We start from the raw sequence: 60,948 nt of genomic DNA, 5'->3' as shown, positions 1-60,948 counted from the left end.
GGCACCAATTAAAAACAGAAATGTCTCTAAGAATTTACAGGGCCAAGAATGTTTATTTTACATGTTTGCTGCTTGATACAGAAGATCTATGTAGGTGAGTACTGTGACTTTTTCTTAGATCTACCAGTTTAATCCAGTTCTACATCAAAGGCAACCACAACCACACCCGACCTGAATCCGGTTTTAGGCTCAGAGAAGCTATTCATTATAAAGAGGTGGATCTGAGGCTCTTCTTTATATCCTGGATCATGCAAGTTAACTGGTCACCACGGTTGAGTGGATTAGCTGCCACGGTTACCTCCCACCACAGTTATCACTGAAGGGGTGAAGTAGGGAGGGTACATCAGCACCATAAGGTTGTCAGGAGGAAAAGGGTACTTTTTAAAACGGCATTATTATTTAATTATGTTATTTTAAACAAATGTTTGGCTTTAAGTAGAGATGATGAAACACTTAGGTTGAAGTTGTAAATGATGGGTAGGGCTATAGAAGACGACTATAAAAATTACAGAGGGAGAGATAATAGAGTTATAAAATAGTGCTATATAATAGAGTTTTCTGTATAAGAAGCCTTTTTTCTTTCTCAGAGCTTTAAAGCACAGATCATACCACAGTTCTATGTCGGAGGTCAGCAAACTACCAGATGATTTACTATTAAACAGACCGTAAGTTGGGTTTCATGGTGCGTGTATTTTCTAACAGCTCTTTTGTGCTGCTGTTGTACGTCAAACTTAGCCATATGCAATACGCAAATGACTGGGTATGGCTGTGTTCCAATAAAACTTACTTTTACAAATATGGGTGTCAGGCCAGATTTCAAGCACGAGCTGTCAGTTTACTAACCCCTCTTCTAAATCACCACAGATAAACAATGTGAGCCACATATGCAATCTAAAATTTTATAGCAGCTACACAAAAAAATAAGCAGGTGAAATTCATTTTCATATTTTATTTAATCCAAAATATCCCAAATATCATTTCAACAAGTAATCAATATAAAAAGCTATCAATGAGATACATTTAAAAAAATACGTCTTCAGAACTGTTGCATATTGTACACGTAGCATCCTAGTCATTACAAGTGCTCAGCAGCCACCTGTGGCTGGTGGCTACCAAACTGCACCACAATGTTCTGGATCTTCTGTGCTGGGATTTTTACAGCTATCTGGAGGCTGGCAAGAGTGTTGGGATTTGGCTCTTGAAAAGACAGGGGATATAATTATGCTGCCTCTGGGAGACAGGACAAGGGATTAAAGCTTTTGGGAAGAAATATGTGGCCTTGGACATTAGCAGTTGAGGTAGCCCGTGATTCTAGGGCAATGGAACTAGACCAATGATACAGTCAGACTCGCTTCACTTCCCAAAGCACTGAATCAATGCACATGCGAAATGCTAACTGCAGTTAGGAGAGCTAGTCTTCAGCACTTAGACTGTACCAGAATTTAAAGCATATATGGATGTGGAAGATGGCTGTGAAGCAAGGAAAAACAAACTTCAAAAATTATATTGAATTTTTAAAAAGATTAAAACAATCTAAATGCTTTTTCAATTACCTCTGTCCAACACAGTATAATGCTAGTCACCAACAGTTTAACATGTTACTAAGACACAATCATAACCCTTATTTTAAGCCTGGAGAAGTTCTTCATTATTTAAACCCAAATTTCTAAGTGGTTAAATCAACATTTCCAAATTAAGAATGGACATAACTTTTTGTTAATGAAACTTAGAGGCAAGTGTTTTTAACAAAAAATTTATTACCAAAATACAATATTAAAGTCAATACATGACAAACTCCTGTAAAGCAAAATAAATTATTCTAACATTGTACAGTATTTCCAAAGGTAGTTAAAGAAGCGCTAAGACCTTGCTTCACTGTTTATTGAACAGATAAACTGTTCTACCATGAACACAATCCTAGAGTTTTAGGCGTTAAGGCATGCAGCTTGATGTGCAGGATAATTATACAAAATGCAAATCATCCTATTTTAATAAGATACAGTGTCAGAATTAACTGTAGTCTTTACATGTCAGTGTTTCGGAAATTTTCAGACTTTGGCTATAGAAGCAATGCCGTAGTGTTACACAATACTTATTTCTTAAAAAAATACATGTATTCATGTTCATGAATATCAAACTCAAATTTCTATTAAATATATTTTATAGAATATTACTTAGAGCACCTTGCTGTACAATAAAAAAAAGATTAAATAAGTGTCTATGAAAACTAAAAATATAGTAAGTCTCAATAGAGAAGCCTGCTTGTCTCTGTCAAGCCAAGTACATTGCAGGAAGATACAATGTAAACATAGGTGCCCACCGCTTGCTTTGTGAGAAGAGACAAAAAAACAAATAGTAGCAAAGCCACTGATAGCTACCTCGAATAGACCGAAGATCTAGAATAAAGGCTTCAGTCAGTGTCACTACACTGCGCTGGTTGGACTCAGAACTGGAAGTCTACAGGTCAACTGGAATATAGGCATGGTACTGTTACAACACTGGGGATACCAACCATATTCTGGATTACTAGAGAAAGGGAAAATGATAGAGCCCTGATAAAATACTATTTATAATGATCAGAATGCATCATCTTCCCCCTCCCCACCTCTGCCTTATCCAGTAAGTTTGTTTTAAAAACTATGTTCACTATCAAATCTTAGAATTTAAGTGTTCAGCATGGAAAACAGATACTGAGTTTTCTATAATAAAAGATCGAGTACCAGTACATGTTATTCCTATATAAAGAGAATTCCTGCTGATTATTTTAATACCTATTTCTTCTAGAATTAAAATTGCATATTTAGTCTTCGTCAGTACTTTTAGAAATACTCAATTGTTCTTGGTGGAGACAGTTAACTTAAGGCTTGTCACAAAACTGTAATGGGAAAGTACAGAACATTTTTGGTCTATGGTTCCTCCTACAGGCCAGGAGAGAGCTTCTGGAGATATTTTAGGCTAGAGTCAGATGAATATTTACAGACTTTTGAACTTATGGGTTAATTTTTTTCCCATGAGCTAGGGAAAATTTAAATTTGTGATTCCAAATGGAAAATTAAATAACAACCAATGGAAGTGGTTTAAGGAAATGAAGAACGTTAATTTAAAAATTCATTGTTGAAATTTTGGGAATGTTGTTTAGTTATTAGTATTTTCCAAATGTAAAATTAAAGCCAAGGAAAATTTATGTAACAAAAAAATTCTTCTAAGGTTGTCAGTTTTCAGAATAATAGATTTTAATAAAGAAACACTGAGCCAGAGCCACCAGTAATGAAAAAACTGAGTGAAAACAATATAGTTATAATGGAACCATTTAAAATGTATCATTTGAACTTGAAATAAAATTTCAGTGTGTTTTACTCCTGAAAACAGGAGAAAATGAGAAAACCGATTGTATGGGGTCTTGGGTAATACAGTTTAGTATATATGAATTCATCTTCTCTTTTAAAAAGCAGATATCAGAAATGGATTAACTTTCACAAATAAATTAAAGCTACCTAAAATAAAGAGCTGAAAAGTTACAATCAATTCTGTTTGTTCAAATATCATCATCAAATGAGATTAAAAAAAAAAATCAGACAATATTTCAAGTGTCTGGCCTCGCTTACGTCGTTCCTAATGCTATCTGAAAAATGTTAATTCATTCGACTCATACCTGGACTTTGGGAACAGAATTCTTTCCTAAAATGTGTCTATGGAGTTTCCTATTCAAAAAAGTCTGTTTCAATGTTTTCTAAGCTTATGAGTCACAGCCTTAGCTCAAGAGGATGAAATGTCAAGGTGAGAAAGAGCACCATGAAGATGGCACACTGCATGGTGCCCCGGTCGCTTTCTGATTTGTAGGCAGAACTGACATTAACAGAACAATGCATACATAAATGAGCAGGACTACAAAAGCAAAACCAAAAACTCTGTTCTCTTTACCCTTTGAAATACGCTGTAATACAAAATGTGTAATTAACGAGAAGATTTCAACTATCTGATGGCAAGTTTTCATTGGCTTCCCATGTGTCCTATTGCACATCCAAAAAAAAAAAAAAAAAAGCAATTTCCTGGATAGGAGAAACCCAAATGGTTTTTGCTATTGGAAGTTTTAGAAACACTCTGAATTTTTACTATATTTTAGCCACATTTGGTTATACTTCGTATGCTAAGTATAACTAAATAAAAAACTAAAGGAAATAAAATCTCAATAGTAATACTCATTTGAAGGGGCTTCTGAATTTCATCCCACTTCCCCTAAATGATTTTTATTTAACAGTTTAAACTGTTTCCAAGGTCTCATGGCTAGATGCAGTTTCCTACTTTGTTGTTTTAACAGACTTTTTTAGATAACAAGCTTGGTCTAGTTTAGAAGAGCGGAGTAGAAGGCCTATATAACTGCTGAGAACACTGGGGTTTCTGTCAACACTCTGAGAAGAATCTCTGAGAAGTGCACTGTGCTCAACTAGTCACCATTTTTATGAACCTTGAGTTTTGATTTGAGGTTGGCAGGAATTCACCTTTCTCCTCTTTTGCTCACAAGACATTCGATGTAAATTTAAGACAATAATTTACTTTGTAAATGGCTACTTATAATCTAGATTTGGATTTAGAGATCTCTTTTCTTTCTAAAGAGTAAAGTATTACTAATATATCTCAGGTTGAGTGTAGATTTATTCCTATCAATCTGACGAAAGATTTGGATTGACCATCTCAAAGCCCTGTAATAATCTTTTTTTTTCTTGTTGATACCAAAAACCCTCAGACACTTGCCTCCCATTTCTCACAAGAGGCCTGTCATCCATGTCAAAATTGAGAATAAAGAAAACTAAGGTCTGCTTAAGACTGTGACACTTTAGTAACAGTACGTTTTGGAATAGTTCCTGAAAAGCCCCTTCTTAACTCTTCTGCTTGCATTTCTATACTATAATAAGCTTTTAATAATAAATACACTCAAACTAAGAGGTAACAGAAGGTTATTGTCAGGTTATATCTTTGCTGCCTCCTCAATCCATTTCCCCTCACTCAAAATGCTTAAATATTATTACCCCTTATCTATTTGGAATTTCTTTTATTACATTACAAATTTGGTTCCAAGGTACCATCTGTCATTTCCTCAAGAATCACACCTACTATTTCTTCTGTGTCTAGTAAGTTCCTGGACAGCACAAAGGGCAGACTGAAGTTTAAAGGAGTCTTCCTCGGCTGGTTTCCTCTTTGGATAACAATTCCATCTAATTTGTGTTTAGAGCTGTGTTGTGGTCCTTATTTAGGATGATGTTTACAATTTCACCCTCATGCTCTTTCATATGATCCAAGAGATTCTCTTTGCTGGTAGATTCAAAACCACATATACAACAACAGAAGAGTAAAACGCAATACTCCACGCCAGGAGGGGCCAGGCTGGAGTTTTTTTCTAAACTGCATGAGGTATTACTTGCAGGGCTTATCTTCTCATTCTCGTTGGGACCTTTGACTTCATTGGGAGCCTGGGGAATCAGCTCTGAGGATGACACCAAATTTTCTGAACTTCGAGAAGTGAGAGAATCAGCTCTTCCTTCACTGTTGTTTAATACTGTCTTTCCAGAGGACTTCCCCCGAATCCTTAAAACAAAACACATCAAATAGAGTTGGTTATAATGCAGACTAGTAGATTTAACTCTAACTTTACAGAAAAAAAAATATATGTAACAGTAATTTCTTTATATATAATAGTAAAGATCGAATACCTGCCACTTTGTGAAATTGCATCATTAATAGCCTTGTTTACTTGTTCGTAGTTGTAATTTTGGTCACTGGCATGCTTCCACATGTGAGACTTCAAAGAAGGAGGATGGCTGCACACATACCCACACAATGAGCATCTGAAAAACCAAGATGAAGGAAACCAGATGATCCCATGATTTCGTAACTGTTAAATTTGTTCTCCTGAGGACTTACTAGATATCACATTTCACTGAATCTAAGATGCCACTGATTATAAGAGACATAATGATATCAGAGGCTAAAATGTCCTAGTGCAGATCTCTCAGAATCAATGAAATAAAAGTATTTTACATTATAAAGAAATAATAAGAGTTAGGACACAAACATCCCAAATTACTTTAGCTATTACAGTATTTGGAAAGATTTCTAATATACTAACATGTGAAATCTTTGCACTAAATTATTTAACCACACACATTCACAAATAGACAAAATCAATTCTCTATAGTACTTTATTTCTTAAGAAAGCAAAAAGGAATTAAATAATTTTCAACATTAACTCTGTGCTTACTTATAAATTCACAGAAAATGTAAGTAGTAGTCCTGAAATGCTTCAACAATGTAGATTTCATAAGTAAAACAGGTACTTATCTTAAAGTTTCTAGTCCAAGTAATAATTGTTTGACATAATTGGGCACATTCAGTAAAATCTGAACTGAATAAACTACTTAAAAAAATTAACAGATTATTTTTAGAGCATGCTTATGTTTATCCTCTTTTCCTTCTGTACCCAATTCCTCCTACCATTAACATCTTGCATCAGTGTGGAATATTTGTTTCAACTGATGAACCGATATCGATACATTATTATTAACTAGTGTCTACAGTTTATATTAGGGTTCACTATGTTGTACAGTTCTATGTATTTTGATAAATGCATAATGCCATGAATCCATCATAACATCATGCTGAATACCTTCCCAACCTTAAACATCCTGGCACTCCACCTACTTATCCCTCCCACGCCCTAACCACTGGCAGTCACCAATCCTTTTATTGTCTCCATAGTTCTGCCTTTTCTAGAATGTTGCATATTTGGAATCATACTGCATACAGCCTCTTCACACTGGTTTCTCTCCCTTAGCCATTTGCATGTAAGTTCTTCCATGTTTTTTCAGAGCTTGAGAGGCCCCCCTCTCCATTGCTGAATAATATTCCACCAAGCTACCACATTTGTTACTGTTTTCTATTTGTTGTTCTTGTTCTGTTATTTTCTTCTACTCTTTTTCTGCTTTTGTGGTTTTCACTCAGCATACTGTATGATTCAATGTTTCTCCTTTTTAGCATGTCAGTTATACTTATTTACTTTATATTATTGGTTTCCCTAGTGTTTGGCAAATACATTTACAGCTAATCCAAATCCACCTTCAAGTAACACTATACTGGCTTCATAGATAGCTCGGTTACATTATGATACAATAAAGACATCTAGTTGCTCCCAAGTTTTGTCAATTATGAATAAAGCTTCTATTAAACATTCATGTGCAGGGTTTTCTGTGAATATAAGTTTTCATCATTTGTGTAAATACTTGAGAGTAGAATGTTTATCTTTTTAGGAAACTGCAAACACTTTTTAAAAGTCATTTTTATTAAATACTTAATTACCAATCTAACGAATCAGGTAACTTAACTGAACTCTTCACCACAACAAGAGAGTCAGCAGAGGGGTAAAAGAACCACTTTGAGACATGCCAGAACATTCTGTTCCTAATAAGGTCTGCTCTCAGGAGAAAGTATTTAACCAGAGCTTAACCTACTGGAGTTTTATCAGAGCATAACTGACCTGAGGGAAAGAAATACCCAACTCCAGGACACTCCAGCTATCTTGTCAACCAGGGGCTGGGGAGGGAGGGGGCTGAGAAGCACAGTTCACAGCCCAGAGGCACAGGATCACTAAAAAACTGAGACCTAGTCATGGACAACAGAGCACTTTCCCTCCCTTTACTTTTAACCATCACATTTCTAAAGTCCTACTGATAGCAGAGCCTTTTACCCAGTACATCATGCCTGATTAGCAAGAAAAAAAATTATAAGACATACTAAAAGGCAAAAACCAAAGTTGAAGAGACAGAGCAAGCACAGGAACAAGAGTCAGATACAGCAGGATGTTGGAATTATTAGACTGCTGATTTAAAACTATGATTAATAATTCTAAGAGTGCCAATGAATAAAATACATAGCATGGGAAAACAGATGAGTAACAAGGCAGAGAGATGGAAATTCCAAAAAAGAACCAAAAAAAAGAGATCAGAACCCTACAAAATGAAATTAAAAAAACAGATAACAGAAATGAGGAGTCCTATAATGGGCTTATTAGTGGACTGGATACACCTGAGGAAAGAAATCTCTGAGCCTGAGGATATCACAACAGATAGAACCCTCCAAACCAAAAAGCAAAAAAAAAAAAAAAAAAAAAGACTTGCAAAAACAGAATATACAACTACAAAAGGTGTAATCTATGTGTAATGGGAATACTAGAAGAGAGAAAGGAACAGAATAAATTTATTTTACACAATAATGACTGAGAAGTTCCCTAAATTAACATCAGATATGAAACCGTAGATACATGCCTCTCAGAGAACACCAAACAGGATAAATGGCAGAAAGATTACACGTAAGCCTATCAGTTTTGAACTACAGAAAATAAAAAGAAAAAAGGAGCCCGAGGGAAAGATAAGCAAAGAAGAATTAAATCAAACTTCTCAGAAACAATGCAAGAAAGTAGAGTGAACTATTCAAAGTGTTGAGAGAAAAATCAACCAACGTAGAGTTCTGTACCAGCAAACTTACTCTTCGAAAGTGAGCAGAAATAAAGACTTTTCCCAACAAACAAAGTTGAAGTAATCTGTTGCTGGTAAATCTGTCTTGCAAGAAAGGTTAAAGAAGTTCTTCAGAAAGAAGGAAAATGATCAAGTTCAGAAATGTGGATCTACACAAAGAAAGGGAAAACGTCAGATAAGGCATGTTGCTGCTGCTGTTTCATTGCTAAGTTGAGTCTGAATTTTTGCCACGCCTTGAACTGTAGCCCACGAGGCTCCTCTGTCCATGAAATTCCCTAGGCAAGAATACTAGAGGGGTTGCCATTGCTCCCTCCTGGGGATCTTTCTGATCCAGGGATCAAACCAGTGTTTCCTGCATAGAGAGGAGGATTCTTTACCACTGACCACCAGGGAAGTCCCAGATTAGGTGTAAGAGCGGGTAAAATAAAAGTTTTTCATTTTAATTGATCTGAGAGGTAACAGCTTATTTAAAATAATAATGGCAACAATACATTCGATTATGTATGCTTATGTATGTGTGTGCACGCGCATACACACACACACACTCTATGTATAAGTGAAATCAAAGAAGTAACGCAGATAATGGAACAGAAGAATTAGGTTATTTTATTATAATGTACTGGAGAAGGCAATGACACCCCACTCTAGTACTCTTGCCTGGAAAATCCCATGGACTGAGGAGAAGGGTAGGCTGCAGTCCATGGGGTCGCCAAGAGTCGGACACAACTGAAGCTGGGATACCCATGAGGCCAGTAATGTTACTTGAAGGTGGATTTGGATTAGCTGTAAAAGTGTATGCCAAACCCTAGGAATCCATTAATGAAAAGCAGAAAAAAATTAAGTACAACTGATATGCTAAGAAAGGAGAGAAAATGAAATCACATAACATGCTCAATGAAAACCACAAAAGGCAGAAAAAGAGTGAAAGAAAAAAAACAGAACAAGCGCAGCAAACAGAAAATGGTAACAAATATGCAACTATGAATTCAACTATTATCAATGGTCTAAATACACCAATTAAAAGACCGAGATTGGGACTTTCCTAGTGGCTCAGGGGATAAGAATCGCCTGCCAATGCAGAGGACAAGGGTTCAATCCCTGTTCTGTGAAGAGACTCCACTGCAATGAGAAGCCCACGCAACACAATGAAGAGTAGCTCCCACTCAGTGCAACTAGAGAAAGCCCGCGTGCAGTCCCAGTGCAGAGCCCAACAGAGACCCAGCACAACTAAAAATAAAGAGATTGTCAGGCTGGATCAAAAACAAGACCCAACTACATGTTGTCTATAAGAAACTCACTTTATAAAGACACATATCAAATGGATAAAGAATATCTAGAGTAACCCTAGAGGTAACATCATACTTAATAAGAAACTAAAAGCTTTCCTGATAAGTTTAAGAACAAAGCACAGATGTCTTGTCTCGCCATGCCTTTTCAACATCATAACTGAAGTCCCAGTTAATGCAATACAAATGTGTGTGTGTATACATGTGTACAGTTTGTTCATGTATCATCTGACTGTCTACACAGAAAATCTTAAAGCATATGCCAAAAAACTCCTAGAACTAATAAGTAATTATATCACGATTGGAGGACCCAAGATTAATACATAAAAAAAGTCAATTGCTTTCCTATATTCCAGCCATAAGCAGTATTTGAAATTAAGAACATTTAATCCCACTTACCTTAGCAGTACTGAAAACAAAATACTTAGGTATAAAACTAACAAAATATGTACAAGGTCTGTCTTTATGAAGAAAACCACAAAACTCTGATAAATCAAAGAGTTATAAATGTAGAGAGTGTCTATATTCATGGATAGGAAGACTCAATACTGTCAAGATGTTAGTTCTTCCCAACTGGATCTACAGATTTAATATTATTCCAATAAAAACCCCAACAAGTTATTTTGTAGATATTGACAAACTGATTCTAAAGTTTACATGGAAGGCAAAAGATCCAGAAAAGCCAACACAATATGGAAGGAGAAGGATAAAGTTGGGAGCGTGCCACCACACATCCATGGACTCAATAAAAGATGAGTAGTCACCAAGGTTTGAGTCACTGAGTGGGAATAAATACGTGGGATTCAGCTGATTTTTTTAGGGCAGGGAAACTACTTTGTATGATACTGTAATGGTAAATACATGTCATTATAAATTTGCTCAAATGCACAGAGTGTGCAGTATCAAGAGTAAACCCAAATATAAACTACAGACAGGATTACAATGATGCGTCAATATTGGCTTATCAATTCTCACAAATGTACTACTCTGGTGGGGAATGCTGATAATGGGGGAGGCTATGAATGTGTGGGGCACAGAGTATATGGGAGATCTTTGTGCTTCTGCTTGATACTGCAGTGAACCTAAACTGCCTCTAAAAATTAACCTATTAAAAATAAACTGACAGTGGGGCTTCCCTTACGGTCCAGTGGTTAAAACTGCATTTCCACTGCAGAGAGGATCAGTTTAGTTCAGTAGCTCAGTCGTGTCCGACTCTTTGCAACCCAATGAACCACAGCATGCCGGGCCTCCCTGTCCATAACCAACTTCCAGAGTCCACCCAAACCCATGTCCATTGAGTAGGTGATGCCATCCAATCATCTCATCCTCTGTTGTCCCCTTCTCCTCCTGTCCTCAATCTTCCCCAGCATCAGTCTTTTCACATGCATCAGCTCTTCACATGAGGTGGCCAAAGTATTGGAGTTTCAGCTTCAACATCAGTCCTTCCAAAGAACATCTAGGACTATCTCCTTCAGAATGGACTGGTTGGCTCTCCTTGCAGTCCAAGGGACTCTCAAGAGTCTTCTCCAACACCACAGTTCAAAAGCATCAGTTCTTCGGCGCTCAGCTTTCTTCACAGTCCAACTCTCACATCCGTACATGACCGCTGGAAAAACCATAGCCTTGACTAGATGGATGTTTGTTGACAAAGTAACGTCTCTGCTTTTCAATATGCTATCTAGGTTGGTCATAACCTTCCTTCCAAGGAGTAAGCATCTTTTGGCTGTAGTCACCATCTGCAGTGATTTTGGAGCCCAGAAAAATAAAGTCTGACACTCTTTCCCCATCTATTTCCCATGAAGTGATGGGACCAGATGCCATGATGTTTGTTTTCTGAATGTTGAGCTTTAAGACAACTTTTTCACTCTCCTCTTTCACTTTCATCAAGAGGCTCTTTAGTTCTTCTTCACTTTCTGCCATAGGGGTGGTGTCATCTGCATATCTGAGGTTATTGATATTTCTCCCGGCAATCTTGATTCCAGGTTGTGCGTCCTCCAGTCCAGTATTTCTCATGATGTACTCTGCATAGAAGTTAAATAAGCAGGGTGACAATATACAGCCTTGATGTACTCCTTTTCCTATCTGGAACCAGTCTGTTGTTCCATGTCCAGTTCTAACTGTTGCTTCCTGACCTGCATACAGGTTTTTCAAGAGGCAGGTTAGGTGGTCTGGTATTCCCATCTATTTCAGAATTTTCCATAGTTTATTGTGATCCACACAGTCAAAGGCTTTGGCACAGTCAATAAAGCAGAAATGATGAGATATTAATTTCTTTCCCTAAAGGCCTACTATTCCAGTGACTGAAGTCAACAGACTAGCCAGCTTCTTCATATTTAACTTAGCTTGTACCTTTAAAGTTTCAGAGACCTTTATATAAAAGTTCTTAAAAATATGAAAAGCTTTTATAAAAAGAATATATATATATACACACATGGCATTATTAAAACAATACTACTGTTATTCTTTTAATCTACTATAAAAGCCTGTTTTCCAGCATTTTATTCAGGATACCTGTATTGATAGTCCTAAGTGAGACTGGTATATAGTTTTCTGTTGCCCTTGCCAAATTTTAGTATCAATATTATTCTAATTTTATAAAAAGACTTTGAAAGCCTTTTTATAAAGGCTTTAAAGAAAAAAGAAAAAAACCTTTATAGAAAGGTGAAGGGCTTCCCCAGTGGTGCTAGTGGTAAGGAACCTGCCTTCCAATGCAGAAGACATACGAGACGCAGGTTCAATCCCTGGGTCGGGAAGATCCTCTGGAGGAGGGCATGGCAACCCACTCCAGCATTCTTGCCTAGAGAATCCCATGGACAGAGCAGACTGGAGGACTATAGTCCATACGGTCTCTCAAGAGTTGGACACAACTGAAGCGACTTAGCAGGCATCGCCATGTTCTTCATGGGAGGCTTATTTTAGGAACACAGAGAATTTAATAGGAAATATATTATAATAAATCATTATTTGAAAGGATTGGAAAGAGACAAGTCATTTTCACTGATGTGACTGAAGGAAAATTATTATGGACAACTGAAGCAAAAACTAAAGCAGGAAAGCATAATGAATCTCCATTTCTCAACTCCAGTAATTACTGACATTTTGCTCATCTTGTTTCATGTATTCCCTCAAATTGCCCTGATTTCTGCAGAAGTGGTTTATTTGAATGAGGATCCAAGTAGGATCTATACAGTTATCCCTGGGTATATGCAGGGAACTGGTCCTAGGACCTCCCATAGATATCAAAATCTGAGATGCTCAAATCGCTCATGTGAAATGGTATATATAGTACTATACTGCATTTGGTTGGCATCTTGAACTCTTTTAATATGTAATAATTCTTTCTTTTCCCCATCCCCCTCACGCCATTAGTATGTTGAAGACTCCAGGTCATCTGCCTCCTAGAACGTTTCACAAGCTGTACTGATTACTTTCTGTTAGTGTCACATTTCTATATTCCCCACATCTTTTTTTTTTTTTTTTTGTAAGTGGTAGTGAGAGATCTAGAAAAGTTTCTAAACCTTTGCACTTGACATTTGGGCTAGACAATTCTTTATTGTGGGGGCTGCTCTGAGCACTACACGATGGTTTCAGCAGCATCACTTTCCTCTACCCATTAGGTGCTGCTAGCATCTTCTCTTCCTCTTGTGACAACCAACAATATCTCCAGACACTGCGAAATGTCTCATCTGGGGACTACTGACGTAGAGGTTTTATCAGATTCAGGGTTAGTTTTTTCCATTTCTATTCTTTTTCAAACATAACTTCATGGGTACAGCTGTGTTCCCTACCACATTTTAGGAGGCACTTGAATCAGGCTGATAACACCTGAACCCAATTAACACTCAATAAAATTTCTCACCAAAATATGCTAGGCAAATAATGCTTCAACATGAAAAAATGTATCTACCTAAACCCCCCAACTAGCATAAAGCTCAAAGCAGAAACATCAGAAGCATTCCCATTAAGCCCAAGAACAAAGTAAGGATGGTCACTATCCCCACAGTTATTTAGAACTGGGGAGGCATTTCGTCATTGCTGTTCAGTCACTCAGTCATGTCTGACTCTTTGCGACCCCATGGACTGCAGCACACCAGGCCTCCCTGTCCATCACCATCTCCTGGAGCTTGCTCAAACTCATGTCCATTGAGTCAATGATGCCATCCAACCATCTCATCCTCTGTTGGCCCCTTCTCCTCTTGCCTTCAATCTTTCCCAGCATCAGGGTCTTTTCTCATGAATCACCTCTTTGCATCAGGTGGCCACAGTATTGGAGATTCAGCTTTATCATCAGTCTTTCTGATAGAATACTCAGGGTTGATTTTCTTTAGGATTGACTGGTTTGATCTCCTTGCTGTCCAAGGAACTCTCTAAAGACTTCTCCAGCACCACAGTTGGAAACCATCAATTGTTTGGCACTCAACCTTCTTTATAGTCCAACTCTCACATCTGTATATGACTACTGGAAAAATTATAGCTCTGCCTATACGGACTCTGGTCGGCAAAGTGACATCTCTACTTTTCAATATGTTGTTTAGGTTTGTCATAGTTTTTCTTCTAAGCAGCAAGTGTCTTTTAAAAAATTTCATGGCTGCAGTCACTGTCCGCAGTGATTCTGGAGCCCAAGAAAATAGTCTGTCACTGTTTTCATCTTTTCCCTATCTATTTGCCATGAAGTAATGGGACCAGAGGCCATGATCTTAGTTTTTTTGAAAGCTATTCTAAGCCAGTTTTTTCACTCTCCTCTTTCAACTTCATCAAGAGACTCTTCAGTTTTTGTTTTTTGCCATTAGTGTGATGCCATCTCCATAACTGAGGTTATTGATGTTTCTCCTGGCAATCTTGATTCCAGCTTGTGCTTCATCCAGCTGGGCGTTTCACATGATGTACTCTGCATATAAGTTAAACAAGCAGAGTGACAATACACAGCCTTGACATACTCCTTTCCCAATTTTGAACCAGTCTGTTGTTTCATGTCTGGTTCTGTTACTTCTTGACCTGCATACAGGTTTCTCAGGAGGGATGTAAGATGGCCTGGTATTCCCATTTCTTGAAGAATTTTCCACAGCTTGTTGTGATCCACATAGTCAATGAAGCAGTAGATATTTTTCTGGAATTCCCTTGCCTTTTCTATGATTCAACGGATGTTGGCAATTTGACCTCTGGTTCCTCTGCTTCTTCAAATCCAGGTTGTACATCTGGAAGATCTTAGCACTGACATATTGATTGCAGCACTTTAACAGCATCATCTTTTAGGATTTAATATAGCTTAGCTGGAATTCCATCACCTCCACTAGCTTTGTTGGTAGTAATGCTTCCTAAGGCACACTTGACTTCACACTCCAGGATCTCTGGCTCTAGGTGAGTGATCACACCATCATGGTTATCCGGGTCATTAAGATCTTTTTTGTACAGTTCTTCTGTGTATTCTTGCCACCTCTTCTTTATCTCTTCTGCTTCTTTAGGTTCATACCATTTCTGCTCTTTATTGTGTCCATCTTTGTAAGAAATGTCTCCTTGATATTTATAATTTTCTTGAAGAGATTTCTAGTCTTTCCCATTCTATTGTTTTCCTCTATTTCTTTGCACTGTTCACTTAAAAAGGCTTTCTTATCTCTCCTTGATATTCTTTGGAACTCTGCATACAGATGGGTTTATCTTTCCTTTATTCCTTTGCCTTTTGCTTCTCTTCTCAACTATTTGTAAGACAACCATCTTGCTTTCTTGCGTTTCTTTTCCTTGGTGATGGTTTTAGTCACCACCTCCTGTACAATGTTATAAACCTCTGTTGACAGTTCTTCAGGCACTCTATCAGATCTAATCCCTTGAATCTATTTGTCACTTCCACTGTATAATCATAAGGGATATGATTTAGGGTATACCTGAATGGTTAAGTGGTTTTCCCTACTTTAAGTCTGAATTTGGCAATAAGGAGTTTATCATCTGATCAGCTCCTGGTCTTGTTTTTGCTGGCTGTATAGAGTTTCTCCATCTTTGTCTGCAAAGAATATAACCAATCTGATTTCAGTATTGACCATCTGGTGATGTTCATGTGTAGAATTGTCTCTTGTGTTGTTGGAAGAGAGTGTTTGCTATGATTAGTGTGTTCTCTTGCCAAAACTCTGTTAGTTTTTGCCTGCTTCATTTTGTACTCCAAGACCAAACTTGCCTGTTACTCCAGGTATTTCTTGACTTCCTACATTTGCATTCCAGTCCTCTATGATGCAAAGGACATCTTTTTTTGGTGTCCTTTAGTTCTAGAAGGCCTTGTAGGTCTTTATAGGACCATTTAACTTCATCTTCTTTGGCATTAGTGGTTGGGGCATAGACTTGGATCACTGTGATACTGAATGGTCGGCCTTGGAAATGAACTAAGATCATTCTGTCGTTTTTGACATTGCACCCAAGTACTGCATTTTGGACTCTTTGGTTGACTATGAGGACTACTCCATTTCTTCCAAGGGATTCTTGCCCATAGTAAGATAAAATGGTCATCTGAATTAAATTTGTCCATTCCCATCCGATTTATTTCACTGATTCCTAAGACGATATTCACTCTTTCCCTCTCCTGTTTGACCACTTCTAATTTACCTTAATTGATGGACCTAACATTCCAGGAATATTGCAATACTGTTCTTTATAGCATCTGACTTTCCTTTCAGTTACTAGTCAGTACAATTAGATAACAGAAAGAATATGTGTAAATATCATAAAGGCATGGTTGAGAAAAGTATTTGCAGATAATACAATTATGAACCTGGCAATCCAACAGCAATTAATCACAAGTAATAAGATAATTCAATAATTATATAAAGCTAACATGCTGTATACATCAAATTTCCCCACATAACAATACTGAAAACTAGGAAATGATCCAAGTTATAAGAGCAATAGAAAAAAAAAGGAATAAGCCTAACAACAAGTGTGTGTGTGTAGGCAGTCCTTGCCCTGTAATATTTCTGACATGAATGGATTTCAGTTACTATGGCGTATAGTTAGATGAGTCTCCTAACACCACTGTTCAAATTTCAAAGTATTACTAACTGTGAGTAACTGTAGTGTACAAACTTCACTAGGAGCTCTTTGGTCCACTCTGAAAACGATAGGACAAAATATAATCAGTGACTAATTTATGTCATTTCTTTCAAAGTCTGTCAGTGATTAGTCAGTTGCTTCTATTAATTCAGTCACAGACAGCAAAGTGTATAGTTATGTTGCCTCCTTGTATCCCAGTGATAAATTCACGTAACAATTTACAAAAATGGATGATCCAAAAAGAGAACTGGCCAACAAAATGGAAGAACACACAGCAAGAAACCCGAAAGTGGTAACGGTGGAAGTGCAATTAGACACGAACGTAAATGGAGTTAGAGAACAGACAGCTGAGCAGAGGAAAGCCGATGTTGCCACTGCTGCCGCAGCTCCGGGTATGCAGCCAGCGATCGCCAGACACAAACAAGGAGAGCCGTGCCCAGGGAAAGTCAGGCCAGGGAAAATTTCATGGAACAGAAACTCCTGGAGATGTTTCATGACAGCTAAAGAGCAGAGGATAAAATGTTCGGAGTTGATCCCTACTTAGGAGTATGGCCACTGGCCAGGGCACAGGAAAACTGCTCAGCCTGTGCTATAAGGCATACAGTGAGAACACAAGCTGCTACTGCTGCTAAGTCGCTTCAGTCGGGTCTGACTCTATGCGACCCCACAGACGGCAGCCCACTAGGCTCCTCTGTCTCTGGGATTCTCCAGGCAAGAATACTGGAATGGGTTGTCATTTCCTTCTCCAATGCATGAAAGTGAAAAGCAAAAGGGAAGTCGCTCAGTCCTGCCCGACTCTTAGTGACCCCATGGACTGCAGCCTACCAGGCTCCTCCGTCTCTGGGATTTTCCAGGCAAGAGTACTGGAGTGGGGTGCCATTGCCTTCTCCGAGAACACAACCACTGTGCAAACTATTCTTGAGAAGTTTCTTGCAAAGAAATAAAACACTCATTTTCAGTGTTTCTAAGTTTTAAGCTACAGTGTACTAAGTTAATATTACTTTTAGTATTTTTCATTTCCTTATACATCCGTAACTAACAGTAAAAGAGCTTTTAATTTTTAATTAAAAAAATAATAGAACAATTGTAGCTTTCACCGTTGAGATAGCTTTACATAATTTCAGCTTGCCAATCATTTTTATGGTCCCATACTATTGGACAAACTGAGAACTATCTGTATACTTAATGCATACATGTATGTATGCATGGATATATACACATACAAAACAAGAAATGTTCACAATAATATAAATGGAGAAAACTCTGCATGCTTATGAGGGACAACTGGTGACTTGAAAAAAATGGAAGAGCCCAAACCTTATTTGTATAACGTTGTAAATTTTTTCTAAATTAATCTAGAAGCTTACCATGATCACAATACAAATAGCAACAGAATTATTTTTAAGAGGAAACTATGACAAGCTGCTTCTGAAGTTCTTCCGTGCACATATGTATTACCCAATCAAAACCTCAAACAAGAAATGGAATTATCCACAAAATCTACATACTTCACTTCCTTATCACCATTTCTCCCACAGAATTTGGAAGTTTGCATATACAATTGGAAAAATGATTTTTTTCATTTGTGAAATGAAAAAGAGTGGTATAAAGTGTCCCTGCAATTTTACAAAATGATAAACCCTGGGTTCACAATAATTGCTGAAGGAGAAGACTACCTCTATCTTAAGACCTCTTTGTGGGTTCCTCTAAGATCTCATACCTGTTCCTCCTCAAAAGAGGCATCACTTCTTTGAATTTTGTATATGATTTGTTTACTTTTCCTTAGTTTTACCTTTATGTAGACCATCCCCATCGAAAAGAAATGCAAAAAAGCAAAATGGCTGTCTGGGGAGGCCTTACAAATAGCTGTGAGAAGAAGAGAGGTGAAAAGCAAAGGAGAAAAGGAAAGATATAAGCATCTGAATGCAGAGTTCCAAAGAATAGCAAGAAGAGATAAGAAAGCCTTCTTCAGCAATCAATGCAAAGAAATAAAGGAAAAGAACAGAATGGGAAAGACTAGAGATCTCTTCAAGAAAATTAGAGACACCAAGGGAACATTTCATGCAAAGATGGGTTTGATATAGGACAGAAATGGTATGGACCTAACAGAAGCAGAAGATATCAAGAAAAGGTGGAAAGAATACACGGAAGACTACAAAAAAGATCTTCACGACCCAGATAATCACGATGATGTGATCACTAATCTAGAGCCAGACATCTTGGAATGTGAAGTCAAGTGGGCGTTAGAAAGCATCACTATGAACAAAGCTAGTGGAGGTGATGGAATTCCAGTCGAGCTGTTTCAAATCCTGAAAGATGATGCTGTGAAAGTGCTGCACTCAATATGCCAGCAAGTTTGGTAAACTCAGCAGTGGCCACAGGACTGGAAAAGGTCAGCTTTCATTCCAATCCCAAAGAAAGGCAATATGAAAGAATGCTCAAAGTACCGCAGAACTGCACTCGTCTCACATGCTAGTAAAGTAATGCTCAAAATTCTCCAAGCCAGGCTTCAGCAATACGTGAACCGTCAACTTCCAGATGTTCAAGCTGGTTTTAGAAAAGGCAGAGGAACCAGAGATCAAATTGCCAACATCCGCTGGATCATGGAAAAAGCAAGAGAGTTCCAGAAAAACATCTATTTCTGCTTTATTGACTATGCCAAAGCCTTTGACTGTGTGGATCACAAGAAACTGAGGAAAATTCTGAAAGAGATGAGAATACCAGACCACCTAACCTGCCTCTTGAGAAATCTGTATGCAGGTGAGGAAGCAATAGTTAGAACTGGACATGGAACAACAGACTGGTTCCAAATAGGAAAAGGAGTACGTCAAGGCTGTACATTGTCACCCTCCTTATTTAACTTACATGCAGAGTACATCATGAGAAATGCTGGACTGGAAGAAACACAAGCTGGAATCAAGATTGCTGGGAGAAATATCAATAACCTCAGATATGCAGATGACACCACCCCTATGGCAGAAAGTGAAGAGGAACTAAAAAGCCTCTTGATGAAAGAGGAGAGTGAAAAAGTTGTCTTAAAGCTCAACATTCAGAAAATGAAGTTCATGGCATTCGGTCCCATCACTTCATGGGAAATAGATGGGGAAACAGTGGAAACAGTGTCAGACTTTATTTTTGGGGCTCCAAAATCACTGCAGATGGTGACTGCAGCCATGAAATTAAAAGACACTTACTCCTTGGAAGAAGTTATGACCAACCTAGATAGCATATTCAAAAGCAGAGACATTACTTTGCCGACTAAGGTCCGTCTAGTCAAGGCTATGGTTTTTCCAGTAGTCATGTATGGATGTGAGAGTTGGACTGTGAAGAAGACTGAGTGCCGAAGAATTGATGCTTTTGAACTGTGGTGTTGGAGAAGACTCTTGAGAGTTCTTCGGACTGCAAGGAGATCCAACCAGTCCATTCTAAAGGAGATCAGCCCTGGGTATTCTTTGGAAGCAATGATGCTAAAGCTGAAACTCCAGTACTTTGGCCACCTCACGCGAAGAGTTGACTCATTGGAAAAGACTCTGATGCTGGGAGAGATTGGGGGCAGGAGGAGAAGGGGACGACAGAGGATGAGATGGCTGGATGGCATCACGGACTCGATGGACGTGAGTCTGAGTGAACTCCGGGAGATGGTGATGGACAGGGAGGCCTGGTGTGCTGCTATTCATGGGGTCGCAAAGAGTTGGACACGACTGAGCGACTGAACTGAACTGAACTATTAATTACAGTCTTGTTTTATTCACTTCACTGCACTTACTTTCTGAAATTCTAGTTTACTTATTTTCTGTATTCTTTCATGAAGGTGTAAATTCCATGACTATGCATTTTGCTGAGTCAGAAAAAGAACAGAACGTTAATGTATCAATAGAAATCTGTGATATCATGATTTATAACAATATATATTTGGTCTTTATCCCAGTTCTTGGCACAGAGCTCCTATAACCCTTGAATTCCCCAAGAGATAGAGAGATAAAGATCTTCTGTATGTTAATGAGGTAATTTTTTAGAAAGTTTCTAGGTCAGTGGTCCCCAGCTGTTTTGGCAGCAGGGACTGGTTTCATGAAACACAGTTATTCCATGGATAGGGGGTGAGGGAGATGGTTTCCAGATGATTCAAGTGCATTATATTCATTGTAGACTTCATTTCTATTATCATTACATCAGATCATCAGGCGTTAGATCTCAGAGGCTGGGGATCCTAGGTAACCTAAGGATGGAGGCTGATTGCCTCCAGAGGAACCAACCATGTGATTAGAGGGTTGGAACTTCCAGTCTCAGAGGACAGACTACTGAGATTCAGTTCAACCATCAATGGCCAATGATTTCATCAATCGTGCTTATGGAAGGAAGCCTCCATAAAAACTTGAAGGCTGGTTCAGAGAGTTCCCAGGTTGGTGAACACATGAAGGGCTGGGCGAGTGGCACACCCAGAGAAGGCACGGAAACTCCACCTCTCCTGGCTCGGCCCTCTGTGTCTGTTCATCTGATTGTACACCTGTATTCTTTCTAGCCAATCAATCAAGCCTGAGGAGGGAGTCACAAGAGCCTTGTTCACCTGATTCACGGCCAGCCAACAGCAGCACAGCTAACAGCCTAGACTGGTGACTGACATCTGAAGTGAGGGCAGTCTACTGGGGCTGAGCCCTTCCCTGGTGGGATCTGATGCTATCTCTGGGTAGACAATGTCAAGACTGAATTAAATTTGCAGGACACTCAGCTAATGCTGTTGAGAACTGAGTTGCTCAGTGGTATGGAAAACATTTGACATCAGAAAATCCAAGGTTTCTGAATCTGGCCAAAAATCTGAACTGAATTTTTCTACAGGCTTTCTCCCATTGCTAATAGGTCAGTTACTTTAATTCCCACAGAGCTCAGAATGTGGTTTAACTACCCTATTTCCGTGGCCTGGGGCTTTACTTGGACATTACTCCAGATCTGATTTAATTAAAACAACTGTCTTGAGGGGCTGCTGCTGCTGCTGCTAAGTCACTTTAGTTGTGTCCGACTCTGTGCGACCCCATAGACGGCAGCCCACTAGGCTCCTCTGTCCCTGGGATTCTCCAGGCAAGAATACTGGAATGGGTTGCCATTTCCTTCTCCAATGATAAAAGTGAAAGGTGAAAGTGAAGTCACTCAGTCGTGCCCGACTCTTAGCAACCCCATGGACTGCAGCCTACCAGGCTCCTCCGTCCATGGGGTTTTCCAGGCAAGAGTACTGGAGTGGGGTGCCATTACCTCCTCCGGTCTTGAGGGGCTAGGCAGAGGAAAGCAGAACCAGATGTACTGCAGTACTGGAGGTATGGCTTGAACATATGTGAAAAGACTTAAGTAGAAACCTTGCAATAGAATTTGTCTTACCACATTCAATTAGATTTCTATGCTTTTAAAGGATACATAAACTAAGGCCCAGAGAAGATTCACTTTAAATTTTGTGATAAACCTAAGAACTCTTTGTGCCACTGTAAGAAACAACGTCCATCAGTTCATTCCTTCTAAATGAAACACATTTCTTTTCCCTCCAAATTAAACCGTAAGCTAAACTGTTTTCCTTAAAACAAATTCAGGGTTTTCAAAGACTTGAGATTTTTCCCAAGCTAATGCAACTGACTAACAATTCAACATGGTTTCGGATTAAAAGAGATTTAAGAAATCTGTAGGGTGGAAGGTGGAGTTCCCAGGTGGTACCAGTGGTAAAGAACCTGCCTGCCAATGCAGGAGTCATAAGAGACGCAGGTTCGATCCCTGGGTCAGGAAGATCCCCTGGAGGAGGGCATGGCAACCTACTCCAGTATTCTTGCCTGGAGAATCCCATGGACAGAGGAGCCTGGCGGGCTACAGTCCATAGGGTCGCACAGAGCTGGACACAACTGAAGCGAGTAAGCATGCACAGGGTGGAAGGTAAGTTTAAGAGTGATGGGGCATATATTAATATATACCTATGGCTGATTCACGTTGATACATGGCAGAAGCCAACACAATATTGTAAAACAATTATCCTCCAATTAAAAATAAATAAATGAAAAAAAAAAAGAAGTCTAAGTTGGTGGAAGTGGTGACATGTGACTTCCATGGTATGTCATAAAAGGTAATACTGCTTTCATCTACTTCTTAGCTAAGCATTCACTTGTGGAACCAGCACACTTGGAAAAGTCCATGTGGAGAAATCATGTACATGTTCCAGCTGAGAGGTCCAGCGAGGCCCCAGTCGACAGTCCGACCAGTGAGGGAGCCCTCAGATGCCTGCAACCCCTGTCATCTCATTACCTCCAGACTTCAAGTCTTCCCTCTTGTCCCAGACCTCAGGAACAGCCATCCCTCTAATGCCCTTTCTGAATTCCTGAGCTACAGAATCCCCGAGTCAAATAAAAGAGCTGCTGTTTTACACCACTAAGTTGGGGGTGGTTTGGCAGCACGCCTCATGAAGAGTTCTCTCTGGCAAAGCAGATACAGGTGGAGTGGCACAGCTGACAGGAGCAAGGGTTCAAGGCCTGGCTCTGCCACTTGGGGAGATCGTGGGAGATCGTTTCATCTACCCAGCCTCCTTTCCATATTTATTAATACAACATAAATAGCAGTAACATTCCCAAGTACTGGGCTGTCATGAAGATCAAGTGAGCTGACGCAGCCTGAGTACTCAGCACATTGCCTGGCCCATGAAAAATGTTTTTACAAAAAAATGTTAGCTATTATCATTGTGTCCCTCGGTTGTGTCCGACTCTCTGTGACCCCAAGGACTGCAGCCTGTCAGGCTCCTCTGCCCGTGGAATTCTCCAGGCAAGAATACTGGAGTGGGCTGCCATTTCCCTCTGTAGCGATCATTATTACCATTTGTAATATAGCTCTATAAAGACCAGACTTTTTACAATGACTGACCACATATAGGAGGCAACTCTGTCATTCCCAATGTCATTTCGATTGCTTAAACCCTGTTTGTTTTTTTTTTTTTTGAGATTTTTCTTTTCCTTTTTGTGTCATATTATAAAACCAGGGTCATTAATGCATAAGCACACAGAATTTTTGACCTAGTTAATGTGAATCCCTGAAAAGCAGGATCATTATTTTATAAGCACACATTTTTACCTCTCCTTCCATCATCTACCTTAACTGCACGACCACTTAGAAAAATCAGCATCAGTTTCAGAGTATAAAGATACATAAGGCCTAAGCACAAAGAAAAAGATTAATATATTTGGTTACATTAAAACTAGAAATTTCTTTCTTCAAAAGATACCACTGAGAGTAGCATTAAGTATAGAAGATACGGGCAATACACATAATAGACCAAAAAACAAACAAACAAAAACCCCTTGTATTCAGAACACATAAAGAGTTGCTGCAACATCAGTCAGAAAAAAGCCGACCACCAATAAAGAAATGCCACGTGAAAAGATGCTCAACTACATAAATCATCAGGAAATGCAAATGAGAACCACCACAACATATGTACCTACCAGAAGGATCAAAACTCAAGACTGATAAAACGAAGTATTGATGAGGGTTTGAACTGGTACAACCACTGTAAATTGGTATAACCATTTTGGATAACTGTTGACAATATCCACCACACCTCAATGTAGCATGTTCTATTACCCCCATATTCCACTCCTGGGTATGTACCAATGGAAAAGAACCCATTTCATGAAAAAATATGTAAAAGAATATTGGCATTATTCATAATGGGGGAAAGTCTGGCCAATAATCCAAATATCCATCAACAGTAAATAAAAAGTAAATTGTGATATAATTTTAAAATGGAATACTACACAGTAATGAAAAGGAACACGTTAATTCTACACTGAATTACACACAATGGTGCTGAATGAAAGAAGCTAGATGTTAAAGAATACGTGCTGTATGACTTCACTCATATTAAGTTCAAAAACAGGCAAAACTAATTTGTGATGTTAGAAGTCAAGATGGTGGTTTATCTGGTGGGGGATAGGGGTAGTGAGTGGAAGGGCCAAGAAGAGGGTGCTGCTGAGAAACTGGCAATGGTTTATTTCTTGGTCTGAGGAATTACAATGATGGGTTTAATTTGTGACCATTCATCAAGCTGTATGCCTTTGATTTATGTAATTTTCAGGATATATGCTGCATTAAGTTATAAAGTCTATTTCAAAATTTTCAAAAAGAGAGAGAGACTTAAGAAACATATCAATCAAATGCAATGTTTGGACCTCCTGATATAAACAAAATACCTAATAAAAGATACTTCTGAAACATTTAAGGAAATACTGGGTATTTTTAGACTAGGCATTAAAATAGGATTGGTACTAAAAAATCAACATATAGGAATATATCTGGGCGACTCTTCTACTTAAGGAAGAATATTACCACATATTTATTTTCAAAACACAATAAATATATAGAACCAGAGCCTTTTTATAGATGAGAAAAACTAAAGTATACAGATAACTATCAGTCATTTGAGCCCAACACTGGGCTTCCCAGGTGGTGCTAATGGTAAAAAACCTACCTGCCAGTGCAGGAGACCTAAGAGATGTGGGTTCGATCCCTGAGTCAGGAAAATCCCCTGGAGGAGAGCGTGGCAACCCACTCCAGTATCCTTGCCTGGAGAATCCTATGGACAGAGGAGCCTGGAGGGCTACAGGCCATACAGCTGCAGAGTCGGACACGACTGAAGTGACTTAGCACACAAGCACATCAGTCGTTTACTGAGTATCTACTATGTGTCGGGCAGCGTGCCGAGTGCTTCAGTCCAAAGCCCATGCATGTCCCTCTCTGTCATGTCGTTCCTCCTGCCCTCCATCTCGCCATGGAGTTTTGGAACCCGAGTACTGGTATAATTATGTTTCTAAGGGAAAATGGGCTCAAAGCCACAGTCAGGAGGAACTGTGGGGACACGAGGAAAGTGTTTTGTTGTTCCATCTCTAGCTAGTCAGTCATGAAAGTGGTATTAGAGGAAGGAAACCAGCAGTAACTCTAGTACCGCAATATTAAACTAAACCAGAGACAATCTAATATCTGAAAATTTTGAATGCACCTTTTACTAATCTGGGGGTCAATGTCATAATTATCATAACTGGTATGTGGTTTACTTAGAATGTTCCTTACTAAAGCACTGAAAATAACAAAGTTTGCTACATTTGGTAGATGTGGGACAGGATGAGGCCTTTTTCATCTTCCCCTGTCCTAACATGGGAATGGAAAATAGCTCTCTTCCTTCTGCAGTGAGGACAGGGTTTCTGAGATGACCTCATGAGCCAGGCCCTTCAGTGCTCCAAGAAACATGCTATCAGAAATGTGCAGTATACACGCTCTGAGAAAGCAAGCCTCAACTCTGACTGTATGTGCTAGGCAGCAAAACTGAATGAAGCATACATGAAATAAGCCAGGAAAACTACGATAACTCAATACTAAATGAGATATCAAGAAGGCTATGCTTTCTAACAGTAAGTCCTAGAAACATACTGGAAAAGAATATGGTAACCCATAATGCTCTGTAGAGTGCACATCTCATGAAGACAAAGGAAAAGTATTTAAAGAAGATTAAAAGAAGAGTCACAGGATTTGAAAGTTGGAAAACAAGTGTTATGTGAAAGGTAATAATTACATGGAGGGCTTGGTGTGACAACATTTTTTCTAAGGTACTCAGGTCAAACCCAGTGAAAAAGTACAGTGTGAACAAATTCGGAAAATAACCTACTAAGGCTTCTCTGATGTAACAGGAAGAAGATTCTTACTGCATGTATTAATTATTTAAAACCATACATAATTATATACTCTCTAATTAAACCACACACATATATATAAAGAGAGTGAGAGAGAGTGTGCCATAGCATGGGATCAAGGAATGGCAATTTAAGGTACAGTCTGCCACGTCCTCATTTAGATATTAATAAAGTAACTTTCCCACAGTGACCTGGGTCACACCTATAAAACCTGGGAAGAGAGTTAAAACAGGAACCAAGTTTTGTCAAGGGGATAGAAAAGCTCAGGGCATTGCTGAGCACGATTGGTCACGGTGACTTGGCTTAGCTCTGCCTGGAAACTTGATGTTCCCTGATGGCTACCAGTAGAAAACACTGCTCTGTGACAGCTGGACAACCTTTGCAAAAATATCTGTATCTTTACTATACATAAACAACAGGTAGTTTATTCTCCAGAGGCAAAGTTTATTTAAGCAGTAATTATTTCTATTTATCAGCCTATCTTAATCAACTGAGAACACCTATATTTTCTGAATACATATTAGAATGAGGTTTTGTAAAAAAATCAAGTAACAAAATTAAATGATCTTACTCTATACATAGTAAGATTTATTTTCAAAAATAGAAATCTTTCACAAGGAATTTTATTGCTTTTAAGTTTTAAGAGTCTTTTGCTGGAATATTGAATACTTAACAACCAAATTATTGAAATGTACTCTAAGCAATGAAAATTGCTATGATAATTTATACCCACATGAAACTGACAGATATAGGCATCTTCTTTTATTGCTACTAGGCAAAATCTAGTCAAAAATAAGCCTATCATCCTGAGACTAAGGCTTAAAATTCAAGTTCTTTAACAAACTACACAATACTCATGAAACCAGGAAGTGAAAGTTTCTTAGTGCTTAACCTATGCTTAAACAACTGTTATGAATTTTTAATTACTTCCACTTTTTTCTTTACAGTATTGTAATACAAGTATTAAAGCTCCAGGATCATCACACTTACCTGTAAGGCTTATCAGAGTTATGGATTCGTCTGTGGTTTCTGACACCAACGTATGTTGTACTTGTATAATCGCATACATCACATCTATACTGTTTCTGGACTGAAGACTTATTCCCTGGACAAAGCATTTCAGTTTTAGTGATGTGGTTGGATTAGATTAAAACAACAATATTTACATTCCACTGTAAATGAGAAGTTATACCACACAGTATTAACATTTCAATGTGGGCTTTCTCACTGGTTAATAAAGTCAACAAGCTCAAATCTAGCTTTACTGGTTCTCCTGCATCTGCACTCTCTGTGGATATAAAGTGAGTATCATCTGATCTGTAAAAATACATTGAGTTAGCTTCTACAAAATCTTGTACAAATTCTAAACTATGATGAACCTCATGCCAGCTGCCCTAATGACTGAGTTGCAATTGATTTAACCAGAGATAAACTGTGAATCTGAAAGGTGTTGGATTCATCCACATAGGATATAGCCTTCAGGAAACACTGACTTTCCAACCAGCTGTAATTTAATACTATAATCCAGTACTATAAAGTACAGCTATAACAAACTCAATATACAAAGTCCAAAGCTTTTTCCCTCTGTAGGTTTCCTTTGTTTATAACTTACAACAGAAGGAAAAGCAAAGGCAAATTATTAAGTGCTATGTAATGCAGTATAATCACACCCCGTAAACTGACAGTTTACAAGGACTAAGGTGAACACGCAGCTCTCTGAAATCCAGGAAACACAGATCCATGGAATCAGGCCCTGTTACTAAACTTACTCTGCAACAAGGGGCAGGGTGCAGGGGGTAGGCAGGATTCAAATCAGCGTAAACAGGCAGAATGACTTGATCATAGAAAACTGTTCCTGAAGATATTCAACAATTTATTTACTCTTCTGTCAGCACAAAGTTCACAGGCCATTCATAGCCTGAAGGCTTCATATTCAGAAACAGAGCGAGCATAGAAATTGCAGAACAAGGCAGAACAGGAAGAAAGCTTAGGTGGAACACCAGCACACGCTGCAGAGAAGTAAAATTGGTGATACAGAAGAACTCCCATACGGAAATTTTAACAAAACAAAGAAAATCCTTAGGTTAAATTTAAGCTTTCTAAAATTGCAATTTTCTTTGGCTAATAACTACTTTTGCCAGGCGGAACAAAATGTCCTAATTTCCCGGTATAAATCTGTAACATTAATATACACACTAATCATAATTATAATCTAAGTACTGCTCTTAATTGGTGGGTTAAAAACTTGGACTTGATTATAAGTGGCACTACTCCAGATAAGAGTTTAAAAAAAAAAAACCCTGAAAAACAGAAGTGTGAAATATTGTATAATGCTTCTGTGTGAGAAATAGTGCAGATCAATGACAACTAATAAAAATGACAGATGGGGAAGCTTAATATAGCACAGGATGAGAGCCTGTGCTACTTCAAGCAACTGTTTCCAACGGAAAGGATACTGGATTTAAATTTCAAAACCTTGGGCTCAGTCCCTGCTCTGCCACTTAGTATGAGTGTGATCATGGGCAAATTATTTCCCCTCCTGAGGACCTGGTTTCCTCACCTACAAAATGGGAATCCTGGAACCTCCCGGCATGGTTTGTAAGCCCAGGAGCATGCTTTACTTCACAGCAGTCTGTATGTTACCTGTGGGCTGGTGTCAAGTCTGACCCGTCACTAGCTGGAGCCTCCCTGAGGGCAGGGATCTGCTTGCTCTGCTTACATAAAATCCCCAGGGCTTGGCAAATCATAGGTTTATAATAAAGAACACTTAATTAAGTTTCGATAAGAAACTCCATGTGAAAGTGCTCTGTCTACAGCTGAGAATCTGTGGTGTTTGTTAATGTACTCGTTAATACCGGTGTGTGTTCCTCACTGGGCTGGGCCCCTCGAGGGCACTGACACCTCGACTGCACTTCAAGCACTGAGCACAGAATCCAGCTCACGATGGGCACGCCATACCTTCTGGCAGAACAAATGTCTGGGCCTTTACACTCTATTACACTGGGCCTCAGTCAAAAATGAGCTACAAATTACCTGGGCTATCATCGTGACAAGAGACTCGAAGCCACAGAAATATACATCTCCCCTCTTGTTTAATAAGTTTATTAAATGGTTTAAAATGTTTGGATAAAATGTGAATCATTTTCACCTTCTTTGTGAGCTAAAAACTTGTTCTTCAGCCCAACTGCCAGATTCTGAAATATCTAATATAGAATCAATAAAGTGTGCAGATTAAGCAAGCAGAATTCTCAGTCATCTGAATTGCTTTCCTACCTGCAAATAGAGTTGAATGGCGGGGCGGGACGGGGGTGGGGGTAGGGGGGCCGGAGGCATGAAGAAGCAATTTAGAATCTATACATGGAACCCTAAGACACAAGAGTTTGAGCCACAAAGGAAAGCTGCTGCAAAATGGAATATGGTGGAGAGATGTAATGCTATGAAGCCCAAACTGGTTATTTTAATTTTGAGCTGACATTTCAATCTTTTTAATTCAAATTGTGGGTTTTAATTTGTTAACCCATTTGGACAGTTTTAAATTACTGCTTTTGGAGATGGTGCTAGAAAAGACATATTCCACCGCCGGTAGTAACCGCAGGTGGTACCAGTGAGTAGTACTTACTTTATTCCTTCATTAGGGATTTACGGTCCAAAGATATCAAATGTTTTAATGTCTCCTTTAAAGGGGATATGGAAACATAATGAATTAAAATAAAAGGAGGCAGTTAGGGCTATTTTGTACAAAGGAAACAAAACAGTTTTAGCTCAGCCATCTATTGCAGGAACAGATGCTATGTCATAAACTCCTTTTGTTTTGGATAGTTTTACAGGGATGACATCTGTTTGACAAGGGAATTTTGGTGCTACAGTGGTGTCAAAATCAGTTCTTTCAGGAACATTCTAGAATCAGTTATGCTTTCTGGGGTATAATTTAATGAAACATTATGGTAAAACATTTCACTCTGCAGTTGTTTCTAACTTTAATTCTGAGGAAATCTAAAAAGGAAAGTCACCCCAATATGTTTTATTTCCCATAAACGCTATGTACCACAATTGAGACATTTAAAGTATATCAATTTAAGTGAGCTGATGCAAGGAAGCACAGCTTATTACACTTTATCCCTAATTCTCCGGATGTGGCATCCGCCTTTTCATGGAACTCTAATTAAATCTTTTGATTCTAATATTACTATTAGCAGAAACTCGGCCGACTGGCACCTAACTGGTACATAAAAAGAGCCTGTGTTTTTTTTTTTTAAATAATGCAGATGAAATCTGGCAGTCACACTTGGATAAGAATAAGATCACAGCAGGAAGCCTCAGTTAAAGTTTGAGGTGGGGGCCTACCATCTGCAAAAGCTCCGTTCTCAGTGGGTCAACCGGTGCTGAGACAGGGAGGAGGCTTTCCTTCCACGCTGCAGCTTCCCTGGCTTGCTGGCTGTCACCTCAGGGTTTCTGCTGTACCTGGCTCTTACAGGACAGCGTGAATTTCAGAGTACATCTACCTAGACAGGTAAGCTGAGTACTTACTAACAAGATTCACTTAGTACTCAAGAGAGAAGATTCACTCACATAGTATAAAAACAGAGAAGAGACGCAGTCTTAGTCCTGAAAGTAACACACATGACAACAAAGGGCATGGTTTTCACTTCGTATGCTAGTCAACCTCATCTATATATACATTAGAAGAATGCAGATACCTTCTTGAACACATTTTCCATCAGTTTTATCACTGGAAATTCTGGACTCATTAGAAGTTGCTATTGACAAAGTATCTGGAAGACTGTGTTGCTCCCTCTCATGGTTCCTCAGTTGACTCTAAAAAATTGAGAGAAATTAATATGTAGTTTTCAATAAACACACCTGCACAGTTACTAGGAGGCTACAGAAAGGAGGGAACTGCTTTCATGGCCTAGTACCTAGAACACATGACCAGTATTTAAAAACCAAATGCGCTAAAAGATAACCTGACACATTTGACAACTTACAGGAAGAAATTCACTAGAGAAAACACAATCTTATCAAAAAGGCAAGTTAGTTCCTCTTTCCACGTTCTCTGAAAGGAAGCCACTGCTGTCTTAGGGGCGCTTGTGCAGAGTGTGTGTACGCTTCCTGAACCCCTGCTGAGCCCAGAGGAGGAACAAGCAGAGTCTTCAGAGTAACTCAATACCTTCACGAAAATCAATCCAATCAGTTAACTTCTGCACTTCTGCCTTTAAATATCAACTAAATGTGTAAAAGAGACTTAACTGAACTGTGACTCCAAGGACCTCTTCCTCCTCACCCCCACCCCCGTGAATCAAGTGTATCAGCAGAAGAAACTCCTGGAACTTGCCTCTGTGGCTCATCTGTATGGGCTGCTAGTCCAATGGCCAGAGGCCACTTCAGAATTACATGAGAGCAATCCAAGTGACAGTGACAATCTCTGACTCAGAGGCTTTTTTTAAACTCTTGATTACCTATTAATTACCAGTGGACCTGGACCCCAACACCGGCTAATCTAAGAGCAAAAATCTACATCTCAGTTACCTCCACCCCCTCAACAGTCAGCTGGCACACTGAAAAGTTCTAAACCAGTGATTCAATGAATGCAAATTTCCTTTACAAAAACAGTATTTCATACTGGTTGCTGGTTTTAGGTGGCACATAAAATGAAAACCAGCCAAGGTAATCCTGGAAAGTCCTGTAAACTTCCCATAAAACGCAACACTCGTGGCTCCGTTTCCACTGCACTGTCTTTCACTGTATCTCATACAGTCCGTTTCTCCCTGTGCAATGGTATGAATCACCCTTGGCTCGTTGTGTAGCAGCTGATGTGAGGGACTTGCATTTAGGGGCCAGGTAAGATTAAAGATAGGTGTTTTTGTGCACCGATGACGTGAGGCTAAATGTGAGTCAGGTGTGTGTACAATGTCCCTCCGCAGTACAGCCCCTTGCAATTCCCTTGCACTTTAAAATCAACACAGTTTTAAAAAGATACACACATGAAAACACTAAAGCAATAAACACAGAGTCTGTTAAAGATGGGGCATGCGGGGGAAAAAGAATCCTCTGCCAGACATCCTGACGACCCAGATTCCAGTCCCAACTTTAACACTAATTACTAGGGATCCCCTGGGCACACTACCAAACTACTGTGGGCCTCAGTTTCCCTATCTATAAAGTGAGGTGGGTGGCCTGTACCTAGAAAGCGCCCTCTTTGCTCTAAACCGCTACAGCCTTCTGAAGGACTTCATGCGCCCACGCTTACCTTATAATGGAAGGAGTCCTCACACTGCTTGCACTGGTAGATTCTTGTTTTGCAGTGGTTGATCATGTGGCTCTCCAGGTCTTTGCTGTTGTCGGCAATGTGCTCGCAGATGGGACACTGGTAGGGCTGTCTCTGCCGATGGACTCGCAGGTGCTGCTTGATGTAACCCTTGTTACCGCTGCTGTAGTGGCACAGCCGGCAGCGGTAGGGCCGCTCGGCGTTAGGGATGTACTCCACCACGCTGCTTCCCGACAAACTCGCATCGCTGTTGGGTTGGCATTGGGCGTTATCCTGCAACTCTTTCAAAATGTCATCGTCGGAAGCATTTTGGTCTGTCCTTTCCCGTAACTTTTCAATCACAGTGAGTAGGGACATGCTGATGCCTGTCTTAACCTGCCCGTCTGCCAGCTCCTGCCTACCCTCTGGGAGTGCTACTAAGGTAGAGTTGCTTTGGTTGAAACTAGCTAACCCCTCAGGAGAGTTTTTCAGTGGGGACATCATTTTAGAATATGCTGCCACTGTCCCGTCTACTGGCCTTTGTCCGGTGTCCGGATCTAAAAGGTTTATATTCCCATAGTGCCCAAGGTTGGTTCGTGTTAGTTCTGCAGCTCTTATGGGCATTGTAACCAGGGCCTCCGCAGCTAGGGAGTGTAGTCTAAGAGACTCAGAATTCGTCCTTCTTCGGCCCGGTGGGGCATTCTCATCAGTAGCCAATCCTTTGTTTATTAACTCACTGTCTTTCTTCTCTGAGTTGCCCCAGCCTATGATCAGCCCCCCGATATCGACAGTGCATTTATCAGCGTGGTAGACTTCATCTCTTCCTTCGCACCCGATCTTGGCTTCTGCCGGGCGCAGGCTCTTCCCCTCCTCTATTTCAGCGTTCATGAGGAAATGCTTCTGTGAAAGCGCTTCTTCGGCACTCGGCAGGCGCTCCACTATCACGTTGGCGTGGCCTTTTTTATGTGGGCTGCTGCTGATGATCTTCTGTGCTGACGAAAGCAGGCTGTCAGCAGCCAGGTTCTCCTCGGCATCAGAAATCACCTCAAGCATTTCTTCCTCGTTAGGGTCCAGGGTAACTGACTGACTGAGATGAACCCCACCTTCTGCACTGTGTTCTAAAGGGGAGGAAGATGACAACGCCTCTGCGCTGCAAATCTGCACCTGCACTGACGGCCCGTTGTGGATACTCAGCTCATTGTCTCCAATGGCGATGACTACTGCGTGGACACCGCTGGCTGCAGCAGCCACTGAGGAATCCAGTAGGCCTAGGGGCTCATTCTCATTTTCAAAGATTGGATAGGAGCAGTCGACCTCCCCGGCATGTTTCCAAGCATGTGTTTTCAACATTCTCTGCTGGCCACAAGTGTAACTGCAAAACAAGCATCGATACATGCCATACTGTTCATAGGCATACCATTTCCTCCTACCTATTTCCGCCATGGAAGCCGTTTGGACAGTATGAGGCTGTGGGTTGTCCACACTTGCTGGGATGTCAGGAATCATTTCATTCTTTCTTTCTGAGGTTCGGTGACATAAGGGGTTGGTGGGGCTTATGCACTGTTGGGCTTTGGACTGAGTGTGGCTGCTGGCATCATTTTCGTGGTCATTTACCACGTGAGCTTCAAGTTCCTCTTGGCTTTTTGATGTAATATGGCACTCTGCGCACATTAATATCACTTCATTCTGCTGACCATGCTGCTTGATATGATCTTTTAACACAGAAAAAGATGATGATAGAAACTTACAAAGGCTACACTGGTAAGACATAGCCTTCCCATCACTCTGGGCAGGAGAGTCAGGGGTGAAATGTATTTGAGACATCTCAGCCCTTCTAATATCAGTAGCAGGTGACGGGGTTACTTTAGCTGGAATCTCACAAGACTCTTGACTTTCAAGAAGAGAGTGTGCTGCAGCACTGGAACGTGGCCGTTTTTTGCCAATTAAAAGACATTTTTGTGACTTTTCATGTTCCACTATCTTGCTTAACTTCTGGATAACATGGATTAATGGATCTGTTTTGGCTTTTCTTTGTTCATCAATTTCCAGTGATGAACTGATGACAGTTTTGGCAGTCAGCATAGCTTCCTGTTCCCCAATATCTGACACCAACATGGCGACACTGCTGCTTTCTTCCATATCTAAAAAAACAGAATATATGACAGAAAAAAAACACCAGGTTACAAGATCATTATAGGAATATAATTCAGGTAATCTTAACTACTCTTTAAGAGTTTAAGCTGATCTAAGTATTTTCTAACCTGGGAGCTCCATATTGATATACCTGGCTATCCTCAGCAGAGACTTAAATTGCTTAGAATTTTTCTTTGGAGTGTTGTCCCCTATTGAGACTGATGATCAAGGTCTTTCAATCCTTCATTTCTTTCTTTGGAAATAAGTTAACTACATCTCCTTTTTTCTTGACTTTCTTTCCCCTAAACATCTAGCTGGACCTAATCAGTACTCCTCTTTTGTACAATGCCAGATTAAAAAGAAAGGCTGCTATTCCATTATTAAAGGGCTATAGTCACTCTCAGGGTACGTGCAACCACCTCAAGTATTATGAAACACCATTCTGTAAATTCAACACATGAATGATGCAATTCTCAGGAGACAATTTCTTGCACCAAGTATGCTGCTGCTGCTAAGTCGCTTCAGTCATGTCCAACTCTGCGCGACCCCACAGACGGCAGCCTACCAGGCTCCCCCATCCCTGGTATAATTATGATTTATTACTGTAACCATAAACTTTTTTTTCCTCCCCAGATCTTTAGAACTGTGAAAGTATGGGCATGTAACTTTATGTAAAGGGCATAGAGAATTTTGAGAAGTATTATACAAATGAAACTAAACAAAAGCAATGATCCAGTTCCTCCTTTTATTTATTTTCCTGACGATAAACCACGAACTACACTGTGGTTTTTTTAGAGGTCATATTAGTGGTCAACTATTACTCATACACACACACACTCATATACATATATATATGTTTTTTTTCTGAAAGGGAAAGGGGCAGCAGAGAAAGCAAAAATTGATATCCTAGTTGTGTTTCAGGTCTAAAAAAAGCACAGAGGCCTTAAAAGGGGTTATCTGTAGGTTCAAGTAATATGTCATGGCCAAGGAAGGCATTAAACATGAAATGCTTTATCTTTTAGCCTAAATCTTGAATATTTTCTGGCAGAACTTTCAAGCATTTCCTTTGGCTTAAAGTGAGATTAACTTGTTGACTTGGAACACATTTTTAAGTTTAGGCTTTTTTCCAGCACTAAGTTTTGTTTTTCCACATTTTAGGTGCATTCTGGAATCTTACTCACAACATTCAGTAAATGCCAGCAAAATTACTAGTAGAACTAGCTACAGGCCAAAGATCAATTCCTAAACCTCAGTACAGGCTCTGAATTCATTTCAGAAGGTGAAGCAAGGCTCCTCTTCCTGCAGGTGGCTGAATCAACTTTTAGGGGCCCATTAGCTGCTGCCAAGGTGGTACCTGGATTCCTGTAAGACCTCACCAGTCCTCTGTCAGTTTCAGGCCCTTTACTCCCCCATGAGCTGACAGCAGTTATGGCCTTCCTGCTCTTATTTTCTACTCTTTGCGGCACACTAACTTTCTATAGCCAGATCCATATCAGGCAAAAAGGCAAGCATTCTACTCTCAGTTTCTTTAGTACCACTTCTCCCCTCCGTCTGGACACTCTGCCTTGTGCGATGGGGTTTTTCTCTCTTCTACTTCTAGCTGGACTCCCAGCAGGGTATGCATTCCACAGCCATTACAGCAAAGACAGCTATGCCAGCTCCCCCAGGCTAGTGGCCCTTGGGTCACTGTCCCACTAAACAATCTGAGGGCGTTGCCTCTCAAAAGACTATCTCCCTTATATCTCTCTCAAGCAGGAAGAACAGGGGTGATTTTAAATCTCTACAGTCAATCTTAAGTCACTAAAGAAGGGACTATTGGGAGAACAATTTGTTTCTTTAGAAAAATCCTTTGTGGCTTCACAGTGAAAATGAGTGTTAGTCGCTCAGTTGTGTCCAACGTTTTTGTGACCCCCATGGACTGCAGCCCGCCAGGCTCATCTGTCCATGGGATTCTCGAGGCAAGAATACTGGAGTGGGTTGCCATGCCCTCCTCCAGGGGAATCTTCCCCACCCAGGGCTCGAACCCGAATCTCTTGTCTCCTGCATTGGCAGGTGGGTTCTTTACCACTAGCACCACCTGGGAAGCCCACACTGTCTGAGAATTCCCCATTTGTAGGCCAAGGGAAGCTTTGGCTCTTCAAGTGATTACTGATTTCCCTCTAGGGTCATTCACTTAAGGCTTTATTTCTTTCAGTTCAATTGATTAATGCAAATTTCTTAAATAATAGTTACTAGGACTCCTTGAACATTCCATTTCTTACATAAGATTTGGTGCCCTACTACAGATGGAAGGTCTCCTTCCCAAGAAATGAGACAGCTACGTAGGCTGATTGATAATCTGGAGGTTAACAAGTTAATATTTGCTCACAGACTCTGCACACCCACAGGGTTACAAAGGTGACTCATATTATCCTTCTACTATTTAATGACATAATAGGAGGGAGACAGAGCAGTACAAATTGCTCCCTGAGGATATTTCAGCATGTACCTTAAAAGAAAGTGAAATGAAGAAGAGGAGGAGCTCATCTCATTGCAAGAAAAAGACTAATACAAAGAATCTGACAAAACATTCAGATTTTAAAGCTGTGTCTGCTCAGGCATTAAGAGCTAATGGAAATTTGCAGCAGATGCTCCAATTTTCCCTGAACATTTATGCAAGTATCTCATTTTAGAGACTGCATACATTCGGAGGAAAGTACAGAAATGGCACCTATAAAACAGATATCACAACATAAAATACATCAAGAAGCACCTGAAAAACCAGTCTGGGTCCACATGGCAAAGTCAACGCACAAGCCTCATGATAACAAAAGTCTCTGTTAGAAAAGGTTAGATAAACAGCTCATAATAAAGTATGCTAAGAGAGGAAGTTAAGGTGAATACTGGCCAACTCTTAAAATTTTCACATAAAATTTCACGTAGGCCACCAATGTGCATGTGCATTTGAGATCACATGTCCTAAGGTAAAATCTGCATAATAAAGAAGATAAAAATAAGGAGTACAGATACAATCCCAGTGGCTCAAGAATGCTGACAACCTGGATTAAGATAATCTGCGTACTATCCATGGCCTCCAAGAGATCAAGGCAAATGCAACTTAAAAACAGCATCACCAAGGGTGGAGGGGTAGGGGCGTTCAGGCTGACAAACCAGGTAAGAACAGCAAATTTTCTAACTGGAATGATGAGTCCCTTGGAGTTCATTATTATTCTTTCTACTTGTGTAAACCTTAAAGAATTTTAAAACTAAAAAGCTAAAAAAGGAAAAAGTTATGCACAAGGCATCAAGCTAGGTATCAAGAAAAAAGGGAAAAAATTGTATTCACACAGTTTAAAACTGAGTTGAGTGGGAAAGACTCACATACTTAGAACTTAAAAAGAACTAACCACTTTTAAATAACCCAGCAGTACCTAAGGTGAGAAGGTCAGTTTTCATTCCAATCCCAAAGAAAGTTCAAACTACTGTACAACTGTGCTCATTTCACATGTTAGCAAAGCCATGTTAAAAATCCTTCAGGACAGGCTTCAGCAGTAGGTGTACAAGCTGGGTTGAAAAAAGGCAGAGGAACAGGAGATCAAATTGCCAATATTCCTTGAATCTGGAGAAAGCAAGAGAATTCCAGAGAAACATCTAGTCTTGCCTCACTAACTACAGTAAAGCCTTTAACTGTGTGGATCACGACAAACTGAAAAACTCTTAAGAGATGAAGTACCAGATCACCTTACCTGTCTCCTAAGAAACCTGTATGTGGGTCAATAAGCAACACTTAGAACCACACATGGAATAACTGTTCAAAATTGGGAAAGCAATACAAGACTGTAATTGTTACCCTGCTTATTTAACTTCTACTCAGAGTATATTATGTGAAATACAGGGCTGGATGAATCACAAGCTGGAATTAAGACCGCTCTAATGGCAGAAAGTAAAGAGGAATTAAAGAGCCTCCTGATGAGGGAGAAAGAAAAGACTAACAAAGCTGGCTTGAAACTTAACATTCAAAACACTAAGATCATGGTATCTAGTCCCATCACTTCATGGTAAACAGAAAGGGAAAAGTGGAAGCAGTGACTGATTTTATTTTCCTGGGCCACAAAATCACTATGGACAGTGATCACAGCCATGAAGTTAAAAGACGCTTGCTCCTTGAAAGGAAAAGCTACGACAAACCTAGACAGTGTATTAAAAAGCAGAGACATAACCTCGCTAATAAAGGTTTGTATAGTCAAAGCTATGCTTTTTCCAGTAGTCATGTACAGATGTGAGAGTTGAAGCATAAAGAAAGCTGAGTGCTGAAGAATTGATGCTGTTGAACTGTGGTGTTGGAGAAGACTCTTGAGAGTCCCTTGGACTGCAAGGAGATCTAACCAGTCCATCCTAAAGGAGATCAGTTCTGAATATTCATTAGAAAGACTGGAGCTGAAGCTGAAGCTGAAGCTCCAGTACTTTGGCCACCTGATGTGAGGAGCCGATTCATTGGAAAAGGCCCTGATGCTGGGAAAGATCGAAGGCAAAAAGAGAAGGAGGTGGCAGAGCATGAGATGGTTAGATAGCATCGCCAACTCAATGGACATGAATCTGAGCAAACTCCAGGAGACAGTGGAGGACAGAGGAGCCTGGCGTGCTGCAGTCCATGGGGTCGCAGAGTCAGACATGACTTAGTGACTGAACAACAATCACCCAAGGCGAAATAGTTAGAAGGAAACAGCCAATGACCAAATCCTAACAGACTGAACTCATTTTGGTTAGGAAGGGAAACAAAGGCTCCCTGAAGAGGTAAGATGCATACTGCATTCCGACAGAAGAGCCTTCTGGATGTCATCCATCTGCCCCTGTGGGCTCACTGACTGACTCTCCACTCTGCTCTCTATTCCAGGAGGAATTACATCATTAGGCTCCCATGCCCTCTGGCTGAGTTATGCCAACGGGGCGCTGTAACAGGAAATCAGGAGGAGGCAGCAAAGGGAGATCAGATACTCATTTTTCTGGTTCCCTCCCTCGAGGTCACCTTGAACTGGCTGTGATCCTCAACAGAAGGCCATTATCTCCAGGCAGGCTGTTCTACAGGACTCTCCTTTCTCCTGATGCTGCTAGCTCCAGATAACTGAATGATTCCTGGGGCTTGACTACATAGGTCCTACATCTTTATAAGTATCTTGTAAAATACAACCTCCCTGAATTGTCCTAATCTGAGTGTGCCTGCCATTTGCTTTCTTGGAATTTGGTGACAAGAAAGCAACCATAACATCAGTAGATTTTCAGAAGAGAATAAGCATGCTATCTAGAGATTAGAGAAAAGACCAGTATGGCTGAACAGCAAGGTTTATTAGGATGAGGAGAGATTACAGGCATCAGCAAACAGGGTGTTTCTCATTTGAAATCTTTAGACGTAACATTTGACCAAACACATCAGATTGTTATAAGTAAATAAATGTTGTGTCCCAAACCAGAAATGTTCTACAAGCTTTTCCACTTTTCTAAACAATAGACTCCCACAGGCAAAAGCTTAGAATTAATGTCTTTCCCAAGAAAAGAGCCAACTTTTATCAGCTGTCTTTATTTCCTTAAAATTTGCTATTTGGCTTATTTGTACATCTAATTAGTTCCTTTCATTTATAGCAGTATGGTTATCATAAGTAAAATCAAGTTGAACAATTCATGTGGGCCTGGGTGGGACCAGATAAAAGCTGTAATTTTCTGTAGAAGAAGACAGTTCAGTATGTTATATCAAGCATCTTTTCTTTCAGACTAAGATTGTTCTTCCAATTATTAAAAAAAATTATGTTACAGAAGTAATGGTCATTTCCTCATTCTTCCACATTATTGTAATTCTGAAAGAGAAAAATATTTATTTTGCTCTAGCCAAAAGGTGGCAGGGGGCATAGCTAATGGGTTCCTCTCCTAGAGGAACCTCAGTTGTGTGACCTTTGGCAAGTCACTGTTTCTGAGCGTTTTACATTCTGCAGCTGTAAAACTCCAGAGTTGCGCTGGACAAATTTTCATGTTTCTGGGTTATAAACTGAAAAGTTACTTTGAAAATGCTTACATGTTATTTGTAGATTTAACTTACTAATGCCTCTAACATACTTGAGTTAAAATCTCCTTAGCTTAATGTAATTAACTGCCAACCAAGAAAAGAATGAGTGTAAATATTAAAGTATGTCTAATATTCCTTAGCTGGCATCTAGCCTGACAGAATATTTGAAGTCGGCAGCTGCAATTAAGACATAAGGTGAAACTACTGTTAACCAAGATTCAGATTTAACACTCACTGAGCACCTATAAAGTGCCAAGCAATATGCTGGAGACTACCAAAGTAAGAGGGAATCTGTGCCCTTGAGGTGCTCACAGACCAGAGAATAGTGCCAGCACAGATTCTTGTATTACTAATGTACCTGGTAATACTGGCCTCTTTATTTGCAGATGAGGAAACTGAGGCTCACAGATGTAAAGTAATAGCTAGCTTAAGAATTAGAATACAGGTCTATCTTATTCTAAATTCATCGTTTCTCAGTTCAGTCGCTTAGTCGTGTCCGACTCTTTGCGACCCATGGACTGCAGCACGCCAGGCCTCTCAACACACCAATTTTCCTCTTAATTCTCAGCGTGATCAAACAATGTACAAAGTATGAATACTGAAAAGAGCAATAGCCCCTTACAGCTAGGCAGTATCAAGCATGTATGTTTGAGCTTCATTAAGTCTTTGTGACAGGTTACCTGGGTGTTACATAATTCTACAAATAAGGGAACACTCAGTGTTCTTGCCTGGAGAATCCCAGGGACAGCAGAGCCTGGTGGGCTGCCGTCTATGGGGTTGCACAGAGTCGGACACAACTGAGGCAACTTAGCAGCAGCAGCAGCAGCAGTGCAGTTTAAGTGACTTACCCAAGGTTACATGGCTGTTAAATGGCAGAGCCAGTGTCTTTCAAATCAATTCCTGAAATTAATACAGTCCCTTGGATCAATCTTCAAAATCCAGCTGTAGCCAAGAATAAAAGTATATAGTATCAAACATTTCTCTTTCTTGGTGAAACCAAGTAGTAACTTTCCGGGTAGGGGTGGGGATGACAGTGAAAAATTACCCAATATTTCATGCAAAGAAATTCAGAGGAATGTTCATTGAACCCAATTATGTGATGCAAATTTACAAAATTTACCTAATAAGCAGACTTGAGGATCTGGCACAAGTTGGAAAAAAACAGCTCTGGAAATTTCTCCAATAATCGTATATTTCATGTTTTAGCTCAAAATTTATCTAATTGACTCAAAATACTATTGGCTTTACTGATATAACTTTCTAATGAATAAAAAGCAGTAAGCCGTACACTGCCATTTTAATCTTAATCAAAAATACAGTCTAAATGGTTGATTCTGCAAATTTCCAACAGTTCTACAACTGAAAGGCAGCATGAATTGATAAGTCACAGTCGACTGACCTACCTATATCATTTAAGGCACTTTCCTGCCCCGGTCCTACATATCTTTGCTATTTCTTACACTAGCTAGAATGAATTTAAAAGATCAAAGAATAGTATTCATTTCACCTATCATGCAACTTTATCGACTATGGTTAAGTAAACAGTTCATTGCCAGGGCAGAAAGCACATATTTGGCTCTCCCCTGAAATTAATTTTAAACGAGTTAGTAGGGTGAAGGAACGCAGGACCAGACTTTCTCTTTAATCAATAATGCAACCCATACACTGAGTCACAGCAGAGAAGAAAGTACAGACTGAAAGAGGTGTTAAGTCCAGTAATTGCCGGATAAGAGAGATGCAGACCGAAAGCAAATTACAGCCCACTGCGGTAACTAAAGAGATCGCCTGCGGGTTGGGATGGTGGCCTCGGCCTAATTAATCATACAGGCCTTCCACACACAAACCGTTCACTCCGGATGCCCCCAGGTCTTAACGGTGGGGAGCTTTTCCCAGTGATTTCAGTGACTGATCAGTAGGGAGACCACTTACTTCATCGAAATGGTTCGAAATAGGTGCAGAGACCAGAACTGCTTTTCTACTAGTTTTTCCTACATCAAGCAGTGGCTGAAGGGCAGGGGCGACAGGGGTTGGGAAAAGTAATCAAGAGACGTGGGGAGGACACCGTTTTCGCTCCATCCCGTCTAGGCGAAGCGGTTTCACCTGTGCAAAGGGAAGGAAGCGACGGCCGGCGAGCCTGCCTGCGGGCCAGGCTGGTGAGAGTTAAGCCGGGAGCAGCAGGTTCCCCCCACCCGCAGCTGCAGGGCAAGCCCGGGGTCTCCACAGTCCCTGCTGTGGACGGGACAAAGGACTGAAAAGGGACACGGAACTTGGGGCATGTGGCGAGCACCGGGAAAGTGTCGACCTGCTGAGCAGGAAGCCGGCGCCGGTAGAGGCCTGAGGGGAGGACGCACATGGCCGGCGGTGGCGCTAACAGCCGGCGGAGGGACGGTCCGGGGACGCGGTACCTGCGGTCGGGCGGCGGCTGCTGCTTCCGCGAGCCTCTTTTGCCGGCCAGGAGCCGGCCGTGCCCTCGCCCTCGTCCTCGCCCACCTCTCTCACGGCTCTTTTCCCTCTTTTACCCCGCTTTCCCCATCCTCATCAGGAGCTCCAAAATGGCGGCGCGGGGGACGGATCACGTGAGCTGCGGGCAGGTCAGGTGACCCGAGTGGCGGGCGGCGGGGGCGGGGCGATGTTCAGGCCCCGCCCATGGGCATCCCGGGTCCTGGGGCTGGGCGGGCGCGAAGGCGATGCCACACCCGCTCACTGCTATCCCTGCCTTTTGGGTGGGTTTAAGGCGCGAGTTGTCGGGCTCCTAAGGTCCCATGGCGAGGCCTTGTCAGCGGTCTTTGGTTCGTGAAGTCAGTGACTCTTCTCTTTGGAGTCTCCACGTGTCGCCCAAACCCTCTGTGGGCTGTATTTATCACCCCATCCTCTCCCTCACTGGCTTCAGCAGTGGGCCTTGACATTCTTTCAGCCCCATACTTATGAGTTTGCTACTGCTTTTGGCTGGGCTATAATCTTTTGTGGTGTTCCTGGCTAAAATGTAGAGGTCATACCTAGGTTCATGGCTGGACTTGAAGTGCGCTTGGTGAGGAGTAGAGCTGGCCCTGGGAAATCTATTTGTTGGTGAGATTGAAGATTTTCAGGAAAATCCCCGGGGTTGTAGGACCAGACTTGGTAACTTGCTTGACCCAGGAGCACAACTGTAGTCCTTTGAGGGCAACATAGTGTTGGTCATTTGGATCTGTCTTATGGCATACACACCAGCTTTATAAGCAATCCTGTTTTGCCCTGGCTAACAGAATAAAATGCAGTGTGAGTGAAGCTTTCTGCCCAACTTCAGGAATGCTGTACAGGTTGAGTGTCTTAGCAACTGAACAGCAGGGTGCTTGGATTCGGGCTGAGAAGGAGGGCTGTGAATAGTAGGAAGGGAGTGAAACTGAAGATTCCACTCATAGTAATGCACTTTTTCATTGAGATACAGGTGTACCTGGAGGACAGTGTGGATTTGACCATTGCACTGAAGTGAGTCACATGAATTTGAGATGAATTGGTTTCCCAGAGGATGTAGAAGTTATATTTATACGTGACTGTGGTCTAATAAGTGTGCAATAGCATTGTACCTAAAAAGCATTATTTGTTGTGTTGTTGAGTCGCTAAGTTGTATCTGATTCTTTTGTGTCTCCCCCCTCTGCCCCCACGCAGGCTTCTCTGTCTCTTCTCTGTATTTCCTAGGCAAGAATACTGGAGTGGGTTGCTGTTTCCTTCTGGCAGGAGAGGGGGAGTCTTCCCAACCCAGGGATGGAACTCATGTCTCCTTCATTGCAGACAGAGCAAATGCTGTTGGAAAAATGGCACTGGTAGACTAAGTTGATGCAGGGTTGCCACAAACTTTCAATTAGCAAAAGACACAGTATCTGCAAAGCTCATTACAAGGAAAAGATAAATGAAGTGCAATAAAATGAGTTATGTCTGTATCTCTTGGGGATTTCCAGGTGTATACAGAGACCTTTGCAACAGGCTGGGCCCTCAATTATCAAGTGGGAGAAAGGTCCGGAAAAACCTAGTCATTGTTCAGACAGGTCAGTAATTCCTGAGATGAGGTATCTGAGGATACAAATTCACCTGAATTGGGTGGGTGGGTAGGCGGGGAGGTTGGGAAACCAGCAAAGTTAGAATTCTGCTAGTCCACAGAATTCTTTGCCAGGTGGACTAAATAGCTAAGAAGAAGGAAAGATAAAGGGGTGAGTAATTTTTTTCAATAAAAGAGATTGAACAGGAGACTAGCATGGAAGGGTGGAAGGAAAAATAATCGAAGAAAACCAGAAGGTATGAAAGGAAGAAAGTGAGGACAAACAACTAATGGGCAAATTTCTTTCTTTTTTTTTTCTTCTAGAGCTACTGACACGAACAATCCTTGTTTGTAACTATCGGAATAGAGGCTTTTCTTCAGTACTGTCTTAACTGTAATGTCCATGAATATAAAAATGGACAGAACAGAAATAACAGAGTTATTTTATCAGAGTATGAAAAAAAGGAGAGAAACTGTAAACGAGGGAAAATAGGGGAATTCTAAAACAAGTGAGAGGTTCAAGTCCCTGTGGTTGTCTTTTCTAATATTCACAGGCTATTTCCCAATGTTCCCCTTCCAACACGAAGTAAACTTCCTGGCTCAGAGGTGTGGCCTGTGACTAGTGTTGGCTAATGAATTGTGTTGCAGAAGTCAGGGCCACCTCTTCTGTCCTGGAGCACTTATTGCCAGGGCAGTTCCCTCCAGAGTGCCCTTTCCCTGCTGGCTTTATGACCAGCCAAATAATGAAATGGTTTGAAATGGTGGCCACCCCATCAGCCCACATTTTATGTTGTTTGGTCATGCCGCACAGAATGCAGGACCTTAGTTGCCTGACCAGGGGTAGAACCATTGCCCCCTGCAGTGGACATGTGGTGTCTTAGCCACTGGAGGACTGCCATTGAAGTCCCCCAGCTCACATTTTAGAGTGGTGGTGATGAGCTAAGCTTCTAGTTGACCCACAGCGTAAATGTAGAATGAGGAAGTCACTGAGGTTTTGGAGCTGTCTGTTACCACAGCACCATATGGTCACTGCTGATTGACACTCCTCTTCCCTACACTGAAGCAACTGGAAGAGACAGAATCAATAAGAAGAAACCATTACAGGCAGATAGGAATGTTAATAAAAGAATTAGGACCTTAATTCCTGAGTGCAGAGAAGGTATGGGATGCAAAGTCCCATAGAAAAACCTAGGCAACTTCAAAAACTCAGTGGAGCAAAACTCACTGTTTTGCTTTCATATCCAAAAGCTCTCCAGAAAATTGCAGTAAACATTTTTATGTCGGGGAACACAAAGACATTCAGGTGTAGTTCAACTGAACTTGTGGACATCTCACCAAAATCTCTTCTAGGCACCTTCCTCTTGCCATAGCATATCATTTGTCATGATTTAATTAACCAATCCTAGTAAGATTTAGGGTTATAGATAGGAAACTTTCTTACGCAGGTATCTAGTAGCTACTCAGTGGAATCCTATGATGTCTCCAGATGAGTGATGACCCAGATAACTGAAGCCTATCTCCACACATCTCATTATTCTACTTTGGGGTCATTAATTAGCTGACCAGCTTAAAGGTTTCACTTCTACCATCCTCACGGGTCTGTATCTTTTAAAGTGAATAGGTTGTCTGATAATACATTGTGTGTGCTTGACAACTTAAGCCAGAGCACAGTTTAAATTTGGGGAACATTCACAACAGTGCAGTGAGCAAGTTGCCAAGGTGATGACTGGTTATAAACTGAATCATATGGGGAACCAGTTGAAACTTGTGGAGAAGACCAACTTGTTTCCACCCATGATTTTCATGAAGGACACCTTGTCTTTGGTGTAATAGGATTAGGTTAGATTTCTTTTAAAGGGATGATTATATAAGTCTTTGGCACAGCACAGAGTTACAGGAGACATGTTAGCCTACATTTCTTTTAGTTGTCATTTTTATCATGGCCTTAAAAAAATATGCTTTGGATGAACTGCCTCAAAAAAGGAAAGTTTAATAGACCCACAGACATAGAAAACAAATTTATGGTTCCCAAAGGGGAAGGTGTGAAAAAGTGAAAGTGTTAAATCACTCAATTGTGTCTGACTCTCTTCGACTCCATGGTCTGTACCAGGTTCCTCTGTCCATGGAATTTTCTAGGCAAGATTACTGGCATGGGTTGCCACTCCCTTCTCTGGGGGATCTTCCTGACCCCGGAATCAAACCCAGGTGTCCTGCACTGCAGGCAGATTCTTTACCCTTGAGTCACCAGATCAGGGGTAAGTGGGGGGACTGGTAAATTAGGAGCATGGGATTAATATATACATGTTATTATATATAAAACAGGTAACCAACAAGGACCTATTGCAAAGCACAGGGAACTATACTGAATATTTTATAATAACTTATAAGGGAAATATTCTGAAAAAAGAATATACATATGCATATATAGATATAATTGAATAGCTGTGCTGTACACCTAAAACTAACATGACGCTGTAAATCAACTGTACTCCAATTAAAAAAAAGGGAAGATTGTGGAAGGGTCAGAGATGGCAGGGGACTAAATGTGAGGGGAAAAGGATGTGATGGTTTGAGTGGAGAAGGTACACACAAATTTTTTTCTTGACTTTCTATTTAGCCATTGTGGGGCTGTGAGCAGGTGGGCTGTGTCTTTCTGGTGTTTCCATCCCGTCTGTAAAAGAAGTTCAATTTATCCTCTTCTTTAGCTTCAAATGTCTGGTATATGGAAGTACAGAGTTTAATTATAGGAGTCCTTTGGGTTCAAAATGGGACTTCATCATTAAGAATAATGGCAAGGCTTGATTTTATTAATGAATGAAAAGATTGCTTGATGTAAGTCAGAAGGAATGTAAGATTAAAAGACGTGATATATTATTATATATACAGCTGTCAGTAATAAATTAACATTAGCACTAGGTTCCTTACACTTTGCATCCTGAATGTACACCTAGAAATACTTCATAATTATAGTTCAGGTCTCAAGAATCATCATAAATTATCCATCTGTCATTCATTCTCTCCTAAAAGCCACAGACCTACATCATTTCAACAGCAGACTGACATCTAAAATCTCTGGTGCTACGAGGCACACATATTAATTTATTTCTTATTTCGGACTGGATTAAACTAGAAGGATACACCACTGATAATGACCAGGAAGAACCAGAGGAGGAGCAGGGGGCATCTGTTTGTGAGAGTAGGGGGTTTGTTCCTGCTTAACTTTCAGCTCAGCAGTTTTGGGTCTGAGCTGTTAACTGGTTTAGAAGAGGCCCCCAAGGAACTCAGACCGTCACCACATCTGAAGCAGCACTGTGGTGCAAATGGTGATGGAATTCTGTATAGAGTTCCCTTAACCCTGGACTGTCTTATACCAGCACCTGTGAGTGAGGACAGGCATCAATGGTGGTGACATCTAGTGGCTTACCTGGAATGTTGCAGTCAAGCCACAGAGCCCTCCAGTGGGAAGCAGGGAGTTTGCCTTCTCCAGCTCACCCAGGTCTGACCCCTGGGGCTCTGAATCAGTCTAAGAGATTGCTTTCTGATGGAGCTGCCCTGCATTCATGTTGATTTATGGTTGGGGTCCAGGAGAGGCACTGGCAGGCTGAGAGTGGAGGTGGAGCGGGGCTATTCAGGAGGGTGTCAGGAGGCTCCCTTCAGTCTGGTCTGCGTACGCCTTGGACTGTGGGCTGGGCGGAGCTGCATGGAGGAGCAGGGAGCTGGTCTCCGCCAGACTGTCTCTCTGCTTCAATGCAGACTGGTTATTGGAGCGCTCAGGCAATTTTCAGTCGTCTTTGTCAATAAAGTCTTTTCCACCAGGGGAATGAAAATGAGATTTTGAGGCCTCTGGAGGGCTGTCTCCTCTGGGCACTTTATCTGCCCAGGAACCTCAGCTGAGTTGGGTGGCAGCTATTCACTGTGTGCACAACCCTGTTGACAGGTAATACCACCTGCTTCTGAATGAGACAGTGTGATTCTAATAGGGCACTGTTAAATTCTTCTCACAGAAGCGGTTTCCTTAACGCAGTGACCTTTATTGATGAGAAGGGTAGAGGAAGAAAATGAAAAGGAGGAGATGAAGAAGGACACTAAGAGGAAAAGTAGCTGCTAATCAAACCAAGAGGGCCTGGCTAAAGGATAATCCTATGACCTCCAGATGTGTCATTTGTTATTTTGACAGGTCCTCTCGAGGTGATAGACTGGGAGAAACCGGCAGGGAGTGCCACCTCTTGCTTCCTTAAGACATTAGTAACTGGATAACCACAGACAGTAAATAGAATACCTTCTACGGTCCTCCAGTCTGAGCTCTTCATATACTATGGGGGACCAGGCATAAGGAATGTTATTTGATCTACTGGGATGTTTCTTTCTTTGAGAAAAAGACATGAGTCAGAAAGGGAAGGGAAAATGCATATAACACTCAGAGATGTTCTACACTGTAACTGTCATGCCTTTTCTGGCAATGAGGCCAGAACTGGTCATCAATGGCTCCAGCAAGCTGTAAGTTTGGGAGGACCCACCAGAAGTCTATTGTGAGATGGGAGTGGCATATCCAGGGTCAGGCATGTGTGAGATTGCAGGGCACATGTGAGTTTCATGAGCAAATTTCCATGTCATCTTCATGCAGGGCACAGGGGAGCTTCATGAGCCAGGCTTCCATGTCATCCACCTCTCTTGCACCAACATCTCTCCCTCAGCTTACAACTCTGGGCCCCAGAGAGGGAGATCCCTGTGCCTGGATGATGGAAAGGGAGGAACTTGAGCTAAGGTCTTGGTATGTGGAAGAATATGGACAAACATGAATGGAAGTGTGAGGTGAGGGTGAGCATCAGGCATCTGTCTGGATTGTGCAGACACCTCTGCCTGACATAGAGGGATTGGAGTGGGGAGTAGGGAGATCTTTGGTCTGAAAGGCACACTGGGGTTGAGGCTGACCTAGGTAAAGACAAGCAGCGAGCATCTGTCGGGGGACCTCGTGGTGTAGGGCCCTGTGGTAGGGGCTCTGCTTGTCTTGTTTCACACGTCTTTGTGGAGTTGGCTCAGTGATCATTAATTACTTACATAATCTCTGCCTCAGCATCTGTCTACCTTGGCAGGGAATGAGTTCCAAGAGCCCAGGGAGCTTGCCAGTCTTGTGCATCAATATTCCTTGTGGCCTAGAATAAGACCCTGAATGTAGTTATACTCAGTAAACACTCGTTGATTGAATGAAAAAGTGATTTCATTCAGCAGATGTGCTCCCAGACCTGAGATTTATTTGAGGAGCTACTTGAAAGCTGTGTTTGGGGAGCTCAAGCATTCAGTTGAGAACTAGGGGCCTGGGAGGGACTGGGAGTTGGCCTCAGCGAGGTTCTGAGAATCCAGGCTGTGGACTGGGTATCATCCTGAGCTTCCAAACCTATTGGCACTCACTGGCTGTGTGATCTGGGCCAAAGAACTTAACCTCTCTGTACTTCTGCTACTTCATCTGGAAAATGAGGATAGGGACACCTATCTGGTGAAGTGGTTGAAAAATTTTAAAGGACATAATGTATAGGAACCACTGATGTGCTCGATTGATAAACAAGTATTATTATTGCAAAGGTTTAGACTAGAATAACATGAAGTGGATGGAAGAGATAGAAGTGGGACTGTGATCAGAGAGCATGTAGCGTTTGAGGTTAATTGCAACTAGGGTATGAAGTGGCGGGCAAGTGATCACCTCTGTTCTTCCAGTGTGCCCTGAGTGGGAAGGACAGACAGCTCTGGGCTCCAAGACCCATGACAGAAGCAAGCACAGAAGTCAGAGGACACGCGGAAAAGAAGAGGCCAGAATCACCCAGCTACTCTGCAATCAACTCATCAGTCGTTAGCCCTGTTTGTCATGTCACATATGACTACATGGGTTTCCAGCCTATTTTTCCTAAACGCAGATTTTATTGGCAACAGAATGTGTGCTGACACCCTAAGATTTAGTTACATTATGGTTAAGAAGTCCAGAAGACTTTGGACTTGGCTTTGAAAAATTGAAAGTGAATTGAATTTGCATTATTTAAGTGGTTTATTCAGATTAACACTGCTATCTCTTCAGATTTAAAATTTCAAAGACTCAAGATTTGATATTTCAGCAGCAACAATGACATCTAGGGGTTGGTTTGTACAGGTTTAATCTTAGATATATGTCCTCTACATTTTGAGAAAAAGGGGTGCTCACACATTGATTCCATCCAAAGTGTCTGGACTGTGTGAACTTGGTCGGTGGCCAGAGCAACACTGATGGATCAAAGTAAGCAAAGAGCCAGAAGTGGCTTCTGCTTCATCTAAGAAAACGAGTTTCCTTCTAAAACTGCAGCACCTTTCGGCTTACTGAAAGTACTCATTTCCCCCATGACCTTTTAACTAATGATATAATAGCATCCTTCTCCGTTCTCCTGCTTGAGTCTCGACTGCTCTTCCTGGGAGTGACAGAATTGCCTTTCCTGCTTGGAGAGGGGCTGGGACCACAGGTTCTAGCTCCTTCCAGTTTTTTCCATTCTTTGATTGTTCACCTCTTTCTATGCTATGATTTTATCAGATTCTTTTTTTTAATGCATCAGTCTGTTGACTTTGGGGCTTTGACTGTCAGACTCAGAGTAAGCTTTTGGTCTGTTGTCAGGGAGTCAGTCAACTGACTGTTGATTGAACACCTTCTGGGTAGTCTTATCTGTGTGCATACCTCTGTGCGTGTGTGTGTGTGTGTGTGTGTGTGTGTGTGTGTGTGTGTGTGTGTGTGTGTCCCATGGGACTGATAGGGGCCCAAAAAGCAACCCTCCTAGATTAAGTCCATGAAAAACAGTTTGTTTAGAGGACACCAAGCATACATGTTAATAGGAAATAAATTATACATGAAAACTTCTATGAACATACTAGAAAAATTCACAAACATTCAGATGATGTTTAAAGTTCCTCTCAGCTTGAAAATTCTGTGATTTTGTGCAGATTAAAATTAGTACCCTGTTACACTGATGCATAATAATGTTGGTAGCAGTGCAAGAATTATAGTGTTGCTTTTTTTTATGTTCTAGTGAAAGCAATGCAAAATTGGATCCATTTCTGTGGGTGAATATGAGCTGACCTTCATCATTATCAAGCTGTGAGGCTCACTTCTGATTTGCAGACCTGTACAGAGTGAACTGGGAGAAGGCAATGGCACCCCACTCCAGTACTTTTGCCTGAAGAATCCCATGGACGGAGGAGCCTGGTGGGCTACAGTCCATGGGGTCGCTAAGAGTCGGACACAACTGAGCGACTTCACTTTCACTTTTCACTTTCATGCTTTGGAGAAGGAAATGGCAGCCCACTCCAGTGTTCTTGCCTGGAGAATCCCAGGGACGGGGGAGCCTGGTGGGCTGTCATCTGTGGGGTTGCACAGAGTCGGACACGACTGAAGCAACTTAACAACTTAGCACAGAGTGAACTGAGGCTTCCCAGGTGACTCAGTGGTAAAGAATCTGCCTGCCAATGCAGGACATGCAGGAAATGTGGATTTAGTCCTTGGGTCAGGAAGATCTCCTGAGTAGGAAATGGCAGCGCACTCCTGCAGTATTCTTGCCTGGCATGGACGGTGGAGCCTGGCGGGCAACAGTCCATGGGGTCTCAGAGTCAGACATGACTGAGCATGCATGCAAGGACAGGGTGAGCTGAGGGTTGGGAGAGCTGGCCCAAGTGTGCCGCTCTGGAAATGCACACCCTGATTGTTTACCTTTCTGATTATCAAGATGGGCCGGGAAATCCTTTCTTATCAACCTTTGCTGTTGAACTGCTGTCTCTTTAGCTCATTGGTCCAGTTTCCTGCCGTAGCCCGCAGAATGCATAGAACTGACTGTTAGGCTATCAGTTTCACCTTCCCAAGAGTCCTCGAATAGTTCCCTTTCTGATGGTGCCTCAAAGTCTCCAGTGCCTCCTAACAGAGATCCAGACCTTTCTCCTGTCTTCGAGGTCTGGCCTGATGCCTGTGACCACTGCTCCAGCCACGGTCCCATCACACCTGCCCATCCTCAGATGTACTTTCTGGTCTCCCCGCTACACCTGGTGTCCTCCAGCCTCTTACCACTACTCTTCACATGGTTATCTCTTACTCTGCTTTAGGTCTCAGCAAACAGCCATTTTCTCAGGGAGGCCTTCCCTAACTTTCACAACCAGGTTAAATCCTTTTACCCTCTCTTAGAGCCTTGTGCCCTTCCTTTGATCACAGATCTTGGCATTGCTGTAGTTTATCTCTATGTCTATTGCCTCCATGTCCATCCCCCTTCATAAACATTGGATTCAGTGGCATCAGCCAACATGTGTTAGTGTAGTGCCTGGCACTAGTAGATGCTAGTGAAGAAATGAACAGTGAATGAATGAATGATGAATATGGTGGAGTTTGTCATAAATGACTGAGATTCTTACAGTGTTTCAGTTTCATCAATCCAATATCAAATCACTCTGATTTAGTCCATCCCAGCTGCTATCACAGAAAGCCATAGACTAGGGACTTATAAACAACAGAAATGTATTTCTCACAGTTCTGGAAGCTGGAAGGTCAAAGATCAAGGTGCCAGCAGATTTGGTGACCAGTGAGGACCCACTTCCTGATTCATAGGCAGCTGTCTTCTTGCTGCATCCTCACATGGCAGAGGGAGCAAGGAAGTGCTCTGGAATTCCTTTTATAAGGGCACTAATTCCATCCACGGGGGTCCCACCCACGTAGTCTCAGTTCCTCCCGAGAATCCCGCCTCCAAATACCATCACACTGGGGATGGCTTTCAACATGTGAATTTTGGGGGAACACAACATTCAGTCCATAGCACTCCATTTGATTGTACAAAATAGAAAACTAGACGGTAGATAATGTGGGTTGTATGTATGTGAGTTCTAAGACCCACTGGGGAAGATTTGATTTGAATGACTATTTCACCATGTCTCAGTGCTGATATAAAAAATCCCAATTACTTGAGTAATCTCATTGATCAAAGGTCCTCCTGAATATTATCAGTGAGATGCTGTAGAATAAAGAGGCACTGAGGACTTCCCTGGAGGTCCAGGGGTTAGTACTTTACCTTCCGATGTAGAGGGAGTGGGTTCAGTCCCTTGTCAGCATGCTAAGATCCCACATGCCTTGGGCCAAAAAAAATCAAAACGTAAAACAGAACCAATGTTGTAACGAATTCAATAAAGACTTTAAATATAGTCCACGTTAAAAAAAAAAAAAGATATTAAAAGGGGAGAGCCCGGGCTTCCCTGGTGGTCTAGAGGTTAAGAATCCACTTGCCAATGCAGGGGACACATGTTTGATCCCTGGTCTGGGAAGATCCCACGTGCCAAGGAGCAACTAAACCCATGCACCACAACCACTGAACCCAAATGCTGCAACTATGGAGCCTGTGCCCTAGAGCCCATGCTCTGCAACGAAAGAAGCCATCACAGTGAGACGCCTGCACGCTAGAGAGTAGCCTCGGCTCGCTACAGCTAGAGGAAACACTTGCAGCAGTGAAGACCTAGTGCAGCCATAAATAAAAAAAATCAATCTTTTTTTTAAAGAGGCACCTGGTATAACTAGTTTTGCTCTGATGAAGTTCATCGACGTTTTTTTGTTCAGTCACTAAGATGTGTTCAACTTTTTGCAACCCCTGTGGACTGCCACACACCAGGCTTCCCTGGCCTTCACTATCTCCTGGAGTTAGCTCAGATTCATGTCCGTTGAGTCAGTGATGCCATCTTTGTTATCAGGTGGCCAAAGCACTGGAGCTTCAGCTTCAGCATCAGTCTCATTGATGTGAGTTGAGAATTCTTATGATCCAAACCCAGGCGGAGTCCAAGAATGGGAGTTGTATTCTCACATCTTGAGGGAAGAACTCCTTCCACTCTCTCTTGGAAAGAATTTTCTAAAAATCTTTTGCCTCACTAACCTCGGGTTGGAATCTCACTAGCCTCAGGTTGGTATAGTCTTAATGTTTTATCTCTAAGGGAAAGATGATCAGGGGACATCTTAATTTGGAGCAGAGATTTGTCATTGGTTATCTGTTTTGGAAAAAATAAGAGTAAACTCAAGGTGACATAGTGTTAGCATTCAAAGGCTTTTCTCAGGGTATTTTCCTAATTGTTTGTGTATTTATCCTAGATTTCAAAGTCAAGAAAAATGGCACGCATAGAGTTTAAGAGCACAGAGTCTGGGCCATGCCTGGGTCTATTTCCTGGTTCCATCACTCACTAGCTCTCTAATCTTGGGCACATCACGTTGACTCATTGTGTCCTGATTCCTTGCTTTCAGCATTCAAAGAACAACATTCCAGATCTCGCAGTCATATCATGTGGGTTTTATGACTGAATACCCTGGAGAGTGCTTTAAACATGCCCCAGTAGAAAACATATTTCAGCCTTAGCTACTACTCTGTATGAGAAGTGGGAGGAGATATGCTTTTACCTATTCCAATGCGTGGGTGGAATTTGTGGTTTGCAATTTCTCACCCACTTGTTTTGTTTTAAAGCACCTAAGGTATGCGTGGTGGTGAATAAGATGCTATTTCAGGGAACTTATCACCTAATTGGAGAGAGAAGGGCCCTGTAAGCACAATTGCAGAATGTACTGAATCCATTTATTCAGTCAACAAATATTTCTTGGGACTTCCCTAGTGGTGTAGTGGTTAAGAATCTGCCTGCCAGTGCTGGGGACACAAGTTCAATCCCTGGTCAAGGAACTAAGATCCCACATGCCCTGGAGCAACTAAGCCTGCAAGCTGCAGTTACTGATCCTGCATGCTCTAGAGCCTGCATACCACAACTAGAGGAAGCCTGAGCTCCACAAGGAAAGATCCTGCAACAAAGTTCACCTGTACCTCAACTAAGATCTCGCACAGCCAATAAATAAATAAGTAAATAAAATACAAGTATTTATTGAGCATCCACTGTGTGCCAGGTGTTATTCGAGGCACAAGGGATATGGCGGTGGAAAGGACTGACCAAGTCTCTGCCTCTGTCTCCTTATAATCTAGTGTTGTTGCTCAGCCTCCAACTCGTGTTCGACTCTTCGACCCCATGGACTGCAGCACACCAGCGTCCTCTGTCCTGCACTATCTCCTGGAGTTTACTCAAATTCATGTCCTTTGAGTCAGTGATGCTATCTAACCATCTCATCCTCTGTTGCCCCCTTCTCCTCCTGCCTTAATCTTTCCCAGCATCTGGGTCTTTTCCAGTGAGTTGGCTCTTCGCATAAGGTGGCCGAAGTATTGGAGCGTCAGCTTCCACAACAGTCCTTCCAGTGAATACGCAGGTCAACAGGCAGACCAATCATAGCATGGCTGCAATCTAAGAAGAAATAAGAGCAGAATGAGAGGTTAGAAAGTACAGGGGAGGTGAGAGTCAGTCACTGTTATAGACAAATGAGGTGTCCAGAAGAGGCTGCCCAGAGGCAGACCAGAGGGATGAAATCTGGGCACTAATTGTTTCAGGCTTGGGGGACCACAAGGTGAACAGAGCCTGGACTGAGCTATGCCAAGCACAGGAAGGCCAAGAGGAGACCCAGACAATCTTGAAGAAAATGATAGGCATGGACCAGCAGAGTGAAGGAGGAAGGCATTTCTGTATTCTGTTGGTGGGACCCGGAGAAAGGGCTCCCTCAGGGCAGTGCTGATTATTCCTCCCTGACTGCTGGGAAGGACATCGTTGGGACTCTGAGGTTCCTAGAGCTCATGCCCCAGTGCCCAGCACTTGCCATTTTCTGCGGCTGGTGCCAGGTCCATCTGAACCCTTTCTCCTCTCCCTCCCAGTACTGGGAAGCTGAGGCAGGTGCAGCGACGCCAGTCGGGAGCCCAAGAGCAAATGGGATTTTAAAGTTGTTAGGGCATTTTGGCATCCAGTTCCCTGAGATGAACAAAGTGTCTTGTCTGGTAATTGCAATTAATGGCTCTGCTATTCAAGCATATCCGTCAATAAATCTCCTCTAATAACCGATTGGGCACAGTTGTTGCCATAGTTATGTCTCTAAATTGAGCCCAGGGTAGTTGGCCATGACACTGACCTTACAGGGGTCAGGTCTGCTTCCTGACTGTATGACTCCATATCCCAGGAATTAAAGTTACCCGCCGAATGATTGGCTTTGGGCCAGCTGAGAGACAAGCCCAGCCCCTTGCCTTAACTGCCTGGAGATTTCCTGTAAATCTCTTAAATGCGGAATAAAAATCTTCAAAACCCTATAATGTCAACAACTGTAGTCATTAATGCCATCTGACCCACTTTTGTACAATGCTGGGATGTAGTTAGCGAGAGACCACCCATCAGATCTGTGATCACCGGTGTTATTCATGGCAGGCCCTCACCTCAGCATCCCTGCCGTTGGGGTCAGCACCCCGCTATGGAGTCCTTGTCTTCAGGGCCTCTTGTCTAGAGAATTCCTTCCCCCAGCCTCAAGTTCTGTCTTCAGGAGCCTTCCCTTTCTCTGGGCCATTATTCTGCAGCCTCCTGGGTTGGCTTGTTCAGCTAAGGGCTTGAATTTCTGAGGCTCCTGCCATTACTTCCAGAGACCAAATCTGGTCCTTTTTCCTCTGAAAGTGCCTCCTTATGGCACTCCTTGTGTCTTCAGGAGATCTTGGATTTCTGGAGCGCCATCTCAAAACCGAATTGGGAACACCTAATGAGGTGGGGGTATTTTTAAATGTGTCTATTTATATGTTTGAGATGATTGCTGTTGATTGCACAGAAGGTGGAAGAAGGGACCTGGAGGCAAAAGTACTCAAATAGTCTCTCTTAATTTGTATCTGTGTAAAACAGTTGGTGATGGACAGGGAGGCCTGGCGTGCTGCAATTCATGGGGTCGCAAAGAGTCGGACACGACTGAGCGACTATACTGAACTGAACTGAAAACCCTGGGTGAGGGAAAGGAAAGACAAAGGAAACTTATTTTCTGACTCTGGCTGGAGTCAGATTTAAGCATGTCTTGATTTAAATGTTCAAAGCTCCATTTTCATTGTTCCTGATTTTTGCTCTCTTTCTCTTTTTTGTTTATTTATTTCTGGCTGCGCTGGGTCTTCATTGCTGGGCACAGGCTTTCTCCAGTTGCAGCAAGCGGGGGCTACTTTTTCATTGTGGTGCAGGGGCTTCTCATTGCAGTTGCTTCTCTTGTTGAGGAGCACCGGCTCTAGCGGGGTGTGGGCTTCAGGAGTTGTAACACACTGGCTTAGTTGCTCTACAGAATGTGGGCCATTCCCAGACCAGGGATCAGACCTGTGTCCTCTGCATTGGCAGATGGATTCTTAACCACTGGACCACCAGAGACGTCCCTGTTTTCTTTCTCTTCCATTGTGGTTAATTTCAGAAAGAATGGTGTAGGATTTTGGGGCTGGAAGGATCCAAGTAGTGAGGTCATGTGACCATGGGGCCCAGAGAACAGAGGCGGGGTCTCACTGGTCCTGCCGTGGGCCCAGTTTCTACACCACCCTCGTTTCTGAAGGATCCCCCTCACGTGATGAGGCAGGGTTTAGTATGGTACCTTCCCTTGGCACCTCTCTCTGAGAAAAAGGGAGAGGAATTTATCTATACCAGCAATCTACAAAGGTAGTCCCTCTAAGATAAAATAGTCCCTGTTTATTGTTTTGCCTCTAACTTTTTCAGTAACCTTCAAATATAATCAAAATAATGGTGTTTTCCAAGTGGATACATTTTGCAACATTTCATGGGTCAGTGCAGGGACGTTCCTAATCTTTTGAACCGTGACACTTCAGATTAATAACTGAAAGGAAATCACACAGCCCAAGTGTGGGTTCAGTGGGAAATGCATGGGCTTTTATTTTCTAGTTATTTATTTACTTAATTTTTTTTTATTGGATGAAAGATTCTTTGAATACTACAGTGTTCTAGAGTTTTCAAAAGTTTCAAAATGTATGTGCTTTTAAGATGCTGCCTATCAGTGTATCAGCGGCTCAGTGTTTTGGTAGATATTTGATGGAATTTGAATTATTAAGCAATGTCAAACAGAATTTTGACTTCACTGTTAATGATGTGTCATTGAAACGAGCTACAGAAATAGCACAAGATTTGCTTTAATAAAAGGGAAAAGGGAAAGACAAATGAAATCCAGTAAACGAATAGAGCTGAGCAGGTGGAGGCACTCACTTCCTCTCCTCACCTCTCTTTTCTCTCTGCTGGATTCTCTTTACCACCTCGACTGAGATAGTTCACAGCCAGTGAGTGCCCGGTGACCCTGATCTGTGTTCAAGAAATGGTGGGTGGACTCCCTACCCGTTGCCTCCTCCTAAACTGTGAGACATCTCCAGTTTCCTAGATTCTGTTCCAAATGCATTTCGTCTGCATCCTGGCCAGTACTGTTCAGTGGGCAGATATAGTGGTCATCCTCGTGGTGTCTGGGCTTAGAGAAATCAAAGTACACACAATCTCTGCTGTACTTTGAGTTCCGGTTGAGGGCAGATGGCCGATGGAGCTGTCCACTGCCATGCTGCTGCTTCACATTGTGTATGTCCAGGGTGCACATGGCATGTCCCTGGCAAGCCTGGCCACATACTGGCACAACGAGCAGGAGGGCTGCTTCTTGGCCTCCTCATACTGGGGGCAATAGGGAGTGAGGATCCCTAGAGAGAGAGAGACCAAACACAAGGAATTGCAGGGAAATTGGAATGAGAATTGACAGCTGGGAGAAGAATCAGAGGAGAATGAACAGAATGGGGAGACTAGAAAAGAAATGCTTCCCGGGTGGTGAAGAATCTGCCTGCCAATATAGGAGCTGCAGGTTCGATCCCTGGGTTGGGAAGATCCCCTAGAGAAGGAAAGGGCAACCCACTCCAGCATTCTCCATGGATGGAGGAGCCTGGCAGGCTACAGTTCATGGGATCACAAGAGAGTGGGACAGGACTTAGTGACTAAATAACAACAACAATGAAGAAAAGAGATGCCAGTTCAGGCTGGATCAGAGCAGAGGAAGAGTCTAGGGGAAGGCGGCACCTCCAGCAGGCCCTGACCTCAGCACACCTTCCCTTAACCCTACTCCTTCCTCTGTCCTTCCTTCAGGACCTTCTTTATCTCCTCTTCATAATTTTGGCTTTCACCTTGAATTGCAGCCTAATGTTTTATTTTTATTTATATACTTCAAGTAGTTAACGCATATATACAGTATAAAATTCCAGACAAAAAGGGTATACAGGGAAACCTGTCTCCCCCACCTCTGTTACTAGACCCCCAGTTCTTCTACAAAGGAACCATTGTTAAATTTATTGTGTGTGTGTGTTTTTTTGCAAAGAAATTCTATGCAAATACATACATACAAAGCATACTATATACATTCTTTTGCACATTGATTTTTTTCCCCCCTGCTTCCCCACATGATCTTGGAAATTGTGCCATATTGGTACGTAGAGAGCTGCCTTGTTGATTTCAAAGGCGGCACAGTATTCCACTTTATGCATCTACTGTAATTTACTTTACAAGTCTTCTGTTGATGGACATTTAGTTTGTTTCCAATCTTTGGCTGTAATCAATTTCCTTGTGCAGACATCTTGGTGCACATGTATGTATGTATCTGAAAAACAAATCTTTAGAAATGGGATTGCTGGTCAGAGGGTATATGCATTTTAAAATTTGAAAAATATCACCACATTTCCCTCTTTTCTAATTTACAGTACCACCTTGCCAAACCAGTGGGATCAAAAGTTGATCTTTGACAATCTGTTAGGCAAAACATGTATCTCTCTGAGTGAGTCGGCGCCTTGGCATTTCCTCCTCTGTAAACTGTTCGTTCATGTTAAGGGTAGTTTTGATAAATCCATTTGGAAGAGAGTCAGGTTCAGAGAGGTCACCAACTGGGAAAGATTTAAGAAGGAGAGGAAAAGAGCCAAGTGAGCTTTATGAAGGAAAAATAAACTCAAGGACTATTTCTTTTCCTAAAGAAACCACTGTATCTGGATTATGCCCTGTCAATATGCCAGTTATGCACAGATGGCTCTTCAGCTTGATGAATTGACATTTCTTCCCCTGGACTGT

General features: G+C 41.5%; 1 protein-coding gene across 2 annotated transcripts; it reads right to left on the bottom strand.

Annotated features, from left to right (window-relative positions):
• Nucleotides 1–934: 934 nt before the first annotated feature.
• Nucleotides 935–43,529, bottom strand: ZNF507 (zinc finger protein 507). 2 transcript variants are annotated; one of them, XM_027978177.2, is made up of 7 exons: nt 43,361–43,529; nt 41,804–41,897; nt 32,792–34,929; nt 31,242–31,359; nt 27,535–27,649; nt 5,709–5,843; nt 935–5,583 (listed from the first exon to the last, which is right to left on the bottom strand). In XM_027978177.2, the coding sequence occupies exons 3-7, from the start codon at nt 34,925–34,927 to the stop codon at nt 5,214–5,216; spliced, it is 2,874 nt and encodes a 957-aa protein (XP_027833978.1). In that variant the 5' UTR covers nt 34,928–34,929; nt 41,804–41,897; nt 43,361–43,529; the 3' UTR covers nt 935–5,213. The 2 variants fall into 2 exon arrangements, with proteins under 2 accessions (XP_027833978.1, XP_027833979.1); XM_027978178.2 differs by lacking the exon at nt 41,804–41,897.
• Nucleotides 43,530–60,948: the final 17,419 nt, after the last annotated feature.

This window comes from Ovis aries, chromosome 14 (genome assembly GCF_016772045.2).
Source record: "Ovis aries strain OAR_USU_Benz2616 breed Rambouillet chromosome 14, ARS-UI_Ramb_v3.0, whole genome shotgun sequence".
In the NCBI taxonomy this organism is placed as follows: Eukaryota; Metazoa; Chordata; class Mammalia; order Artiodactyla; family Bovidae; genus Ovis; species Ovis aries.
The sequence above is the reverse complement of the archived record's forward strand: the minus strand, read 5'-3'. Positions and strand labels throughout refer to the sequence as shown.

Coding starts and splice junctions, on each gene's coding strand:
- ZNF507 (XM_027978177.2), bottom strand. CDS start 34,927: ATGGAAGAAAGCAGCAGTGTCGCCATGTTGGTGTCAGATATTGGGGAA. Junction 27,650..31,241: donor TGGAAAATGTGTTCAAGAAG/GTATCTGCATTC, acceptor TGCTTTGTCCAG/GGAATAAGTCTTCAGTCCAG. Junction 5,844..27,534: donor AACTCTGATAAGCCTTACAG/GTAAGTGTGATG, acceptor TTGGTTTTTCAG/ATGCTCATTGTGTGGGTATG.